The 72,089-nt window shown below is 44.0% G+C and overlaps 1 protein-coding gene across 1 annotated transcript; it reads right to left on the minus strand.

Annotated features, from left to right (window-relative positions):
• Positions 1–27,359: 27,359 nt before the first annotated feature.
• MARCO (macrophage receptor with collagenous structure) lies at positions 27,360–54,702 on the minus strand. Its single transcript, XM_066609509.1, has 13 exons — positions 54,565–54,702; positions 51,389–51,490; positions 45,534–45,758; positions 44,900–44,953; positions 44,232–44,276; positions 42,555–42,662; positions 35,942–36,049; positions 34,335–34,379; positions 33,393–33,476; positions 33,249–33,302; positions 31,633–31,677; positions 28,662–28,838; positions 27,360–27,927 (listed from the first exon to the last, which is right to left on the minus strand). The coding sequence occupies exons 1-13, from the start codon at positions 54,677–54,679 to the stop codon at positions 27,797–27,799; spliced, it is 1,293 nt and encodes a 430-aa protein (XP_066465606.1). The 5' UTR covers positions 54,680–54,702; the 3' UTR covers positions 27,360–27,796.
• Positions 54,703–72,089: the final 17,387 nt, after the last annotated feature.

Raw genomic sequence — 72,089 nt, forward strand, 5'->3', positions numbered from 1 at the left:
AATTAGCCATCTCTTTCCATTAATGCTGAGCATGCATAAAATTAGGCTCGCTTTCTGGCAGCCATGCCAGTGCATCTTGTCGCCAGCGCAGAATTCTGTCCAAGATGCTTGTCAGATTTTGTCTTCCGTATCTGAACAATGAGCAGCAGTATTTCACTAAGGAAGGGTATATTGGGTCAGATAGGAAAAAAGAGAATAACCCATCACCTCCTTTGCTCTAAGCTTTTATTCATGCATAAGACTAAGGGCGCAATCCTAATCTCTTATGTCAGTGCTTTCCAGTACTGACATAAGGGCAATGCAGCTCCGAGGTAAGAGAACAAACATTCCCTTACTTTGAGGAGGCCTCTGTGAGTGACACCCAACTGCGGGATGCAGCACATGTCCCATTGGCACCACTATGCCAGTGCTGGAAAGCACTGACATAAGGGGTTATGATTGCGTCCTAAGCCCTTTAATTTTGAAGTTCAGTATATCTTGTGGTTTTTGCTGTCCCCTCCTCCCTATTCTGTGGTCTTTTTATGTTTCTTAAGAACATAAGAACATAAGAACAGCCCCACTGGATTAGGCCATAGGCCCATCTAGTCCAGCTTCCTGTATCTCACAGCGGACCACCAAATGCCCCAGGGAGCACACCAGATAACCTCATCCTGGTGCCCTCCCTTGCATCTGGCATTCTGACATAACCCATTTCTAAAATCAGGAGGTTGCGCATACACATCATGGCTTGTACCCCATAATGGATTTTTCCTCCAGAAACTTGTCCAATCCCCTTTTAAAGGCCTCTAGGCTAGACGCCAGCACCACATCCTGTGGCAAGGAGTTCCACAGACCGACCACACTTTGTCTGTAAAAGCTAACTCAAGTTAGAGCATGCTGCTGGAGAAAAATCCTCCATTCTTTTATTCCAGACAAATTTGAATGTTTTCAGGAGTGACATTGGACTCTGCAGCTTGTGGAGGTAATCTGTATGAAATGTTGGTCAGCTAACATTTTAATTCCTGAAGGGGTGGACAGGAGATAGCAAGAGTGAGAACGAGAAAGGGCAGTGGTATTAGGAGAGACAAGTTGTGCCTTTGGGCTTGGCAAGTGAGGGAATCCTTTTGTCTCTCTGATTGTGAGAAGTGCTGCTGTTGGTCAAGCCCTAGAGGGCATGAGAGAGACATGAAATTTTGCTTATTCTGGGACCAGTGCAGCAACTTTTAGATATACCTGTCAGGTTTGTATACATAAAGCTACTGAGCAAGCTCAAAGGCAATGAAAGATGCTTACTAGCAACAACCCTGTGCTCCTCTGTTGCCCACCACTGGAATCAAATTTTGCTTAGCTTGGAATTTAGTGAATTTTTTCAATCTGATCCAGAGCTGTTATGCACTCTTGTATGCAAGCTGGGTTTGGATCTGACTAGGTGTCTCTATTCACTTCAGTACTGAGGACAAATTTGCATTCACCATGATGATGCATATGGCATGAATGAAGAAGCACATGTCCATGGAGGAACTCCATGTGCTGTTTGCAACATGGCTGCTATGTACACAGACAAATCAGCTCGCACTGGAAATCTCAAAGAATTTATCTCAATAGGGCTGAAGGGCTCGTATAGGTCTGAAAGCAATGACCACCCTGCCACATTGTTCCCAACTGTAATGCTCATGCTTGTCGTTAATGGAAAGCACTGGAATTGGGAGGGGAGCATTGCTCTCTGCATGTGGGGGAGGGAGAGTGCAATTGTGCTTCTGAGCCACACAATTAGGTTGCTAGCAGCGCAATCCTATGCATGCCTGTGCAGAAATAAACCCCACTGAATTCCATGGGACTTACTCCTAGGCAAGTGTATATAGGTTTGTAGCCTAAATGAGTGTTTCACTATTCATCTAGGACAGAAGATAAAATGAGCAAATGAACAAAAGCCCTAGAGGAGTACAAGTATTGATGAAAATGTTCATCAGTTTTCTGGAAAGCTTAACCACTTCCCTTGAAATTCCTACAGCTCTTCCACCTGAGCTTGTAAATGTACCTTTGTGTTACAATCCTTGAGAGTAAATCCAGCTGAATGCAGTGAAACTTTGTTGTAAGCATTGGGAGGCGTCCATGGCAATTCTGTAAAAATAGATAATATTTTAAAACTGGTGGCAATAGTGAGCAGTGGTGCTTTCTACAAGCCCTACTTGATATCTGTCCATGACATGTACATGATTTCAGCAGCAAAATATTGTGATGGTGGTGGTGCTGTGACAGCATGATGTATCAGCTTGCTCCAGCTTGCAATAAACAGAGCATCCTTCCAAAGCCTGTCATTTGGCCTTGCTTTTGGAAGCTGTATGGGTTAATGTTGTTTTATTCTAATTGGCTTTTTAAATGCTCTCTTAAATTACATGTACATTTAAATTACATGGGGATAAGGACTGCTAGGAGTATAAAGTAATTAATAAAATTATATAATTACTCCCACTAGCAGCAATTAACTGTGCAATAACAAGAGTTACTCCATTCATGCTAAGTGCAGGCAACCACACCCTGTGGAAAAGTGCTGGGAATAATTTTTAGTCACATTTTTATATACATAAAAATATTAAATATTATAAATAAAATAAAATATTATTATTAGTAAAATATTGTTATTATTAATATGATTATTATATTATTAATATGATTATTAATATGATTATTAATATTGTTAATAACAATTAATAATATACAATATTATTATTATCTAATTGTTATTAAAATATTATTTTTTAAAATAAAAATATTATAAATATTATAAATAAAATATTATAAATTAAATAATAATTATAATTATTTTTAGAATAATTAGAATAATTAGAATAATTTTTAGTCATATTATATATATGTTGCATATATAATATATATATGTTGCAGAGAAAAGCCATATTTGTAATCTCAACTGATCTATCTATATGTAGAGATGTTTATAAGAGTAATTGAATTAGTTCAATGAAATAGGTTTGAACATGACTTGATTAACATTCCTTTAGATTTTTAGGCTTTTAAAAGCTCATTGATTTTGAATAGAGCAGTGGTTCTCAAGCGTTTAGTGTTGGGACCCACTTTTCAGAATGAGAATCTGTCAGGACCCACCAGAAGTGATGTCATGACCAAAAGTGACATCATCAAGCAGGAAAATTTTTAACAATCCTAGGCTGGAATCCTACCCACACTTACTCAGGACTATCATTGTTTAAAGCATATATGTAGCAGTCTGTTAAAAGTACAGATCTGTAATATTTCCCCAAATGCAGTCACATACTAGTCTAATAAAAATAAAATATTGAAATGAATGGGGACCCACCTGAAATTGGCTCATGACCCACCTAGTGGGTCCCGACCCACAGTTTGAGAAACACTGGAATAGATGCCATGTTAAGAGCCAAACTAGACATGATGTTGGGCAGTGTATGCCTCTCACACCCTCTATGGGTCAACATAGAGCAAGGCCTTTTATAGTCTCCATGTCTTTTCTGCTTTTCCCTGGATATTATTTTAAACCCCCCTCCCCCATTGCCTCTGAACAACTTATGACTCTATGTGTTTCTGGCTTGGTCCGTATGTTTTCACTGTGCAAGAGGTGTATGGTAAACAGTTCATAGTTCTCATGTGGTTCAATGTGCCTGTATTATAGTTCTCATGTGTATTAAAAATAAGCTCAGTAAAACTAATTCATTCATATAATGTGTTCATTAATGTAATTTTTTTTCAAATTTGAAATGTAAACTAATTCTTTTTTCCTGCCCCCAACGCAGTGTCAGAGATATGATGTGGCTCTCTTGCCTAAAGTCCACCAATGTTCTAGCACTAGAAGGTAAAAAAACAAAACAGAAAAAAAACATGCAGCCTGTTTGTAGAAACACTTGGAGGCAGCAGTCGAGATGGGGGATGCAACTTCACTGCAGGCCTTCTTGGATGACCTCAGTGCGCTTGCGCCCCACTTGACGTAGCATCTGGAGTGGGTGCCCTTCAGCGGCTGCTCAGGTTACACCTCTGATGTTGGGAAAGCAAGAATACATCTTGCAATATGTTTTTTCCCCTGGTGAAAAGCAACTGTAAGGTTGAGGATTTGGATCTGAACTTTGGAATGGATAAGGGTTTCTTTAACTCTTTACTTTTGCTTCAAGTTATGATGCAGATCCAGAATGTTCCCTCCTCCCCCCCAAAAAACAACAACACAGGCCTAAAACACACGCTAAAAGCAAATGCATGCAAAACTGAGCGTCAGAAAAACTTTTTTCCAGAATTTATGTTGGTTTTCTATGAATTTGGGATGCTGATTCCAAAAATGGCATCAATTTTGTCCTATCATGTCTAGTTTTGAAGGCATGGCATAGTCTTGTTAGGGAATGGTTCAAGCAGCTGCCTTGTGAGGAAGCCATCACAAGGAAGCTGCTTGAACGATTCACAATGAAGCTAAGCCATATCTCCAAAACTAGACATGATAGGGCAAAATGGATGCCAATTTTGGAATCTGCACCCCAAATATACCCAGGAATAAGTCTACCTTTTAAGACAACAAAATGTGTGTTGGCCTTTTTAATAGATCTGAGATGCAATTTGGATTCGGGCTGTGACAAAAGTAAAAAGGGTTTAATAAACACCATAGCCCTAACTGGCCCACTTCACTTCATGTAGCCACAAAATGAAAAAAAGATATTGGGAGCTACAACTAGACTTCTTTCTTTCTTTCTTTCTTTCTTTCTTTCTTTCTTTCTTTCTTTCTTTCTTTCTTTCTTTCTTTCTTTCTTTCTTTCTTTCTTTCTTTCTTTCTTTCTTTCAGTGTAAGCATGTGCAATATTGTATATATATATATATATGCAATGTGTAATATTATATAAGAAGATATATAAGAAGATACAAGAATATTATATAAGAAGATAAATTAGCTTATGAATGACATCAGGAGATGGCATAATGGAACTTTGGACATTACAGGAGGGGCTCATACCATAGATCCCATTTCCATGGATTCCATTATCCGCTGATCAGGTCGGGATAATCATTCTCTCCCCTCACCTCCACAGGGTACTCTGAGCCCAGCAGAGGCTGTGGACGTTCACCCACAGTCTCTGCCAGACTCAGACTGAGCCCTAGGGCTGAAAAAAGTCACTTCCTTTTTCTCCAGAACATGCCATAGAGCTCAGTCTTCATTTCTCTATAGCAGTGTTTCTCAAACAGTGGGTAGGGACCCGCTAAGTGGGTCACCAGCCAATTTCAGATGGGTCCCCATTCATTTCAATATTTTATTTTTAATATATTAGACTTGATGCTACCGTGGTATGTGATTGCATTTGGGGAAATGTTACAGACCTGTACTTTTAACCAGGTGCTATGTATATTCTTTTAACAATAACAGTAAATGGGACTTACTCCTGTGTAAGTGTGGTAGGATTGGAGCCTAGGGTTGTTAAAAATGTTCCTGCTTGATGATGTCACTTCCTGTCATGACATCACTTCTGGTGGGTCCTGACAGATTCTCATTCTGAAAAGTGGGTCCTGGTGCTAAAAGTTTGAGAAGCACTGCTCTATAGCCATTTGCCTGTTCAGAAAATGGATGAAGGATGGAGATGGTTGGGAAGTCAGTAGGGGAGGGACTGTAGCTTAGTGGCAAGGCATCTCTTTAGCATGCAGAAGGTCCCAGGTTCAATTCCCAGCATCTCCAGGAGGATCTTGCTCTGAAATCTGAGACAGCTGCTGAGGTGTAGATAATGCTAAGTGAGGTGGACCAATGATCTGACTTGGTATAAGGTGTGGAGGTGTAAAGAAGAACTTTGTTGAAAAGAAATGCAGAATGATGAAGTTATGTCCTTGAGCGTGCAAGTTGCAGCAGGTGCTGCTTTTCCAAAGACAGGAAGACTCTGCATGGCACTGTTTTCCATCTGGTCTCTTATAGTCTTGGAGCAATCAGCCAGCTACTTAACACTGACTAGTAAACACTTTACACTGTGGATTTTGATTTCCTTTGTTAACAGGGAAAGAGGCTTGTCTTCCAAAGTGGCATTGTAGCACTTCAGGAATACATATCCACACCTGGTACCTGCCATTCAGTGGATCGAAAATGGGAAACAATCATTCAGTGTATTAAACGTTGCTGACTTCCCTTCTTTGCAACACTATGAAACTGGCAATTAAACAACATTACTTTGGCACAAGGGTGCAATTGGCAGAGTATCTAAGGGTTCTAAATATATTCTATAGCACAACCAGAATTTACAATTGATTTGCTCAGTTCTAAACTTGATTGTGTTCCATAATTTCTAAAGATCATTAGGATTCCAAAGATAAATGATGCATTTGTTTAGCTCAGTGCCTAATCAATAAGGACTTGCAAAAGACATGATGTATTTGAAATCAGAAGTTCCAATACTTTCATACAGCCAAACCAAAGCCCCACCTGATCCACCAAAGATTAATAACTTACGTCACTCAGATTGCAGAGACGGGAGAAGACGGTGGGAATCACTCCAGATTTTTGCAAAGCAAACATCTCTATTGGTCATGCAGCTGAACATGTGAAGGTGCCTTATATGAGTTAAGAGGATTGACCATCTAGCCTAGCATCATCTAAACCAGCAATTTTCAACCAGCGTGCCGTGGCACATTGGTGTGCTGAGAATGGTCTTCAGGTGTGTTGCAGGAGTTTGGGGGGGGGCATTTATTAATAGGGCCATTGGGGATATGAGCCCCTGACCAGCAGTGTGTTCAAAAACTGTTGGAGTGCCCTGACAATTTTAGCACCTTCTCAGTGCGCTGTGAAATGACAAAGGTTGAACATCACTGATCAAAACCGATGTGCAGTTTCTTCAAAGTCTCAGCCAAAGGTCCTTCCACAACTTGCTACCTGCGATCTTTTCTTGAAGTTAGAGATGACAGGGATTGAAACTGGGAATTTCACATGCAAAACCTATGCTTTGCTGCTGAGTCATGGCTACTACCTGCCCTCTCATATGACTTCCATACAGTGGTGTAGCTGGTCCCTCTGGCACTTAGAGGCTGTGACTCGCAATGCCACCTGCCTCAGAAGTGCCTGATCCAGAAGTAATTGTAGTGACATAATTGTCACTGCCAATTACTTTTGGGTTATAGCAGTGCTTGAAGTGGATGTGAGCTTTGAGTGGCTGATTTTTTTTTTTTTTTTGGCCTTTTTTCCCTGCTTGTAGAGGAGGGAAAAGGCCAAAAAAAGCAGTTGGCTGCCCAGAAAGACTTGCAACTGCTCCAACCAAGTGCCTGCAAGGGGGGGGGGTGTACAGGAGAAAGTCCCGCAGTGGCCAGGAGGTCTTCTTGCTGCCAACGCCCTCACAGGCACTCTAACAGATCTGTTGTGAACCAATGCTATCCTTGTCCTACTGCTGGTGCAGCCGTGCTGAGAAGGTGTGTGTGGGTGGAGGGCAGAGAGGGAGTTTTCAGAGGGGAAAGGAGATTTAAATTTCATCTCATGCTCTGCAATAGGTCTCCTTGGACCTGTACCAGTGATTTTGCTGGCACAAGTCCGAGGAGAGAAACGGGGCAGGGAGTTCGCTGCCAGAGGGGTTAGGATTTGGTGTCACACTACTTAAAGCCAATAGAAATCCATAAGGATAGTGAAATGATCGGACCTTCCAGGGACAGGTATATTTCTTGTTGCAAACTTTTTTTAAACCCCCCCCCCCCATTTTCCTCCTTGTTGAAGCAACCCAGGAACCCAGAGCATAAATAATTAAATAACAGCTGAGCATCAGGGGAAGAAAATGACAAACCTGACAAACCCGTCATAAGATATTTTGACGAGTCTGTAGACTAGAAAGATTGCAAACGAGGGACTAGCCCCCCCCATTACACTTCCTGAATTTAACATGCTTATCTTTAAACATAACACTGCTCCAAGATCATCCATTTCACCCACGCAGTTTTGATGTCTCAACAATAGTTACAGCACCAATACTTAATGGCTGGTGCCTCGGCACAATGATGAACAACCTTTTTGGCCACTGTACCTTCCCACTCCCATCAAAGTAAAATTTGTCCCTATTAATCAAATATAAGTGCTCTTTGCTGAAATCCTCATTTGTATCGCGTAGAATTCTAACATTCATCTAAGATGCTGTGCACAACTGCTAACCTTTCAGGTGAGTCTACTGGGAGTGCCTGCTCATTTGTATACTGGGGCTGTCTCATAAAAGGGCAACCAAACATCATTTACCCAGAGGCGAGGTAAAAGTGGCTTACCAGCTTGACGGTGTTTGACTTCAGAAATCAGACATTAATTAACACTCATCCATTGATTATTATTGATTAGCTTTTGTTTTTGTTTTTCTTTCTAAAAGTTTGAAGTAGGCATATTCCTTTAGTCATTATCGCCTCTCTCTCTCTCTCTCTCTCTCTCTCTCTCTCTCTCTCTCTCTCTCCTGGGACTGTTTTCATTAATTGGGTAGAAGCCTTTGTGAGCTCAAGACATTAACGAGAAGCAAGCCTGGAATAGAGGTACAAAATAACAGGACTAATCCCTATCCCAAACAAACCTAGTATACAGTTGGATGTTTCTAATTCTACCTATCTGTCTATCACCTGTCTGTTTTATTGAATATATGGTATAGACTGGGGTGGCCAAACTTGCTTAACCCATTTCTGCCCAGCCCAGAGGTGTACACATTTAATCCCTGTTGTGTATATGCAATGTTGGGCAGAAATGGCTTGCTGTAAGAGACGCATATGATAAACTTAAGATGTGTGAGAGCCACAAGAGAGATGTCTGAGAGCTGCAATTTTTAAGAAGCATTTAAATCCTTAAATATATTTACTCACCTTGAACATTAATAAACTTATGTTTTAATCCAATGGACGCTTATGAAGCTTGAAAAATTTTTATTTACTTTTTGTATTACTTGTGATGCAAAAAGCAGCTCAGCCAACATAGTTCCAAGAACCCCACATTATATGTCAAAGAGCTGTATGTGACTGAAGAGTAGTGGTTTGATCATGCCTGATATACACTAACCAAAGCCACTGGCTCTGGAAAGTAGTGGAGGTTCATAGGAAGCTGGCTGTTTCTATTGGGACACCTAACATAGAATTAACCTGCACTGACTAGTAGCAATTCTCCAGGGTTTCAGGCGGGGATCTTCCTGGCCACACTTGGAATGCCAGCAATTTAACTTGGGACTTTCTGTATGCAAAGCAGTGGTATATCTGAAATATCTGATTGTACATCCAGATGATTCAAATATACTGCATGCAGAAGGTCCCAGGTACAATTGCTAACATTCCAGGTTCAAACAAGGAAAAGAGAACACTTGCAAATATATACACTCTAGCTCAGCGGTTCTCAAACTTTGAGGGAAACTTTACTCCCTCAGTAAATTCTTGCGGGGGAGGGGCTAGGGCAGCGACGCAATCCCCAGGATCGCGTTGCTAAGGGGGACGAGTTGGGGTGCTTTGCACTCACGTCATGTAGGCAGGGCTGCAGCAGGCTGCAGGAGGTGTGGGGAGCCCTGCGCAGCCCTACACAGCGCTCCCCAGGGCTTGGAACGTTCAGAAAAAGCAGGCGCAAAGCACCTCCTGCAAAACGGAGGAGGTTTTTAGCGAAGCTCCTGCTTTTAGCGAACTTTCCAAGCCCCAGGGCTGCGCAGGGCTCCCCACACCTCCTGCAGGCTGCTGCAGCCCTGCCTTTTTGAAGTGCAAAACACCCCCCCTCACCCTCCTTAGCGACACAATCCTGGGGATTGCATCACTGCCTCACTCCCCTTTCCCTTAAACAGACAGGGGAAGCGTTACACAAACTGGTGTGTCGCGACCCACCAGTTTGAGAACCACTGCTCTAGCTCAAACTTTGTCTAGTTGCCAGGATGTCCTCTGTGGCAATGGTCTGCTATGGTCAACGGCTGGTAATCTCACAAAGATGAGAGATACAAAAGGATGCAGCCCCTTAAAATATCACAGGCCAAAGCTTTTCTGATATTGCCTATGCACCCAACCTATTGATTTTGGACTACTTAAGAAATTTGGCATTTTCTCTTTGATTCTGTAACAGAATGTCCGCAAGGAAACTCTGTTCCTCAAAATACTTGCACATCCAGTATACAGGTGGGCCTGCATTATCTGCAGCTTTGGGACCCATGGATTCCAATATCTATGGGTCCCTGAACTAGCGGGGCTTTTTCGTGAAAACCAGAAGTGACGTTTTAAGGCCTTAAAAGGCCTTTGGAGGGCTGTGAAAGCCCTCTTCTCCTTGCCTTCAGAGGATTAGAGGGCCCCCAAACCCCTTAAAGCTTGATGCCCGGTGCAACTGCTACCCCTGCACCCCCTTAGCTACGCCACTGCCTTGCCCATGAATTCATTAGGCAGGCTGCTCCTTCGCAGTTTCAGCTTCCCAGCATCAATAAGGGGATTACCGTGTTCTAAGAACAGCTGTACAATAATATATGTGAAGAACTTCACACACACTTCCAAAGGGATTAGCACTTTCTATGTGTGTGAAATGCTTCCCATGTATTATCTGAAACTGTCCTTATAAGAACACCACCTCCTATTGGTCTGACTAAGAGCCCAAACCTGTGCTCGGTGGCACGGCTCCGTGCTGTCGAGCACTGTCGCAAATGTGCCGTAAGGCACGTTTGCAAGGCTCACCGCTGGGCTCCTGCCCGTGCTACTCCAGTGCTGGCCAGTGCTGGGCTAGCATGAGGCAGTCACCCAGCTTCCGCAGCTCAGCGGTCTCCTGGACTGCCGAGCCGTGGCACGGTAAGCAGGGGCGGGAATGGGGGCGGGGGGGAGGCATTCCGGGGAGGGGGGAGGCCGGCGGGGGGGTGGGAGAGGGGGGAGGGAGGCGTGCCGGGGGGCGGGCTGGAGGTGTGCCAGGGGAAGGGGGAAGGTGGGTCTGTGGAGCTCTGCATGAGTGCCTTTACTTTACCGCTGACGTTTTGGTTGGTGGTAAAGTGAGTAGCCCCATTGCGGGGCTGCTTACCTTACTCGGGAGAAGGGGACAAAAGTCCCCTTCTCCCGAGGACCTCCCGCAGTAGCTCGGGAGGCGCAGGATCCGGCAGCAGCCCTTCTTGGTGCCACTGAGCCTGGGCGCTCCAGGCAGCTCAGGTTTGGGCTGTAAGGCAGCACTGCCAACTGGCAGCAGCTTTTTAGGATTTCAGAGAGAAAATCTTTGCCAGCCCTGCCTAGAGATGCCAGGCATGAAACTCGGGTCCTTCTGCACTGCAAGCCATCAACTGTAATCCTTTCTCATAAATGTTCCCTGGCTTAGGATAAATTACACAGGCCAACACATGTTTTGCTGTCTTAAAAATTAGACCCATTCCTGGCTATATTTGGGGTGCTGATTCCAAAAATGGCATCGGTTTTGCCCCATCCCAACTAGTTTTAGAGATATAGCAAAGCCTCATTACTGAATGGTTCAAGCAGCTACCTTGTAGCTGAATGGTTCAAGCCATGGCATAGGCTTCCTCACAAGGTAGCTGCTTGAACCATTCAGTAATGAGGCTTTGCTATATCTCTAAAACTAGTTGGGATAGGGCAAGACTAATGCCGTTTTTGGAATCAGCACCCCAAACTCATATAAAACCAGTATAAATGTTAGAAAAAGTTTGAAACAAAAGTTTTCTTGACCCTCAATTTCTCAAACTTGTGTTATTTCTTCATAGTCAGGTTAACCACGGAGCGTTACTTTTAAATGCATTTCAGGCATTAAGCTCCAGTAGTCTGTTTTGAGTTTTCTCTTTTCTGGGCTATCTCACATTCTTGTTTTTGGTCAAAAATGGGAGTGGTGAAATGGCAAATAAGAATGTGATCATTTAACTCTATTCCACTATTGCCAGTTTTGTGCCCCTCTGGAAAAGGATAGATTTCCACTTAGAAGATTTTCTAAATGTCTGGACTAAAATCTCAGATATATGAATTATGAAACTAGCAGTAAGACCTGAATACCAAGCCACAGGTATTGTGAAACCATCCTCTAATCAAATGAAAACTATCTCCTCTCAGCAAACAGACAGAGAAAGCGTCTTGGAATGCAAAATAATCTATTTATTTGAAAAAAGAGAAGCAGAAGTTTGCTTTATCGTCATCTATTACCTTGGTGGGAGATTTATAACAAAACTCCGCAGTATGATATGATACGGACTACAAATGGGATTATTCACAACTATTTTTTCCATTTGTAACTGTTTTCTGAAGCTGCTGAAGGTCATACATTAAATGAGCTGCCCGTGTCTGTTCTCCTTCAGAAAGAGCTTGGGGGACGGGGAAGGACTGCGTTACTTTTTGGTGTGGCCAGTTATGCAAGAAAACAATAAATGGGAGACACGTTGGGCTTTTCTAACCAGTACAAATTGAATTGTGCTGGCATTTTACACAGCTGCAAATTGCTCATCAGATTCAAGTGCCAGGTTGGTTGCTTCTTGATTAGTTTTGTCTCATCCCTTGAAAGCAAACGAACAAGCATGATGTGGGGACAAACAAATAGGGAAGGAATTGGTAGATGTGTTTCAAAGCGTCACTGTTCAAAGGGAAAGAAGTTTTCATATAAACCTCTAATGCTGTATATAGGCTGTGGTTTTGGCAGGCATTTTGGAAGGATGCAACTTTTCAAAGCAGGCAGAAAGGAGCATCCATGTTTCCTCTCTATACCCCTGCCCCCCTTGCTATTAGTCTCCCTGGGGTCTTTGTACAATCTACTAACCCTCCTGTTGGCAATAGCTTCAAACATCTTGACTGATAAACTGCAGGCTTTTTTCAGTCCTGCAAAGTGGAGGCAAAATGCTTCTGACTCCTTCCTTCAATTCTGCAAACCTCGGGCTGTGCCTGTTCTACTTTGTGTCTGCTGATGAATGCCTTCAGCTCTGGGGAAGAGCAGCATGTTAGGAGTCCTGCCCCAGTTGGCCTCATCAGGAATCCGTGATCTGTTTCTTCAAGGAGTGCTCTTTTAAGCGATGTCTGATAAGCCGAAATGCTCTCAGGGCAGGGAGGCGAAAAATTCATCTGAAACCAGTTACCTTCACCAGAGTCTCATTGGGTTTAACGACAAGGGCCTCTTGCATGAACATGATCATTCATGGAAGAAATACCTGCTGGCAGTAACACCAATAGTTTGGATTCCATAGGAAGAATATAGAACAATTGTTGCTCTTATGCTTGAAATTAAGAAAAATGCCACATTTCATGTTGGAATTGGTTGGATTTAAATTCTAAAGTCACCCCAAATTCTATTTTGGACACAATTTATTGACAACTTCCTACTTTCTTATAATTGTGCAGCTCTGACTACAGCCTGTGAAAACTTTGGTTATGGTTGCCAGGGGGTGCAGCACATTCGTATGCATGTTGTCTACTTGGAAGTAAGTTGCATTGGGTTCATTTGGGCTTAAAAAAGTCAGCTGAGCATGCATCGGACTGCAGCTCTACTGGTGGAATTAAAAAAAAGCCTGTTGGGAGGAATGTTTCCTGAACATCATGGGCACCAGCCTACATGTCATATAACAAATATTAAAATATGTAAGTATTCCTTAATATTCTCCTTACACCATTGAGGATTCATGAAGCTATGAATTATGAATTGTGAAGTCATGATTTATGAAAACAAGACTTGCCAATTAGCTAGTGCAAATTATGCATTGTGAATTAGCAAGATGTGATAGTGGAGATTTCCAGTGCAAAGATCTTGATCTTGCAATCACACTGATTAGGTCAAATATTGTCCAAAAATAATTTTGCTACATGTACTAATTTCACCTCAATTTTTTGTTTGTTGGCTTGATTCCTTGTCTGTGAAATTCCCCTGAAATGATGGCTTATCCTCCATATATTAGGTGTAGCATCCTTTTTTTTTTTAAGGGATGACTGTGGTAGCAGCGGACCTAGCGCTGGGCAAACAGGGCAAATGCCCTGGGCGCTGGGTCCACATGTCTCTAGGACTGCACAGGAAGCTTCACTGAGGCTGCAGATGCGGTCAAAAACTGCACTTTCAGTTTTCCAGAAGCACAGTTTAAGACTGCAGGGAAGCCTCAGAATGCCCCCTCCCGTCAGTCCTATGGTCACGTGAGGCTCTGTCACTCTCCAAATTTTGGAGGGTGGCTTTGTGTGTGTGGTGGGGCAGCATCTCATACGGGGTGACTTCGTGGACCTTTGCCCTGGGAGCGGGGAGGCGTAAATCCGCCACTGGACTGTGAAGACTCCACTGAAACGGATGTTGTCTTAGCCATTTAGAGGCAGAACTGAGTTTTGTGTGTTGGCCAAAACTTGGATTTTTATTTTTATGTTCTTGGTGCACTGTAACTGTTTCCATCAGGTCATGTATGTCGCACAGTGGTCAGCCGTCGGTGACAGGAAGGGATATAATAACACGTGACATCAAATATCTAGAAGCAACTCAGTGTAAATGTGGAAAGTGTTATTTTTACATATTTTAATATAAAGGGTGGAAAGTCATGGAGCCTTGGAGATCCATCATAAAAGCAGACCACGAACCTAAAAAGGGAGGTTGGGCTAAGTCCTGATACAAGCATGAAAAATGTCTCAGCTGTATCCCAAATAACTGAACAAGAATAACTTTAATTTTATTTGATATTGTATCAGTTTATACAACAGAAGTGGAAATGCTTCTACCCCCCCATAGACAAGATTGATCTTTCTCTCTCACACACACTCAATAAACCTAGTACACTGTAAGCAAATATTCTATATTTAAAGATTGATTGAAATATACAACCTCCTCCAGCTTTTGACTTTGGCCTTGCTCTAGGCACTTGTCCTTGTGTGTTACTGAAGGAGCTTTACAGTGCTGTATGCAAGCTGAACGGTGTATAGCTTTGCCTAGGAAACCTGCCATTGCAGTGATCTTAATCCACCTGCCCTCCAGGGGCTGATGAGTAATCCTTATCTCAGTGAATCTAGTAGTGTAATTAGGACTAGGCACATCCACATCCACAACTCAGAAAGGATGTTGCTGAGGTGGACCTGAAATGTGGCCTGCCTCAGTGGGAAAAGCTGGGAACCAAAGCTGGTTTTTTTCCCCCAGGAAACAAAACTTGATGGTTACTGCTATGAATGGACCACCCTTATTATAAGCACAGTGAGCCCTGTCCTGCTCTAGTCATATGAACCCACTAATGAACCTGAGTAGATATGTGCATCTGCATCAGAAGACTCCTCCAGTCAGTTCTGTAGGACCCAGATGCACATATTCCATGCAGATCAGATGTCCTGATGCACCTGTGTCTGCATTAGTACTCTGAGGGTCCAATTCTATCCAATTTTCCAGTGCTGGTGCAATCATGCCAATGAGGCAAGTGCTGCATCCTGTGGTGGAGATGCAGTGACAAAGGGCTCCTCAAGGTAAGTGGACACTTGTTCCCTTACCTTGGGGCTGCATTGCGGCTACACTGGTGCTGAAAAGTTGGATAGGATTGTGCCCATAGAGGCCTACCTATGTGTGTGGGCCTAATGTGCTAGATCAGGGTAAAGACTATGGTAATTTGTAGCTTTAACTACAATTCAATATCCCTTTAGTCTTCTCCTCCAGATTCCTGGAGCATGTTTATTCCCATTGACTTGACTAATTGCTCCCTTAACTCCTCTACAACACCCTCTACATTCCATTGAAACTGTTGATACAATTGGGTATCAACAGAACACATATAAGGGCTGCTAGGCCTTAGGCCAACTAGGCAGCTGTTAAGGGTGCAGACCTCAGGGGTTGCAGGGTTGACCTTTAAAGGGCACAGTTTTATACAGCTTAGTTTTTTTTTAACCCATGTAAAAATGCAACTGACAATTTATGTTATTTTAAGTAGTGCTAAAGAATATAGTTAATTATAAAGTCTTATAAAAATGTTTGAAGGTGCAAGTAGTTAGTCTTGCCTAGGGTACAAAAACCCTGACATCAGCCCTGCACATACTATACTGAAATTTATCATGAAGCATGTGCTTTGGTGGTGTGTGAAAACATGCACTGTGTTTGGTTGTGGTGTGCTGTATCCCAGTGCAGCTTTAAAATTGAAAGTGGTGATTTGGGTTGTTCTGCTCTACCATGCAAATAAGGCTTGTGCACCACAGATATGTGACAGCAAAATACTTTTGTGTCATGATTTTGCCACCCAATGGTAACTGTCACATTGGAAGAGGAAGTGGGAGGTACAGTGGTGCCTCGCGTAACGAAATTAATTCGTTCTGCGAGTCCTTTCGTTATGTGAGTTTTTCGTTTTGCGAAGCACGTTTTCCCATAGGAATGCATTGAAATTTAATTAATGCGTTCCTATGGGCAAGAAAAGTCAGAACAAAGTCAAATTTGGTTTACAAAGTGTTTATTAAGTGCTCTTTAAAGGCATACATACTGTACTGAGGATTTCAAAAATGGGGAGATGCTGAGTGGGGAGCTTGAAGGCTGTAATCCTGTGCACACTTTCCTGGGAGCAAGCACAATGGGACTTACTTACATAAACTGACATGAAGATCCTCCCCTTACTAGGGTGAAGGGGATCATAAACTGACATGAAGATCCTCCCCTTACTAGGGTGGACGGGATAATAAACTGACATGAAGATCGTCCCCTTAAAACAAACCAAAACAAACAAAAAAAATTTGTCTTGCAAAGCACGGGTCATAAAAATTCGTTGTGCAAGTTACCAAACTTCGCAAAACACTTTCGTTCTGCGAGTTTTTCGGTGCGCGAGGCATTCGTTATGCGAGGTACCACTGTATGTGCTTCTTTTGTCCTTAGAAATGTGTTCCCCTCCCCCCTGTTCTTTTTCTTTAGTCACTAGAGTAAGGAAGGTAGAGACTGTATAAGCAGAAACTCCAAAAGTTAAATATACTTTATAGTTCTGGCCGTTAGTTAATCACATTTGAGGCCTGGTAATTAGCAGAGCCTTTTCTTTATGTGTTGGGATTTGTAGTGCTAAAACTCATTACCAACTACAAAGGAGACGGAGAGATGTTTGTTGTATTTTGTTTTTTGGTCTGAACTAGCTTTAACCCAGGACTCCAAAAAGAAAGGCAATCATTGAATCATAATGATTACTGAGGACTCGCATCTAAATAATCTCTGTGCACTTGGATGCTTTTTTCCCTTTGAGCTGTAGCCAAAAATTATTCCAGTTGCTTACAAAAACTTGTTCTTCATCCTACACTGAATCCCTGAGCAAATCCTCATATATCTTTGCAAATCTCAAAGATATTAAGGCATTTTAACTCCCATGTAGACCTTTGATGTCTGGTGTGACTAGAATGATTTCAGAGTTTGAAGTCAGAGCCTGAATAAGAATTAAAGGAAGCGCTTGGCAAAAAAGAAAGAAAAGGAGGAGGGGAGTACCTACTACAATATCTAATTACTTATGGATTTTAAGTCAAATTTGAACAAGATAAATATTTAAATGAAAGGTTCAACCATTTAGAATCCCTGTTAAATGTTCCCTCCTGACTTAATGCACATTTCTGAAATCTGTACATAACCAAGTAGCTGAACTCATTGTGGTCACACAACATTTACACCAGTGTATTGAAAGGCAGGATCTGGGGTGCTATTGATTTGACAATAGTACAAGTGCCTGTTTTATAGTGACAGGTGCCTGCTTTATGGTGCTGGTGCCTATGTTGACAACAGTGTAGTCCTTTGTTGATAATGTCTTGGCCTTTCCTGGTTTATGAGCTGTTATATGACTTGTAGCTGCCCAAACGAATCTTCACCGCTTGCAACTGGCCCACACATGCATGTTCAACACTTGAGGACTGCAGCATCCAGTGGTCGTTTGTATATGTGAATGAACTATGTCAGCTCAATCTAGGGATGGGAACTTGAGTCAGGTGACTTGAGTTCGAGTTGCAAACAACACATGTTTTTGCTGTCTTGTGTATACTTGAGACACCTGCATCAATGACTCAGGCATTGACTCAAGTCGGAGGCCACTGATTCAGCACGTAATCCCCACACATGCAGACTCGAGTCTGCCTGTGTCTAAGTGTGTTTGCTTACTTTATTTGTGGCATGAAAGACCTCGTGGGGCTATTATTCAGACTGAGAGAGCAGCAGCGAAATTCCAGCCAGGAGGCAGGGAAGGGTTAGTGTTTTGCTTTTGCATCGAGCAGGAGGGGGGAGGTGGGAGCGGGATCTTTTGTCCATCTCTGATGGAACCTATGGTCATTGGACAAAGGATAGGCAGTCTGATTTGTTTCTTTGGATGAGGTAGGACAAAAGGAGGAGTCCAAGGTGGTCTTGTTTTAGAATTGGCTGGAGAAGCCCAGGGAGGGGAAGGAGGCAGGGAAGCATGGGAAGGGAGGCAGTTTGTAGCAATCACGCTTTCCAACCACATGGATCTTGTGAACTTCATTGTTACTTGGGAGGAGGAAGCCTCATTGAACAAACAGTGCAAATGGGACTATTTTTGAGTAGGCAATCCTGCAAAGGATTGGGTCATACTGGTAAGCCTCCCAGCTGCTGCGCATGGCCCTCCTCTCTTTTGCCACTTCTGTCCTCGCTTTTATGCAGTCCGTCCCACCCTCTTCCGTCTTGTTTACAGATTGGAAGTGGTTAAAGAGAACTCTGACACATACACACACATGGGCACCAACTCTGTTTTTCCCCTTGGAGCCACACCAGACACATGTATCAAAAAGACTTGTGACTTGAGTTGTGAAAATGCTCTGGGCGACTTGGAAATTCCATCCGTTAGGACTCATTTTCAAATCGAGTCACGAGGACGGAGACTCGCGACTCAACTCGAGTCAAGTCGCACTGGACTCGCCCATCCCTGGATCAAACACAGACTTTTCATCTCACTTCAAACCCTTTGCTTTTCAGTGGAGACCATTCAAACATTCAGCAGTGAGTTAACAAGAGATGAATGCTCCAGTGATGTGAGCTAGCCCTTATTTTCTGGTCTAATTGAAATGTGCAGGGAGCTGCATGGATGTGGCTTCATTCACTGTACAGCAACAATGTGCCCCCCCTGCCAAGTGGCAATCTTCCCCTGCCTGGGCTGCTGCCAGGTGGCATGTGCCGGCAGCAGCAGAGTCCCCTCCACTACCTTAATCACCATTCAGCGGTTGCACTGTCAGCGGTAGCATTGTATGTGTGTGAGTATAGCGCAGCAACTGTTACCCTGCAGATTCCTGATCTTGTCTGATCTCAGAAGCTAAGCAAGGTCAGGCCTGGTTAGTACTTGGATGGGAGACTGCTTGGGAATACTGGGTGCTGTAGGCTTATACCATAGTCTTTCGAGACTGAAGGTTGCCAACCATAGCATGGCATAGTGGGAAGTAGTGAAAGTTCATGGAGTGGCTATTTCACAGCATAGATTCAGACAACCATGAATTCTGTCTTGCAATTGATCAAATATGCAGCTTAGTTCTACACAAGTCCACTCAAAAGGCTTGTTGCATAAAAGGAAAGTGCATCAGAAAGTGCATCACCTTGCCCATCAGAAATCATATGGTATCTATTGTCACTTTGCAAATAAAGAAAATGAAATGTAAATATATTCTGATTTTGAACTTCCTGGTCATTTCCCAAAAGATCTTCAGTGGAGTTTAACATTTGCTCATCTTTAACCATTGGGGTGAGCTGATGCCCTACAATTCATGGGAGAACCGTGTTTGTCCTCTTGAGCTATTCAAGGGAAGGGTATGGTAAAAATGTAGCAAATAACTAAATAAACCTTACAGAAGTTGGTTTGGAGTGAATGCATTTAGTGCCCTCTTAAATGTTTTCTAACCTTTAAGTAAGCCTGACATGCAGAGAAATTTTTTTTGCCTCATTTACTTTTAAAAAGTAGGACCATCAGTAATCATGACATTGCACTTGACATTTAATGCTATAATGGTAATGTACGTTTTAAAAAAAATCACATATCAACCTTTTAAAACCTGATCCCAAAGTAATTGCTTTCTCTGTATTTTAAAGGTGTTCTTGTGCAATAGCAGATTGTTGCTGTGTTATTGATGTACTTAGATGTACTTGATTTAAATGACAAATTAGCGTTTGGCAATAGATAGGTTGCTATATAAAATAAAGACAGGTTGTTGATCTGGGAAATTTGGGGGAAGGAAGTCATAAGGAATTTGATGGTATCCTCTGGGATGCTAATGAATATCTTATGGGGGTTTAGAATTTTGCCCAGTGTCCTACTTTTCCAGCAGAACCACAGACCTTTCCAACAGAACCATAGACCTATAGAGATCTGTGTAACACTGGGCTGCTGGGAGGGGGATTAGGATGTGGCCTAAGTGCTAGAGGCCTGTGCCACCTCCCTCCCAGGCCTGGCCTGCTCACCACCCATCCTCCCTGTTTCAAAATGCCCGTTCCACGCTTCCCAACCCCCTGCAGCAGCTTCCCCAGTCTGGCGTGAACTTACCTTTCTGGGGCGGTGCAGAGGCTGGACTTGGCCTCCGTGGGCCGGCACACTTCCTCGTGCTGACCCAGCCAACTCCTGAGGAGGCACCCCTAGGCTGGTGCAAGGGATTTGATCTGACTGAAGAGCGCATCAGGATTCAGCTCTGAGGGCCCAATTTTATCTAATTTTCCAGTGCTGATGCAGCCATCATGCAGCCCCAATATAAGGGAACAAACATACTCTTACCTTGAGGAGGCGTTCATGACTGCCCCTCCACTGCAAGATGCAGCACACTCCCTGTTCGAATGGCTGTCAGTAATGGAAAGTTGGACTGGGCCTTTGGATAGACAAGAAGTTGATCCAACCCTTTCTCATATAATCCTTAGAGGAAGCAGAGGGCAAACCTGATATTAAGGGAAATATTTTTTTTTAATTCTTGACTTCTTTATAATCAACCAGTCTACCAATCAACCATGTTCTGAGAAAGCTTAGATACACATCATAAAAAAGGATCAAGGATGGAGAAGAGAAAACAGCTGGAAATAATAACAATTCCTAAGGGGAAATATTCATTTTTAATTACTGGTATCCCTTTTATCCATGACAGTGTAATTGCATTCTGTTTAACTAGATCTTAATTGGTGCTGTGAACTAGTGATAAGCAAAGCTGTACAATTCTTTCCCAGCTATCATGGACACATCTTAGTTCCTTCTATCTTCTGTGTGGACAGGGGATATGATTGTGAATATCAGAACGGTTTTAAACAGTCACAGCAATAGGGCTACATTCTTTGCTGCTGTGGCACAGTACAGCAATGACACTTGGGTTCGACAAAATTCTACCTCACAGAGACAGAGACACAAATTCAGCTGTTCCAGCTCATGAACATGGAAATGATGATGAGGATGCATTGAATTCAGGCTGAGCCATAGTCAGGGCTGGATTAAAGCCAATTGGACCAATTGTTCCAAATTGGGCCCCACGCCTAAGGGGCCCTTGTGCTACAATCTAGTCTTGTACGCAATTTTATATTAAAATGTGCTTAGATCCATTTGGTCCATTAACTCACATGTACTTTTTAAGCACACATTTTGATTGTTTTCCATTCGACCGTAGAGATAGAGAAAGTCGATACAAGAATAAATGTTATTTATATCTCTACAGACCTTTGCTGTAAATCTGGGGCCCTGCAAAAACATGTTTCCAATTGGGCCCCATGGCTTCTAAGGCTGGCCCTGGACATAGTCATGATGCATACTATCAGAGTTGAAAACTGGTATAGGAGTTGCAGGTTGTTGCACCTTCCTGTGAAAGAGGGATGGTGACCAAGAGAGCTGAAAAGCCAGCAGGAAGGTTCTCTATTGTGGGTCACATTTGCTGAGATCAGCCATTTTCAACCACTGTGCCATGGCACACTGGTGTGCCGCGGATGGCCTGCAGGTGTGCCACGCGAGTTTGGGGGAGGATCATATATTAATAGGGCCTTTGGGGATGTGAGGCCCCCACCAGCAGCATGGTCAGCCTTACCAATGGTTCAAAAACTGATGGTGTGCCCTGACCATTTTAGTGCCTTGTCCGTGTGCCATGAGATGAAAAAGGTTGAAAATCACTGGCTTAGATGGAGGGCTTCAGAGAAGCTGGTAGTCAACATGGAAGGAAGTATGGATGATGGAAGGTCTTTGCATAATGGAGGCTTGCAAGGCTTGTGGATAGCTTGCTCCCCAGCAGCTAGTTGATGAGTAGTAGTGGTTGAAGGGGGTAAGGTGAAGCAAAGACAGAAAGGGAATCACCAGAATGCAATATCTGCATTGGCAAAAACAAATCAAAGAACAGCTGGTTATAGATGGTAAGACTGGAATTTGTGTTTCTTCTCAACACAGTAAGATATTAGAAATTTTTTTTCAAGGGAATATAAAAAGTCCTTAAGAAAAGCTTCAATAAAACCACAAACCCCTTTTTGTGTTTTTACTATGAGGTAGGATAACCCCACAACCACTATGATCCATTGACCAAAGCCATCTATTTGTGAGATTAGGGCTCACTGGCTCTTGAGTTGATCATAGACATTCTTTCCAATTCTTTTTCAAGGGAACTCAAATTCTCATGTACTGCATTTTTGCTGCAATTTTTGTAAATGGTCTCAAGCTGTGTAACTTGTTTGGAATTTGAGGCAGAGATTTGAACACAAGAACAACTCTCCTAGCTCTAACTAGAAGTCCATCTAAACTGGCATCCTGTCTGCTACAATATCCATCCAAATGTCTCCATGAAGCCACGGAATGAACTTGAAGACCACACTACTCTCCTGCTGCCATACGCCAGCAACTGGCATTCAGTGCCATCCTGCCCTGGAAACCTCCTGATGTCCCACGTAGCCACCATAACTAATAGTCAGTGGTTGACCTGTATTCCACAAATTTGTCTTACCCCCTCTTAAACCAGTCTATAAGAGGGTGCCTGGGCACTGAGTTGTACAAGGCACTGAAACTCTGTTTACTGTTAAAGAAGCTGTAGTCAACCCCCATGTTTGTTTGTTTGCTTTGAGTCTTCACCCAGTTCCTACACATTCACAAGTGTTTCTTTGAATGTTCGAACATGGAAAAATGAAAGCCAGACCTCAATGTGCTCACAAATGCCTGGAATCAGAACAACATTGCATGTTTTGCAGCAGTGATAATTTTTCCTCAAGTTCCCTGTTACTTTTGTTTTAACTTTTGGGAGACCTGAGTGCTCCCCAAAGATCCCGAGTTACAAAAGTTGTTGACGGGAACAAGCTATGTGTTACATGTTGTGCAGAAACAGAACACCTGTAGGAGAAGCATTAACTGCATTTACATCATGAAACACATGTACTGTATATCCTCAAAACTAGCTCAAGTCCCTCTGGTTCTTCCACTTAGGAGAACAAAGTTCATGGTTACCTCCGGCAACCCCTGGGGTCTTATACTTTGATTGTGCATGAAGCCTGTACAGAAAAGGTTGGACATTCCTCCTGGCCTAACCCCCAAAGCGTCTGAATGTTGACGCTTTTTTACATATTGACAAGCATGATTGGCAATGTCCCAAAGGCTGAATATTTTCCTAATGTAGAATTTGTGAAGAGGCAAATAAGCATGTAATGACCTTTCCTGGCCCAATATCCTAGGCTAGAATTAGCTAAATACCAGAGGGTGGGCCAGCCCAGTGCCTAATCTGACACCCCTAGTCTGTCACTTGTGCAACTGTGACTTAGTACAGCAGTACCCCAAATCCAGATTCCACGATTCTTTCTGGTTCTGTACCTTTGTGCCCAGCTTCACTAGTGAAAGAGCAGAATTACATATGGTGGCCAGGCTTGAGGTACTGGGAGCTGTTGCAAACAGCAGAGAGTGATAAGGGGAAAAGGCGCATTCACTGAACACTCACACTATCAGTAATTAAGGGCCCAATCCTATCCTAACTGCATGATGTCATCCCTGGAGCTCTGCTGGCTGCCATAAAGCTGTCAATGACAGTTGTAAAAGGTGTTCCAGCAGCACGCTACTTAGTGTGCTGCTGGAAGCACCAGTGGGAAGGTCTGTGCCTTCCTGCCCATGCCATCATTTCCCCCGCTGCTTACCAGAGAAGGTAAGTGCAACCTGGCAGACCTAGAAAATGTGAGCAGAACGTGATTGCTTTCCTCTGGTGTAGGCTTGAAGAAGTTAGGTTGGAGGGAGAGAATACTGCATGCTCCACAGATTTCTGATCTTCATCATGTTTGTGATTAATTTGCCCAGAGAGATAGCTGTGATACAGGCCCATGGAAATTCTGAAGATGGCAAGAAGAAATAAAGCACACACAAGAGAGGTGAGATTTGTTTATACAAAGTTGAAACATTGCAAAAATAACTGGAAGTTGCTAAGTGACCTACACTAGAAGTCCCTCTGCCTAGGCGCACACCCTGAGCGAGGTAATTTCTATATTGACACAATGTCCTAGACTCTCTGATTATTGTTGTCAGTGATTCACTGCTATATTTTGCCAATGAGGCTGGACTACATCTTCATTCTGAATGGGGATGAGGACCTTGAGCTCCACCTAGTGTTGGAAAAAAGCAATTTATTAAACTGCCCAGTCTGAGACCAAACAACCTAAGCAGCAGGCCTGTCTTGAGTTTATTGTGAAATAGTGCCTTTTGTGGGGCTGTTACCAGATTAAAGAAATCTCTGTAAATTCATTCTACAAGGATCACTGTACAAGTGATTAATTAATGGATCAAATCTATAACATTTGCAGATGAATAAAGCGATCTTACTGAAGAAAACAGTGTTTTTTGAATGCATGCGTTTCAGCAGGTAAAGCACCCTCTTGGAGGAGGCATTCACTCCTGTGTGCGGGAGGAGGTGTAATGCCTCTTCTAGAATGGTACTGACCACTCACAGATTTTGGAGTTCTTCTATTAAAGACAGCTAACTTGGGAAAAAAATACTGTCTGATTAATGGGACAGCACCTCTAAGTTGATCAAATATTTTGAAATCCATTGATGGACAGCCCAATTTTGAGCCACCCAGAGCGCGGAATTGTAGCAGTGGGGCTGTAGCGGCTGCTACTGCATCCAACGCACTCCAGGCAGCTACCACCTCCTCCTTTTGTCCCCTTCCCCCAGGTAAAGTGAGTAGCCCTGCAGTGGGGCTACTCGATTCTACGACAACCTGTAGGTCAGTGTTGAATGAAGAGCTTCTGTGTTGGGTGGCCAGCCCGACATGGAGGCTCTGGATCCAAAGCTCCACCGGCCTTGTCTTCCTCCCGCCTCGCTCCTTCCCCCTGGCCTGCCTCCTTCTCATCCTCTCTCTGCCCTCCCTCCACCTCCCTGCCTCCCCCCACACCCTTACCTATCTATCTGCTGCCTGGCGGTCCGCACGACCACTGAGCGGCAGAGGTCTGGTGCTTCACCAGCACTAGCTCAGCGCTGGGCCAGCACTGGTGCTCCACCAGCGCTAGGGCCTGCAAACATGCCTTATGGAACATTTGTGACAGTGCGCGCCAGCAGTGAGCTGGCGCATACTCCTTAGGATTGGGCCCTAACTGACTAACCACGGAATCCCTAGTATTTAGTTTGATGCATGATTAACTTTGGCAGAGCAAGCAATGTTTAATGTTTAACAGAATGAGAATCAGTGTGGAATTTTGCAGGGGGTGTGGGGTGTGAAACCATGGCAGAATATAGCTGATTTTGACAGAAACATTAGAATCTAAGGACTGCTAGCTTTTTACAACCCGGACAGAACAAATGATCAGAACAATAACAGTCCCTCCACCAGCAGCTGCGGCAAAGATGCCAGTGTAGCAGCCAGAAAGCCTCATGCCACCGTCAACAGGGCACAGACCGACCACCAGTACAACCTTACACTGGAGAGGTGGACATTCTGAAGAAGACCAATTCCTTGATCTATTCTGGATAATTGAAGAAGAGTTTATGAATAAAATAGCCAATATTATTATGCCTTTGTGCAAGTCATGGTAAGGTCACATCTGGAGTATTGCATCCAGTTCAGGTCACCACATATCAGAAAGGATATAGTGGAACTGGGAAAGGTGCAGAAGAGAGCAGCCAAAATGAGAAGTGGGCTAGGGCACCTCTGTGATGAGAAAAGACTAGAGCACTTGGGACTTTTTTGTCTAGAAAAAAGACACCACAAGGGGAACATGATTGAGGTATATTCAATTATGCATGGGATGAATAGAGGGATGTTCTTTTCCCTCTCACACAGTACTAGAACCAGGGGATAGCCACTAAAATTGAGTGTCAGGAGAGTTGAACAGACAAAAGAAAATATTTATTTACCCAGTATGTAATTGATCTGTGGAACTCCTTACCATAGGATGTGGTGATGGCACCTGGCCTAGACACTTTTAAAAGGGGATTGGACAGATTTATGGAGGAAAAGTCCATCACAGGTTATATGCCATGTTGGGTATATGCAACATCCTGGTTTTAGAAATAGGCTACCTCAGAATGCAAGGTGCAAGGGAATGGCACCAAGATGCAGGGTGCTCCCTAGATGAACCTTTGGCCTGATCCAACAGGGCTCTTTTTATGTTTGTCATTACTGTTACCCTGCACATGCCTGATTTCGGAAGCTAAGCAGGGTCAGCCCTGGTTAGTACTTGGATGGGAGACAGCCTGGGAATACTGGGTACTGTAGGCTTATACCATAGTCTTTCGAGACTGAAGGTTGCCAACCAGTCACTACTTTTTATGCTTATGTTCTTAAAAGGCCAAAGAGTGGGGTGGAATGAGTTGGAGATGGTGGCTGTCAGATCCTAAATCCCCTTCCCAAACTGGACATGTTCCCAGCAGCACTGAAGCTGTGCTCCCTGGTGTGCTCCCTGGGGCATTTGGTGGGCTGCTGTGAGATACAGGAAGCTGGACTAGATGGGCCTATGGCCTGATCCAGTGGGGCTGTTCTTATGTTCTTATGTTCTTATGAAGCACTGCCCCAGCCACACGGCTGGCACAGCTCAGAGGAGTCCCATAGGGGGCTATGTGGCAGCTGCCACTTACAGATAAGCTTTACTCTGCTCACCCCACTTGACCAGCCTCTCCACTACAGTGTTGTATTGAATTGTACTGGATTTGGCAAACATTGTGCTGGTGGTTCTGCAGCCCCAACACAGTGGCTGCATAGGATTGGGCTTCCTGCTATTCAACAAGACCTAGCTCTCTTTTTGTAGTTTGGCCAGCATTGTCATCATGCAGTCTGACCGCAAATCAGTGTCTGCAATGCGAAGGACGAAAGTGCTCATGAAAGAGAGAATGGCATGTTTAGCTGAAGAACTTTGCTTGTTATTTAAAGTTTCAAAATCAGCTTGCCTCTTTGGCAATGGAAATAGCTGGCAGTTCTCTCTTGGGCACCCAGATCCCTTCTTTGGATTGTCTCATGGCTAAACGCAGTTAGACGTAAACAGATGAATAAGAAAAAGAATTAAGGGAGAAATGAACACATCTCAGATTTATAAATTCGGCAAAGAATTACAGATAGTTGAAATCCATGGTACTTTTTCAAAGTACGTCAGGAGACCAAGGCTGCATTTTCCCAGGTCCCACTTGTTCTCTCCGAGTATGTCTACAGTGTGCATTTCAGTATTTTTAAATATCATAGCATCCAAGTGAGAAACCCTGGAAAATCATTTTAGAAGTTCAAAGGACAACACACTGCTGGAAATACCTGCAGGTTATCTTCCTTTCAGGCTTTTACATTTGATTTCTACATAAATATTCACCAGTATTATAGCTCTAAGAATGTAAAGCCAGATATTTGTATTGACTATTTGCGCATCTTCATAAAAAATAGCATTGATCAGCAAAGGGTAATAGAGAGATCTACTGGATCAGTGAGATTAAAACATTAAACCCATTTTCTCAGATAGCCAGAGATGCACATTGAATTACCAGGTGGCAACTATTTCTTTTTGAGTATTAAAGTATCAGTTGACAGCTGTCACTGCAGAACTATCGTCCATTAGGAGCACTCAACACCAGCGTCTTCATTATGATTGCAATTGTTTTCACCCCAGTTACGTTTGCTACAATTTTGAATGCTCTGTTCGCTTCCTGTACACTCCACATCATCCAACCAGATCGTTCCAGTGCCTGGGATCAGAAGTAAAGAGGCAGAGATGAAATGAGTTTCCGTAGAACAAACAAAGGAACATAAAATAACGGACTACAAAAGTGTGTCTCAAGCAAATATTGTATATGCTTGTCAGATCACTTGACCAGGCAACTAATGGAAAACAGCACTTGAAAGTACATGCACAAAAAAGAATAGGAGAGGGAAGAATGCTACACTTACGTTAGTAATCTATGTAATCGGATTATTCAGGATAATCTCTAAAGGGATTTCCTGAGTGCAGAGAATCAAAGAAGACTAGGCCATGGTTGGACTCCATTTTGTGGAGTGGTCTCCATTTTGAGAAAAAGTGCTGAAAGCTGCAGGTGGTAGGAGGTCAGGGAAGGTGCAAGGGCACTATAAACAAAGAAGGTTCCATCAAGTTGAAGGTTCCATTTAAGCTTCGTTTACAGTGTAACAAAGAAGGTTCCATCCAGCTGAAGGTGCAAGGACATGAATGCAAGAAAGGTGCAAGGAAGGTGCAAGGCCCTAGAATGCCCACCCCTCTGCCCTGACTTACCTCTCTGCTGCTTGGAGCTCGGCCCTTGCTCCAGGCAGCATGTGGCAGGCCTCCAGCTGGCGCTTGCTCAGAGCAGACTGGTGCTGAGTCTCAAAGCCTTATAGCATGTTTTTGACACTCAGCACCAGTGGTGGGCCAGCGCTGTGTCTTTAGGATCAGGCCCTAAATTAGTCAGGAAATGAATTGGCAAGTTACCCGCAGGTGCAGTAAAGGCATTTATTGCACGTTGAAATCCCAGCATTCGACAAACCACCGTTCCATCATTTGTGTCCCAGGAATCATCACATATGGTACCCCACTGTCCACTGTAGAGAATCTCCACACGGCCACGATTAAATCCACCAGCAAGTCTTATATTTTCATGGAATCCCACTGATTTTAAATTATTTAAAAAAAGAAAACATTTAGGCACATATAAAGATAAAAAGAAGACATCTAGATTTTGACCAGGGTAACTGGTATATGAATAACTGTGAGTTTGTCCCTTGTTCCTTTTCGTTACAAAAAAAGCTGCTTGCCATTGAAGTCCATTAGTGTTGCTAGCAAATTTCTTCTTTGAAATTTGCAAACGCAGTAGTAGTACTGTATGCTATCAGCTGTCTGTGGTTAGGATTGGGCTGTTAATATAGCACTATATGGGATAGGTGTGACCAGACAGTGCTGAAGAAATAAGCAAATCTCACTGAACCTTTTTCTCCTTTTATTCCAGGAGACTGTGAACTCCTTTCTGTCCACAGGAGCCTAGCACTTCTGAGATGATTGAGCTGTCCATGCTTCTTATATACTTCATTGTCTGAATCCTCCAAAAGCCATAGCCCAAGCCTGTCCACCTGTTGGGATTGGCATGTGCTAGCCGACTGGGCATCCAAGCCTACATGACTAGGTCAGAGGATAGGTAGGCATGCCCAGGTGTTTGTAACTCATCCAATGGAACAATGATCTGTGATCTCATTGAACCTAGCTTAGTTAAGGTCGAGCCCAAGATTGCTTGCGCATGTTCAGATTTGATTCTTGCAGAGTAAATCTGTTCATGACCAGCTCCATCCACCTCCCTGAGGATACAATGGGTATCATGGCATCTGGAAAGTGATGGTCCTAAGTAAGGATCAGTGAGCTAAATTGCATCAGATAATTATTTTGCTTTAAGCTTGCCTGTAATCATCTTTCCGACTACTTGCTAAGTGCCAACACCTAAGCCATTTTCCAAACCTGCTATTCTTTCCTCCTTTGTATAAAACAACCCCCACATTTGATATTAATCTTTTGGGGCGCAATCCTGAGGTGCCCATGGGCCTGCACAAGTCCCTTGCACCGGCCCAGGAGGGTTGTAAAGGTGCCATAAAGCACGTTTGTGCCTCCTCAGGAGGAAGCTGGACCGGCGCTCAGAAGTGTGCCGGCCTGCGGAGGCTGACACAAGCCTTGGCACTGGCTTTCTCGGCATGCCTTCTTTCGGCCTGACTGGGCTGACACAAGGCTCTGGGGTGGGTAGGGAGGAGGCGGGGCAGAGGCAGGGAGGAGGCAGGAAGGAGGCTTTCCTGGGCAGGGGGAGGGCGGGCGGTGGGCAGCCCTGGAGGTGAGCGGGTGGGGAGTGGGAGGAGGGACTGGGATTCTAACCCTCGTTCCTGGGGAGTTTGGAGCGGCAGGAAGCTGCTCTACTCTCCTTGGACTTGTGCCACCTTAGGAGGTGGCGCACGTCCGAGGAGACCCATTGGGGCAAAGGCGCCTTACCAGGAGGTAAGGGTAAAAGTTTCCCCTTGCCTCTGGCTGAGCTGCTTGAGCCCCTGTCCTGCACTGGAAACAGCGCAAGTCTCTTGGCTTGCCTGTTCCAGCGCAGGATAGGATTGCACCCTATATGTCTTCAGCTATCTTCTGCTTTTTGAACTCACCCTATGCCTTGTCTCAGACCTCCTGGATCACTCATTATGTGCTGTTGAATGGGTTACAGACATAACTGGGAGGCGAAGCTTTTGAGGATTGGCTCTCTCTACCTGGCTTTGTCCTCATGTTAGGAGCCAGGTTTCCTGACATGTCCTGGCATGAGGCATTTCTGGAGGAAAGGAGGGAGGCATTGGCACCACAACTTCCTTCTAATCACCAGATGGAGTTCAGACATGTTTCCCTTGGTAATAGCTCTAATTCCAAATCATGGCAGGTTGAGATTTGCTTTGTTTTTGGAGGGAGGTGTGGTTTGGCACTCAAAAGGGCTGGTATTAGAGGCAAATAGCTTTTGTTTCTTTTCTTATGTTTCAGAATTGGTGTGGATAGTGAGACTAGACAGGGACATAAGACAACACTCTGTATGGGCTTAAGATTTGATAAAACTGTGGTAGAGGTGCCCATTCCTAGAAGCAGAATGGGTAGTCCAATCCTAACTAACTTACATTATTTACTTGTTAAGGTTAAGGCTGCTGACTGCCCCGTCCCACCCTCTCCTGCCTCTCCACTGACCGTGTGGAGCTTACTCTGGTGTGCACTGGTCTTCCATAGAGGCCAGAAGGCCAGCATAGGCTTTCCCATCAGTGCCTTGAACTCTTCTGTCACAACGTGTTTTCTGGCATGTTTGTCACAGCCAATGTCAGTGGAGTGCATGCTCCACTAGGACTGAGGCACAATAGGATTGTGCCCACAGTGTAGTTTCATTTGAATGAAATTATTTATTCCTATCATGTTATTAATGACGTCCATAAGGATCATGTACCATACAACAAGCAGCTCCCCCAACATGTAAAAAACAGGGTTGCCAGATTGTGAGATTCTGATTTCACCAGAAACAGCTTGCAATCATTTAGTGTGGGGCCCTTGAAAATGCCGGGGCCGTAGCTACTAGATTTTTTGCTACTAGATTAATCCGGCACTGGATTAATCTTCATGTGGGAGAATCTTCATGTTAATTCTTCATGTGGGAGACTGCTTGTTTGAAAGGGCAATCGTGTCAAGGTTTCCCTTCACACAGAGAGTTAACCTGTTAGACAGAAAGGAAGAAGTGATAGGCAAGAGAGGAATGTTTAACTCTTCTCTTTCCTGTCACTCCTCCCAGTCTCTGCAGAAACCTTGATCTCTAGTATGACCTGACAGTCTTGTTTTGGGTGAATGAAATAATTCAAAAATGCTCAGATAAGCTTTGATTTTATTGTTTCATTTAGTAACTTGAGCAAGGACCTCTTACCTCTCATTCCCCTTTCTCCCTTCGCCCCTTGAATTCCACGAGGGCCTAAAATAATTTAAAAAAGAGAATGTTTTAAATGGGTGTCAAAACCAAAGACTATGGAAATATCCAGTGTTTGCTTGATGTTCTAGACTCCAGCAAACGTATCAAGATAGAATTTTGAATATGCAGATTGACATTCAAAATTCCACCAAATCCAATAGGAATGCATGTTGTACAGTGCTTTTGACGTCCCAAACATTATACAAATTAGAGAACATATAAAAGTATTTCAAATTGTGCATAGTCTCAAAGGTCTGATGAAAGAGGGTGCATCATTCAGAAACAAAACTGGATGCATGCAGTGAGTGTTAGAATAATGGAGAGCAAAGTGGGTATACCCACTGAGCAATGGAGTTCAGGAGATGGAGGATAGAAGATCCTATGAGAAGATATACTGGAAGAAGGCATGAGAATAGGGCAACTCTGTGGGTGTTCTCATCATGGTATTGTCGCACAATAGGCTAGATGCTGTCCCTTTCTGGACTGCAACTCTAAAAATCTATCTAGGCTAGAATGTACAATTGCATAGCCTTGTGCATTTTCCTGCATGAACACCTCACATATGACACAAAATGTTTCTTACAAAAATGCATTCTGTTTGTTTTCATGCACTGCCTGAACTTCCAGAATAGTGGTTTCCAAAAACAAAATCAAATTCTACTACCAAGGTAGTGTATAGTTTGGTGCATATATCCACAGTCCAAAGGAGGTTAGTGCCTTCATTAGCACCAGCCAAAAAGTAACATGATATCAAATAGCAAGCTATATACCTTGTTGCCTTTTGCTCTGTCTGAATTGTGGATTGTCCTTGATGAACCAGCATGGCCTCCTACAATTCTATGATTAGAGCAACCGGTGACTTACCAATTGTAAAGAGCAGCATAACAGAATGTCTGGAAGCAAGAATGGCTAACTTCTCAGATGGGCATTGCTGGATTCCTCAGGCCATAATCTATAGGCCTGCAGTGCATTGTGCCACACATATTGATCTCAGCACCAATCTAACAGTAAGAGCTTTACAGTTACGGAGAGTGTGCAGTCAGGTATAGATGAGGCATTCATGTCACAGCTCTCTTTGCAGTTGTATATTAGAAAACGTGAAGTTAACTTCACCTGAAGCAGACTTCTGGTTTACCTGGCTCAATACTGTGTCTACACTGCCAAAATCTTCCCCTAAATGCTTAAATCTAAAGAACTCTTTAGCAACCTTTACAGCAGACCCTTCATCAATAATCAATCAAACATATAGGGCAGGCCAACAGATCACCCAGCAGTGGCATCCATAAAGGGTGTCTTTTACATTGCAATTTCCTACAACATAATTTTGAGAATATAATCAGAGTTCTATCATACAGATGAGTCCTCTTCAACTGAGGGGGGGGAAAAGTAATCTGGATTTTTGCCATGGCAACATGGCATGTGCCCCATGTGCCCAGCCAATTGTTGATGCAAAGGACTTCCATTGTTTTTCACTGGAGAGCACAAATTGGTTTTCTTTGGCTGATGGCATCTCACTTTTCTTTGAATGAGATGTAAGTTGCTCATATTATCTGCTTGGATGTCTCTGTCTTTACCTGGGTCTCCTTTGCTGCCTTTTTGCCCTTGATCTCCTTTCTGTCCTTGTGGCCCTGAAAGAAGCCAACGGAAGTATATGTCACAAACTCCTTGGAAAACAGTACAGTATTTGAGCAGACTGAGAAACATGGACATTTATGTACCTGGGATAATACTTGCTTCTCCTTTTGCCCCTTGTGTACCCTTTGAACCAGGAAATCCTGGTAGACCATTATTTCCAGACACACCTGGAAAGTGAGTCAAAGAACAGCAATAACAGAACAATTAAAGATAAAGAAGAAATCAAAGCAAATCACTTAAGGGCTTGTCCATCTCTTGTGAACGAGGGAAGGCATACCAGCCTCATCCTTTAACCCTGCAGGCAGCAGATGGTACCAGAAGAACATGAAAATCGCTCTGCAGGCTTGCATGGGTAGCCCTTGATATTGGTTCACCACAAAAGGAAATACACAGAGCGAGACTGTGTTCCATTTTATCTTCAGCAGTTTCACACTTGTGTTCTGCTGATTTGTCTCCATTAATGCATGCATAAATGAACACAGGCTCAGGCTGCAAATCTATAAAGCGGCATGTCAGTTGTTAGAATGGATGAGACCACAGAGAGTCTGAAGTCCTTTTTGCAACGAAGCTGGTTCATTGACCAGCTTAGGGAGGAAGACCTTGTGCTAAACTGAATGTTGAAGCATCTGTTAATCAGCCATTGATAGCTGATCAGCTTTTCGGTTTTTTTGCAGGTGCAAGAACAATCAGCAGGCCAATCCCCAAATACTTGCTCACCATTCAACTGAAAAAAAAGAAAAGGCAGAAAAGATTCATGCTGGGTAAACTGTACACCATTTTTTGGAAAAGACTAGGATTTAACAATCCCAACGAGGGATTTCTCTGGTTTCAATGGGGGGGACTTCAATGAGGTATGTTTCTCTGTGATGCATACAGAGTTAACCTTGCTGGTAAAATCTCTACAGACGTTAGATAAACTATGTGCCAGATTATAAGCAGTGACATTCCTGCTGATCTCCCCTTAACAACAGCAAAGCTTGAAACAAAGAAATGGGAAGGTGAAGCATTTGTTTATCACAGTGTACCTTTCTCTCCTTGTGCTCCAGGCATTCCTGATGGACCCTGGAAACCTGAAACCCAATGTAAATATTTTGTTAGTACATCCTGATGGCAGCTAGTTGCACTAGTCATCAGTGTCTTGTGGCTAGTTAGAAATGCTAACAGTATTAAGAAGCATTAGGAATTGCATAGGAAATAATAGAGAGAGAAGAGAATTATTGTTCAACATAAGAGAATTATTGAATTATTGAGAATTCAATAAATTCAAAGAGAATAAATTCAAAGAGAATTATTGTTCAACATAATTGAGGCTGCAATCCTATTTGCATTTATCTGAGAGTAATTCCCACTGAATTCAGTGAGACTTACTTCCAAGTAGACATGCCTAGGCTTGTGCTCTGAGTTCAGGCTGTAAAATGTGGCTATCACTGGGTGTCTCACAAGGCTGGTGTCTGGAGTCAGTGCAGTTGGGCAGCTACTGAGGAAGAACCCACTGCGGATCCCTAGGGTCACCCCTGTGCCCATAGATTTTGAATGGCGGTGGCCAAGCGGCTTTACCAGGGTCCACACAAGTAGGAGGGGGTCCAAGGCGTCCAAACTGTTGAGGGCCCCCTGAAACCTGGAGACAGCCCTGTTAAGTCATGTGAAAGGAGGGTAAAGTCACCTTTAGGGTCGGAATTAGAGAGAACAGCAATCAAAGATTAGGGGTGTAGAAAAACATACATGGTAATGATGGTTAGAGGATGTAATAGAAGTAAGTAAGTAAAGTCAAGAGAGTTTTGGAAAAAGAGGAACAAAAGAGGCAATGCCTTTTGATCTTTCAATGAAATAGAAAAATAGGACAGCAGGCAGCTTTTCACACAGTTCTCACACAGCAGCAAGTAGTATTAATGATTAAAGAGAGATTGTGAAAAGAATGTGTGGAAGGAAGCAATATTAATGGCCAGTGGCTAATGCAGTCATAGTATCTTCTTGAGGATGAAGACAGGTATACGTTTGGATCTGAGGTGGAAGTCATAGGAACATGCATTCACAGCATGGCAAGGCAGATATTTTTAAGGAAGAGAATGTGTCTTCAGGATGCTTTTGCTTCTGCACTTAGGGCATAATCCTGCCTTTCACTTGAGTCGGCGCAAGTCGGCTTGGGCGGGGGGAGGGCAGGTGGTAGGCGACCCTGGGGGCAGGCGGGTGGGGCGCAGGAGGCAGGGCAGGGATCCAGCACTTATGTTGGATCCCAACCCCCATTTTCGGGGAGTTCGGAGCGACTTCAAGCCGCTGCTCTCCTCAGACTTGTGCCAACTCAGAACGTGGTGCAAGTCAGAGGAGACCCAAAGGGGCAAAGGCGTTTTGCCTCTGGCTGAGCCGCTTTGGGCTGCTATCCTGTGCTGGATACAGCACAAGCCTCTTGGCTTGCCTGTTTCAGCACAGGGTAGGATTGTGCCCTTAGACTGTCAGTATGTGGGCTGCCAGGTATTTTTTCTTCTTCTTCTGTGTATAGGGTTTTCCTTCCATGATGGGCTCCTATGGCTTCCATGCCTAGCTGGTGCAAGGAGTGAGGGATCATCTGCCTGGAGTTTCAAACAGAAGTGCAGGGCACAAGGTTTTGTTTTGGCACTTCATCTTGTTCACTCACCTCTGGGGCCTTGGTCTCCCTTCTCACCCTTCTCTCCTGTAGCACCCATTAGTCCTCTTGGCCCCATGTCTCCTTTTGTGCCAACCTCTCCTTGGATTCCTTGAGTGCCTATGAAAGAAGATTGAATTTATTTTAGATGTTTAGATGTCAGCCAGATGTTTCTTCATACTGATCTTTCGTACAGTGCCTGATTCATTTTCAGAAACTTAACAATAAGTACTATTACTGTTATTATTATATATTTGTCACTGTCAGTGCCAAGTGGCTGGTTGCCCTGGGCAAAGCCCTACACTGGGCACCTCATGGTATTCCTTGCCTACTCGCAGATATTGGTTGCTGTCACTGTACTAATGTTGCAGGGATTGGCCTGGCCAGGTGGGCACTCAATGGATGAATTATGTGTGTATGATTATGTGCCTATGATGTGTCTATGTGTCTATGATTAGTCTATGATTAGTGTCCAACCAGGCCAACCCAACAACACATTCACATTAAGGTGTAAATTAAGCATTTAGAGACCCATCAATGGAAGCAATCATGTTACTAGCTGAGAATAATTACATGGCCAATTGAGGGCACATCTGTATATCTTCATTCTAGGCTCAAAGTGCAGTTTACTGACAGTGGTATTAAGGGCAGCAATTGTAAAGAAGGTCTTTTTTCCTTAAATTTACTGTCATTTATAAAAGTACAGGGCCGGCCTATTTATATATGGATTTGACTCAACATGAATGGCCACTGCAAATGAGAAGGAATGTGCTGATCCCTGGAGAAGGGGAAAAATGCATCCCTTTAAAATCAGTTTAAAAAACTGAATAGTCCTTTAACAACAGCCTCCTTAATGAGAGAGAGAGGGCAGCTGGCTGACAATCCATCAATCCTTCTCTCTCCAGGCGACCCCTCCCTTCCCCCGAGCACCTGAAAGAAAGGTGATCACTTTGCATTGGTGAAGGGACGGGCTGAGTGAAGCGCCTTTGTAAGCGCTTGGAGGAGGACTGATTGAGGGATTGTCTTCTTAATGATTCTTATCTTACATCACAAAGGTCAGCAAGGCTGTTTTTAAATCACCGGAGCACAGAAACTTTGTTTTTTTGAATTGATTTGCTATAGTGTGTTTTTGCCATCCAAGTGAGTGCTTGGAAGGGAACCCACGCAAATAATGAGGCTCAACCTGTAGTGCATAGTGGATTTTTCCGCTGCAATTAAGGGCGCAATCCTAACCCCTTATGTCAGTGCTTTCTAGCGCTTTCTAGCACTGACATAAGGGCAATGCAGCTCTGCGGTAAGGGAACAAACATTCCTTTACTTTGAGGAGGCCTCTGTGAGTGACACCCAACTGCAGAATGCAGTACATGTCCCATTGGCACCACGATGCCAGTGCTGGAAAGCACTCACATTAGGATTAGGATTGCACCCTAAGAGGAAGAGTCCAGCTAGATTAGGTTTGGACCTCTATTTTGGTATCCACTTCTGATACTTTTTGTCAATCTTTAAACTCCTTATGATATAGAATGGGGAGAGTTATGAAAGGGGGCATTATGGAGGGAGGAATTATGAAATATTTCAAAATCATTTTCTTTTTATTACATTTAATGAATTAATAAGTTTTTGACACAACTGAGACCAAATTATGCAGGGGATGGACAGAGTGGATAGAGAGACACTCTTTTCCCTCTCACACAACACCAGAACCAGGGGACATCCACTAAAACTGAGTGTTGGGAGAGTTAGGACTGACAAAAAAAAAATATTTCTTTACCCAGCGTGTAGTTGGTCTGTGGAACTCCTTGCCACAGCTTGTGGTGATGGCATCTGGTCTAGATGCCTTTAAAAGTGGAATTGGACAAGTTTCTGGAGGAAAACTCCATTACGGGTTACAAGCCATAATGGGTATGTGCAACCTCCTGATTTTATACATATATTTTTTTAATATTTTATTTATTTATTACAGATACAGGTAAGGAAAATGGGTTATACTTAGGGCTGGTACTACACAGGTTACACATGAGGGTATTGGCCCTAGATTACAACATGCATCATTCAAAAAAAAAAAAAAAAGCAATCAAAACGACTGAAAAAAATACAAGAATCATCATACAATACAAAGGCTATCATATTTATCAGTATAAAAATTTAGATTTATCGAAACACTCAATATTGTTTAACTAAAATTATCTATCCAGTCATAAAAAGGCTTCCAATATTTTCTTACTCTATCTAAATCTCTCTCTTTCATTCTTTCTGTTAAAACTTCCAGTTCTGCTGTTTCATAAATTTTGTCTATTAAATTTTCTCTAGTTGGCACGTCTGTAGATTTCCATTTTTGCGCAAACAATATTCTTGCCACTGTAGCAATATGTACAATAAAGTATTTCTTACATTGGTCTAATTTCTGATATCACATTTAGGAGGAATATTTCTGGTTTGAAAGGTAATACACAATTCAATATTTCTTGCAACAATTTATGTATCATTTTCCAGTATTTCTTTGCTTTTTCACATTTCCACCACATATGATGAAAGTTTCCTTCAATCTCTTTACATTTCCAACACTTATTTGATGCCCCAGAATACATTTTTGCTAATTTCTCTGGAGTTAGATACCATCTATAAAACATTTTATATAAATTCTCTTTAAAGGACACTGCTTTAGTTATCTTAATATGTATATTCCAAATTTGCTTCCAGTCATCCATCGATATATTATATCCAAAATTTTTGGAACCTCCTGATTTTATAAATGGGCTATGTCAGAATGCCAGATGCAAGGGAGGGCACCAGAATGCAGGTCTCTTGTTGTCTTGTGTGCTTCCTGAGGCATTTGGTGGGCCACTGTGAGATACAGGAAGCTGGGCTAGATGGGCCTATGGACTGATCCAGCGGGGTTATTCTTATCTTCATACACAGCATGCTAATAAATAGGACCCCAATCCCACAAATTCTAACAATGTGGCGTTACAGTCAAATAACTATTAACAGTCTAATAATCTATCTCCTCACCACTCAAAAATTAGAGATTGGGTTACCACAAGCTTCTGTTTGTAAGGCTCCTGGAAAGAGTGCCTTATGTAGCCTCTCTGCATAGTGTATGTGTAATTCTTTGTTACTCAGTAACAGCAGAAGATCCTAGGCAGAAATCCAGGAAACCATAGACCAGCCATTTTCAACCACTGTGCTGTGGCACAGTGGTGTGCCACGAGTGATCCACAGGTGTGCCACAGGAATTTGGTGAAAGGTCATTTATTAATAGGGCCAATGGGAGATGTGAGCCCCCACTGGCAGCATGGTGTGCCTTGTCAATTGTCAAAAACCTGGTGGTGTGCCTTGACCATTTTTAGTGACTTGTCAGTGTGCCGTGAGATGAAAAAGGTTGAAAATCACTGCCATAGACTGCCTGATGCTACATGGTGAACCACCTGAGATTAGAAGATGGAAGATTCCCTGGATGACTGTGTCCTTTCAGGCTCCAGAGTGAATCCACCCACTCTATTGCAATCTATTGGCTTTCCCTGACCAGGTTGGGGCTATGAAGGTTTTCAGGGCATGCCAAGTCTTTGCAAGGATAATGCTAAGTTTTGACTGCTGCAGGGCTGCTGACATGGCTTTTATGACCATACCATTGCTCATTAAAAATAGTTCAGACATACACTCTGTTATTTCAAATACTGACTGACTCCGCTGAACAAACTGCACAGTCATTTCTCCTAGCCTGTCACTCCCTTTCTTTTTCAGTTCTCATTTCTGCATGTGAGAAGTTTACAGAAGCCTTTCTCACACAGTAATGGCCAACCTTTCCAGACTTGAGATTCAGCTCTCATCCCAACATAAGACCCACTTTTATTTTCTGCTGCCTTTCTCTTTTACTTGTCTTGGGTGGCAAGAGAAAAAGAGGGCAGGGCTTCTCTCCCTTTAACAGATATCTGGACAAGGCATTTTAGCAGGTGCAGCAGGAAGAATGAGAAAAGCAGGGCCTGCTGAAATTCTTTCTTCCTTTAGCCAGGAAAGATAAAAAGACTTTACATGTACTTGGCTTCTTCTATCACCTTTACAGCAATGGGGGTGAAGACGGATGTATCCAACTCATAAGAAAGGTAGCATCTAAGGTGCTGGCACACATTGCAACCTATCCCCTTCCCAGGCCTGATCTGCCAACACAGGGTAATGCAGACTTGCTCCAGCAATTGAGCTTGCACAGGTCTGAATTGCCTCATTGCTACTGCTGGGGCTTATCCCGGAGCAGGGGGACAAATGTCCCCTTACCCTGAGGAGACCTCCAGCAGCCAATAATCCCATGCAGGATGCAGAGCTGCACAGGAATTTGCCTTTCCAAATTGGACTACCCGCCTTTCCAATTTGGCTCTTTTAGCTGGTGTAAACAGTTAAGAACATAAGAACAGCCCCACTGGATCAGGCCATAGGCCGATCTAGTCCAGCTTCCTGTATCTCACAGCGGCCCACCAAATGCCCCAGGGAGCACACCTGATAACAAGAGACCTGCATCCTGGTGCCCTCCCTTGCATCTGACATAGCCCATTTCTAAAATGAGGAGGTTGCACATACACATCATGGCTTGTAACCCGTAATGGAGTTTTCCTCCAGAAACTTGTCCAATCCCCTTTTAAAGGCGTCCAGGCCAGATGCCGTCACCACATCCTGCAGCAAGGAGTTCCACAGACTAACCACATGCTGAGTAAAGAAATATTTTCTTTTGTCTGTCCTAACTCTCCCAACACTCAATTTTAGTGGATGTCCCCTGGTTCTGGTGTTATGTGAGAGCATAAAGAGCATCTCTCTATCCACTTTATCCTTCCCGTGCGTAATTCTGTATGTCTCAATCATTTCCCCCCTCAGGCGTCTCTTTTTCAGGTTGAAGAGGCCCAAACACCGTAACCTTTCCTCATAAGGAAGGTGCCCCAGCCCAGTAATCATCTTAGTTGCTCTCTTTTGCACCTTTTCCATTTCCACCATGTCCTTTTTGAGATGTAGTGATCAGAACTGGACACAATACTCCAGGTGTGGCTTTACCATAGATTTGTACAATGGCATTATAATGTTAGCTGTTTTGTTCTCAATACCTTTTCTAATGATCCCAAGCATAGAATTGGCCTTCTTAACTGCCGCCGCACATTGGGTCAACACTTTCATCTACTTGTCCACCACCACCCCAAGATCTCTCTCCTGATCTGACATGTTAAAACTCTGACATGAGGAAAATTATACTGGGATTGTGATCATCCATTCTAAATCTTCCAGCAACAACCTTGGCTCTTTTACATTGATGGTGCCCTGTGTTTTTCTTTCTCATTTCAGCATAGTCATTCCTGATCAGCTTTGTGAATAACAATTTCATAGTAGTTTCACATTGCGCAGGTCTTCTGTTTGACTTAGGCACAACTCCAGCTTCCAGGGATACAAACCACTCTGAAACAGACTTCGCTATATCTCTAACTAGCCAAACATGCATTTGCTTGTCTTTATAAATTACATGGCACTTGTTTATACAAGATAAATCCTACTATAAGCACCGTTGTTATAAATCAGAGACAGAAAGATAATTAAATACTCATTACCTGCATTGCATACACATATTCCCTGAATGGAATGTTAAACTGCACAATGCCACATCCATTTCCGCCCTCAGTGTCTGCGTGACACAGCATATAAAGATGACAGAATACTATATGAAGAACTGATTTATTGATTATTGGCCCCCATGCCTAATGCTGTTTTCTAGCACTAGAATTCTGAAACGATTTCATTTGGTCCGGATACAGCAGAATAACTGTCCCACAATATATTTGCAATATTCCTCTGTAGTTACTGTGTCCCAAATGGCAGACTGTATACTGCATGGTACCTTACTACTTAAGTATGTGCATTCATATTATTGTTCACTAGAGATGAACAATCCATTCTCCACTCAGAAATTTAGCTTGATTACTGGAGACCTTGGGAGGGCGAAGGACCCTGAAGAATGATGATGCCAGCTATTCACACTCACAAAACATTAATAAGGCATCTCTCAAGTGCAAAAATAGGGACAAAATATGGAAGTAAGTTATCAAGGCAGGAACTAGAAGATAGGGTCTGTCTCTCATAAGATAGTTGCAGCATATGAAGCCAGATATTATGGTCTGCCAAGTATTATGATAATATTCCTGCTTTTTGTAACATAAGCCAGATAGCAAAAGCATGAGGTCTATAATGGGCAACCATACTTGGCTGCTGCTGATATCTGACTTTGTGTGCATTTGGAATAAAGCGTATTTGGAGTGGTGTGAATTTGAGTGTGCTACAAATTGTTTGGGCTTGCTGTAGATATCTCCTCCTTATTCACTAACCTGCTTGGCTGGTGATTGTATGCGGGAGGACAGATGTGTTTGTCTAAGGAGAGGAAAACAATATTGTGAGAATAAATCATTAGTTTGCCTCAATGAAGCAGACCAACATCCTCTACCCTTAGTGAAGGGATAGCAATTCTGTCACATCTTCGCATAGCCTGGGTGGAATCTGAACAACTAGATTTTCCACTCTAATTCGATTAACAATCTAACTGGAACGGGGTTAGCATAAGAATTAATTACGAATAATTATAGACTGTATACAGCCTCACCTTGAGCTCCCTTATTTCCAGTTTGTCCTTTTATTCCTGGTTCACCTTTTGGCCCAGCAGGCCCAAGATTCCCTTGAAGTCCCTTTTCACCCTGAATTCCAGGAGCACCTGGATAAGAAGAAAAAATCTGATGTTTTATTTTTAAAAACAGGGTCATTTAAAAAAGTGTTTTACTTCACAGTCACAGTACTGTCCTTGTTTATGTTATAGTAGTAGCTGGACTGACTTCTTTTGGAATTAGTCTAATACAGGGGTGTCCAAAGTTTTTGGCAGGAGGGCCACATCATCTCTCTGACACCATGGAAAAAAAAGAATTAATTTACATTTAAAATAAATTTACTTAAGTTTACATAAATGAATATATTAAAGATGAACTTATATGAATGAATAAGGTCTTGCAATAGCTCAAGGCCTATAAAAAGCTTTGCACAAAGCAAGGCTGGCCTTTCCTTTGCTGCCGCTACTGCATCACAGACGTGAAACAGCAAGCAGTGGAGGGAGCCCTCATCCCACAGCTCACAGGACAGGTCAAACAGTTGCCCTCACACTGAAAGCAGTTGTGTTGGGCCAGTGCAGGCTCCAGCAAGTCTCTGGAGGGCCAGAGGCTCATTGGAGACTGGGGGCTCCCTGAGGGCCGCGTTGGGAGTCCTCAAGGGCCTAAAGTGGCCCCAAGGCTGGAGTTTGGGCAACCCTGGCCTAATAGAAGTGGTTCCAGAACTGAGATCTTAAAGTGTCTTTGGTCATGCATTTTACAGATTGTTTGCAACTATCACAGGATGACCTGTTGCCAGAAGCTGACTTTACTGTTGATTCCTCCATGACACAAAAATGCTCCACACTGAGAAAATGGGCTTGCCCTCGATGAGCTCATTATCTTTCTCTTCTTTTCCTATTGAAAGCACAGTTCCTCCCTTCTTGCAAATTTCTCCCTCTTCCTTCCTTTTTTGTTAGTAAGAGAAGATGAAAAACAATGTGGTGCAACTCAGTCTTCTCCTAAGAACCATTTCACAATCCAGTGCCCAAAGTGGCTTGCTTCATTCTGCTAGCGTTGCCCTGTGGCACTTGCTGTCTTGTTCTGGAGGGTCCCCTGTCCGCTAAGCATCCATTTTGTGGAACTGCCAGAAGTTCTGTGAACATTATGCTCTTTCTCATGTGCTTTCATCCATCCACAGAACAACAACTTACGATAAATCTCAATACGAACAGACTATCATCTGGTTGTTTGAACCCACAGTTTACTTGGATTTTCACACACGCATTAAAGTGGCCCTCCTTCGTCTGATCATATGAAACTTGCATTACATGTTACTAAGTTTTATAGCTGTGCCCCTTTTATTCCCAATGTATTCAAACAGTACCTATCAAATGTTGAGGACAAAGCATAGCTACATACATTAAACCAACAATCCTGCATGAGTCATCTGAATCCCTGCTCACAAAAGGACTAGCACCTGGCTGGTTATAAATGGGCCTTGCTGGTTTTAGCTCTGCTTGGAAACAGCAGTTTCAAATTGCATATAGCTAGAGAAATGTACAATTGAAAATTCTAACTATGCCTATTGGCCATGGAAGCTAAATGAGGCAGTAGAGATACCAGGGCTGGTCCTAGACCTCCTGGCACCTGAGGTGGCTGTACCAGTGCTGTTGATCTACCAAAGCAAATGAAATGTGTATTACCTGGCTCTCCTGCATTTCCTTTTTCTCCCTTTGGTCCTGCTGATCCTGAAAGCAAAATACAGGTAAATTATTAATAACATAGGCCTAAAAACATCCCCTTCTTTTTAGTTGCCAAGAAAGTTTGAATGAATTTAGGATATTTTTGAGATGCTGAATCCAAAAATGGATATGGTGTACCCCCAAAACTCAAGCCAATTGGGCAAAGCCAATGCCATTTTTGGATTCAGCACCCCAAATATACCCAAGAATAGGTCTAACTTTTAAGACAACAAAATATGGGTAGACCTGTGTAATATTTATTTCTCTTTTTTATCAATATACAACCTGCTTTTCAATATAAAACCATACTCTGGACAGCTCAAAGAATAAAAACTAAAATAACAAATGAAAAATGAATGATAAAAGAATAAATAAGCCACAAGATTTAAAAAAAACAAAACTAAAGCAAGAATTAAAAACAAATGCTATCATTAAAAAATCTTGAATATTTAATTAAAAAATTTAACATTAATTGGTAATTGATTGATGACAGAAAGATAGTAGGTGCTAGGTGAACTTCCTGGGGGAGACATTGCAATAGGTGGGCATCCTATAGCAAGAGTTTAACTAGTAAAGATCAGTGGCCAAGAAAGTTTCCAGTATCCATTCTACAACTCTTCTTTCATTACCTGTTTCACCCTTCTCTCCCCGGGCACCAGGAGATCCTGGTATACCTGGAATACCTACAATAAAAATACAGAAATGAAAGCTACAATCTGATTTATGCTTTGCTGGCAGTAAACATCATTAACATAATGAGATCATGAATAGTAGCCATGGGGTATCCATGGAGATTAGCCATGGATAGGATTGCTCTTGGGATCCTGCCAAATATCCATGTTGGACCTCAGTAACCATGGGGGATCCATTCCTGGACCCTAAATCTGTGGATAATTAAATCGGGGGGGGGGGGGGAAACAGGACACGACACATCAGAGGACATTTGGATATGACCAACAAATTGGACATACGTCTCAGAAACCTCCAGGAGGTTTCTCCTCCTCTCCATACCTCAGAACACCTCCAGTTCTGAGGTGGCCTCTCCATACCTCAGAACACCTCCAGTTCTGTCTGGAGGTTCTCTGTGGGCCCTCCAGACATGGGATCAGCACCCATGTTGGGTCAAATCAGCAGATACGGAGAGCCCACTGTAGTTAGTGTTAAAAGTGTTTCATATGCAGCTCATTCATCTTTTTTCTTTTCTTTTCTTTTTGAAATTGTGGGCAAACAATTAGATCTGGCCTAGGCAAGGTAAATATATACCTGTAAAGTTGGCCATTTTCCATTGCAATTGTTGGTTGCTCAGCTTGATTAAATGGATTTCTTCCTTTAAACTACTGATGAAGTTTTCATTTCTCTGTGACTTTGTTTCCAAAAAGGCCTGCCTCTGCACAGTGTCATTGTAAAAATGGCCCAACATTTTCTCTTGTGAAGGTGCACTGTTGACTTGTCTGGTGCTATTTATATCGCTGGGGATCTTAACATAGACTGTGAAAACAGAAGAGAAGAAATGATGAAATAAATGGAACATGGAATTGCCAGCCACCCCTTCCTTCCAGCCAGCCAGCCAGCCAGCTAGCTACCCAATCTAATCTAATCTAATCTAATCTAATTTAATCTAATTGAAAAGATTTATATCCCATCTTTCCCATGATGAAGCAAATGCCTGAGGTGGCTTACAGGTTCCACACTAAAATGTACTATGTGTAAAAACAATAAAAAAATCATTAGTAAGAACGATAAAACCATTAAGGGACAACTATTTGGATCAAAACATTATATAGCCACAGTCATCAACACATAATAGAAACTTCTTGAGCCTTTGCTAAAAAACCATGAGGGAGGGGATAGTTTTTAATTCTCCCAGTAGGGAAGTCAATACTTGTGGCGCCCCCACAGAGAAGGCCTGTCCTCGTGAGTGGTCTAAGAACAGTCATCCAAATGGACTAGATTTCCAAGCTCATTTTCTAGTCTCCATAAAACTTGGTGGTAATCTAAATGAAAAACATGCCTGGGTGTTATCATTCAGATTTTATCAGGTTTCCTTAATATTGCAACAAATGCAACTACAGCTTCAGTGCATAACCCTCAGGCATTGACCTTGTCCCAGAGGTGGCTGAACTGGAGCCACTGCCTGGTAATGCTGCCCCTCAACCAAGAAATACACAGACACTCAGAGCAGCATTTATTGTACTTTCTGTTTCATTTAAAGGGACAGAAACAAAGGAGCTAAGTCAGTGGCTGCTTCCCGACCCCCTCAGCTTGCTCCTTCCTGACATGGGCGCTTTCTGTTTATTATTATTATTATTATTATTATTATTATTATTATTATTATTATTATTAATAATAACAGTATTTATATACCGCTTTTCAACTAAAAGTTCACAAAGCGGTTTAAAGGGTCCATGGAAGAAAAGAGCAAGGTGAGTGGAGTGGCTCACTGCTGCCCGCATGGCTTTTTTTTCCTGTGGGCAGCGGCGACCTGCCTCCCTGCTACCTCACCTTGTTTATTCCTTGCACGGTCTCTTTAAATTAAGCAACCACAAGAAGGGAGCAAGGTGAGGGGATGGGAACGTAGATTGATATGATTCCATCTGTGGCAGGCTGGAGAGAGGCAGTACAAATTTGGGGAATCCTCTGTCAGATCCTAACCCCTGCCTCGAACCTGACAAATGGGGCTTCTCAAACTTGCACTAGTGATTTAGCTGGCACAGATCTGAGTAGCACTGTTGAGCAGGCTGGGGCTCAACACAGGATAGGGGAACAAATGTTCCCTTACCCCAATGAGACCTCCAGCCTGCTCAATTACAGCACTGCATCTTTCTGGCCCTGATGCACCAGTGTTGGACAGGATTGGGTTGCCACAGGGAAGCAGGGCCTCTGAGAGGAATTTTATCAGGGGGTACAAAGTTTCTTTAGGGCCTCTTCCCAAAGAGGTAGGGGGTGAAACAGAGTGGGGGGTGGCAATGGAAGTTGGCAGAATGGGGGCAAAACAGGCAGGGGGAAAGTGGCAACAGCTGGAATAGTCTTTGGAAACCAGGTCTATCAGTCTTCCCAACGCAGAGCTCAGGGCTACCTGCCTGCCCAGCGCTGGCAGCTAGATGCAGTAATAAGGAAAACCACACTCCTAAGTCTCTCTAAAAACTTTCAAATATAGAAAATCATTGCAGGAAATCAGTATCATTGTATTTAGGCTCACCCAAGAATGGAAAGTATCCTGTGTACTTAACACTGACTTCTGCAGCAACTGCAGTCCCGCAGCTGTATCGCTGAGCTTCTCTACACTCCTTCATGGTAAGTGGATCCACAAGCCAAGGAGCTACTGTAGCAGGTCGGTTTTCTCCCAGATGTGACACTGTTAAGGAATGTATGTATTCCTGGACCTGGTGTGTATGACTTGTGGCAGTAATCACTGCCATGTGCACACAGTAATGCCCCCAGCATCCCATGTGGGCAGCGAGTCTGGGTGAAATTGGAAAATGTAAGATTCCAGGAAATTTCTGGGCCCCTCCTGTGACTCCTGGGCCCCTCCTGGGCCTAGGTACAAATTAAAGATCAATAAGTCACTGGGACCTGATGGCATCCACCCAAGAGTTATTAAGGAATTGAAGAATGAAGTTGCAGATCTCTTGACTAAGGTATGCAACTTGTCCCTCAAAATGGCCATGGTGCCAGAAGATTGGAGGATAGCAAATGTCACGCCTATTTTTAAAAAGGGAAAGAGGGGGGACCCGGGAAACTATAGGCCGGTCAGCCTAACATCCATACCGGGTAAGATGGTGGAATGCCTCATCAAAGATCGGATCTCAAAACACATAGATGAACAGGCCTTGCTGAGGGAGAGTAAGGCTTCTGTACGGGTAAGTCTTGCCTCACGAACCTTATAGAATTCTTTGAAAAGGTCAACAGGCATGTGGATTTGGGAGAACCCGTGGACATTATATATCTGGACTTTCAGAAGGCGTTTGACATGGTCCCTCACCAAAGGCTACTGAAAAAACTCCACAGTCAGGGAATTAGAGGATAGGTCCTCTCGTGGATTGAGAACTGGTTGGAGGCCAGGAAGCAGAGAGTGGGTGTCAATGGGCAATTTTCACAATGGAGGGAAGTGAAAAGCGGTGTGCCCCAAGGATCTGTCCTGGGACCGGTGCTTTTCAATCTCTTCATAAATGACCTGGAGACAGGGTTGAGCAGTGAAGTGGCTAAGTTTGCAGATGACACCAAACTTTTCTGAGTGGTGAAGACCAGAAGTGATTGTGAGGAGCTCCAGAAGGATCTCTCCAGACTGGCAGAATGGGCAGCAAAATGGCAGATGCGCTTCAATGTCAGTAAGTGTAAAGTCATGCACATTGGGGCAAAAAATCAAAACTTTAGATATAGGCTGATGGGTTCTGAGCTGTCTGTGACAGATCAGGAGAGAGATCTTGGGGTGGTGGTGGACAGGTCGATGAAAGTGTCGACCCAATGTGCGGCGGCAGTGAAGAAGGCCAATTCTATGCTTGGGATCATTAGGAAGGGTATTGAGAACAAAACGGCTAGTATTATAATGCCATTGTACAAATCTATGGTAAGGCCACACCTGGAATATTGTGTCCAGTTCTGGTCGCCGCATCTCAAAAAAGACATAGTGGATATGGAAAAGGTGCAAAAGAGAGCGACTAAGTTGATTATGGGGCTGGGGCACCTTCCTTATGAGGAAAGGCTACGGCGTTTGGGCCTCTTCAGCCTAGAAAAGAGACGCCTGAGGGGGGACATGATTGAGACATACAAAATTATGCAGGGGATGGACAGAGTGGATAGAGAGATGCTCTTTACACTCTCACATAATACCAGAACCAGGGGACATCCACTAAAACTGAGTGTTGGGCGGGTTAGGACAGACAAAAGAAAATATTTCTTTACTCAGCGTGTGGTCGGTCTGTGGAACTCCTTGCCACAAGATGTGGTGCTGGCGTCTAGCCTAGACGCCTTTAAAAGGGGATTGGACAAGTTTCTGGAGGAAAAATCCATTATGGGGTACAAGCCATGATGTGTATGCACAACCTCCTGATTTTAGAAATGGGTTATGTCAGAATGCCAGATGCAAGGGAGGGCACCAGGATGAGGTCTCTTGTTATCTGGTGTGCTCCCTGGGGCATTTGGTGGGCCGCTGTGAGATACAGGAAGCTGGACTAGATGGGCCTATGGCCTGATCCAGTGGGGCTGTTCTTATGTTCTTATGTACTTATGTACCCCGTTACCTCCCTCTCCTAGGCCCTGCAGGGAAGGGCTATAGCACAGTGGTTTCATGCTTTAAATGAGGAAGGCCTCAAGTTCCCTTCCAGGAAGGGAACAATTGACTTGGAGACCTGCTAACAATTGGTATAGACAATACTGAGTTTGAAGGACCAACTCAGCATAAGTCAGCATAAGCATAAGTTTGAAGGACCAACTCAGCATTATATAGTCAGTTCTTGTTAGCCCCTAGGGTTAGGTTCTTGGAAACCCTATTCTCAGATAATGAACTGTTGATCCTATGAGATTAATGAGGTTAGGTACAAGGGGTACCCTGGTGGAGGGAAGCTGTACCTTCCCTGCCATCAGAAGAATCTATCAGAGACCCTTAGGAAGCCAGCAGAGTGCAGCAGGAAGCCAGCAGGAAGTGCCAAAATATATCTGAACGCTGCAGAGACCTTCTGGAGGCTGCAGGGACCTTCAGAATGGTGCCTGCAACCAGCTTCCACTGGCCATTTTAAAGGGGTCCACACTGGTCACAAGCACAGTTTTGAAGGTCCCTGCAGCCTCCAGAAGGTCTCTGCATAGTGGATAATGAGAACGAAGGTGCAGATAATGAGAGGTAGATAACAATTCTTCCCCTTGCAGATATTTGCAAAATTTGCAGATAGTAAATTTGCATATAAAGAGAAGTGACTGGAGTATTGACTGCTCCTATTTAGCAATACTTACTGAATGGCAAAATGATACTGCATTCTAAAAATAAGTCATTAACATCCTGAAGGATAACAAATGTTTTAAAGGTCTGTCCTTAAGGAGAAAGACATGTCTGGCATGTTTCTAGTTGTGAGAGCATCTGGGAAACAGTGTGTGAGGCAAAAGGTCTGAGGGTTGTTCATTTGTATCCTGGGAATTTGTGTTCCTTGAATGCAGCATTCTTTGCTTTTATTTTTTATTTGTTGTAAAGGCCCTCAAATGTACTTTATTGGAGCCGTAATGCAAAGAGGTTTCTCTTGGATGCTTGTGTTTATAGGGTAAGACTGGCAAGAAGCTTCTTTCCAAAATTCAAGGATTCACTCATGATCTGAAATGCAGCAAGCAGTTAAGACTCTGTTTCTGATTTATCTGCTGAAAACCGCCAGGAGAAAACTGTCTAAGGGCGCAGTCCTATCCTGTGCTGGAACAGGCAAGCCAAGAGGCTTGTGCTGTTCCCAGCACAGGATGGGGGCCAGAATTGGCTCAGCCATAGGCAAGGGGAAACTGTTCCCCTTACCCCGGGTAAGGCACCCTGGCCCCAATGGGTTTCCTCGGACTTGCACCACCTCCTGAGGTGGCACAAGTCTGAGGAAAGTGGAGCAGCTTCAAGTTGCTTCAAACTCCCCAGGAATGGGGTTTGGGATCTGGCATAACTGCTGGATCCCAGCCCTGCCTCCTGCCCCTGGGGCCACCCACTGCCTGCCCTTCCCCCACCCAGGAACGCCTCCTCCCTGCCTCTTCCCCGCCTCCTCCCCACCCACCCCAGAGCCTTGCGTCAGCCCATCTGGGTCGACACAAGGCTCTCTCGCTCCATCGGCGCGGAGGCTTCTGACAGCCTCTGCAGGGGACAGTCCCTGCAGAGGCGCGCCGGCCTTGCAACTCTCAAGGAGCTGCAAATGTGCCTTGCAGCACGTTTGCAACCCTCCTGGGCCAGCGCAAGGGACTTGCACTGGCCCATGTGCAGCTCAGGATTGCACTGTAAGTCCTTTAGCACAAGTTCCTTCCTCCCACATCTAATAAGGCATCCTGGCAGCAGGATTTGCCTGTTTTTCCCCTTAGCCAGATTTACAGATTGCATATTTGCAGTGTCATTGGTGTACAAACTTTGCTTTTATTCAGGACAGTAAACAGCATTTGAGATCTATTACCTTGATAGGCCAACAATCCCAGGACTCCAGTGAGCACGACCAGGTACATTATCAACGCAGTCCAAGTACAGCATTTGGAAATCTTTTTCTTGCTTCTTGGTTCTAAGGTTTGAGGGAGGAATAAAACAAGCAACATAATTCTGTCAAGTGGGGTTGCAGTTTGAATCACCAAGGTGTAGTGTGATATGTTACCAATTCAGGCTGCAATCCTGTGTGCAATTACTTAAGAGTAAAGTCCCTTGAGGTTAATGACTTGCTTGTCTGAGTAAAGATTCTGACTACTGAGCTGCCTGAGGTAACAGAAAGCTCTTTGGCAAGCGGACTGTGATCTTAGTGAATGAAGAGACTGCTTTATTTCCAGGCAGAATGAGACCTCTTGTTCTCTGTTAGCTTTGTCAAAAGTGCAAAACGGTTGCGTAGGCTGATGCCAGAGCAACCCCAGATATTTTGGCTCCTGGGCCAGTTGTGAAAGGCTGGCCTGCTTGTACCCTGCTTCCACATCAGGCTGATTGGTAGTGGTCAGGCTTCCTGATCAGGCTTGGTGGTGATGATGTGTTGTAACCAGTCAGCAGGTGGCAAATGGAATAACCTCTTTGTCCTGTTCACATACTGGATTTCAAAAAAAAAAGAAGAAGTAGAAGAGGAGGAGAGGCAAGTACTGCCCTCTAGAGTTAGGCTAGAACAGAGGCAACAGGTGGTTATTCTATAGCAGGGGTGTCCAAACATTTTGGCAGGAGGGCCACATCATCTCTCCGACACTGTGTTGGTGCCCGGGGAAAAAAGAATTAATTTACATTTAAAATTTGAATAAATTTACATAAATGAATATAATAGAGATGGGACTTACATGAATGAATGAAGGTCTTGCAGTAGCTCAAGGCCTCTAAAAGGCCTTGCACAAAGCAAGGCTGGCCTTTTCTTTGCGGCTGCTGCTGCATCACAGACATGAAACAGCAAGTAGTGGAGGGAGCCCTCATCCCACAGCTTGTGTGAGAGGTCAAACTGTTGCCCTCACGCTGAGAGCGGTTGCATTGGGCCAGCATGGGCTCCAGCAAGTCTCCAGAGGGCCAGAGGCTCATTGGAGACTAGGGGCTCCCTGAGGGCTGGATTGGGAGTCCCCGAGGGCCGCAGGTGGCCCCTGGGCCAGGGTTTGGGCACCCCTGTTCTAGAGCAGAAATTCCCAAATTTCCTGAGGGAGTTGAAAACCTCATAATAGTGGCAGGGGTGGAGTGGGAGCAAAAGGGGGGGGCTGTCCTGACGGCGCTGCAGCTATACAGTGCTGTGGGGACCTAGCAACATTTTAACATGCCTGGGGAGCTGTTGAAGCCTCCGTGAGCTGCTGAACCCTCCATTTGTGCAAACCGGAAGTGAGCAATTAGCAATTGGAGGCTCGAAGAGGGGCTTTGAGCCTCCAGTACCCTCATGGAGGCTTCAGCAGCACCCAGGTACATTAAAATGTCATTGGGTCCCCGCAGCTCCATGGAGCCATCGGTCACCCATACCTGGGCTACTCCCCCTTAAGGGGGAATGGCCCAGTTCTGGTTCCCCTGGTGAGTTGCGACCCACCAATTAGGGAACCCCTATTCTAGAGCTACTGGTGGCTAAAGTCACTCCTGAAACTTCTGCCTACCTCCCAGACTTGGTCTGTTGAAATTTCTTCTTGTGCTATTCTTGGCTCCTAACCTTGTATAGTTAGCAGCCAAAATGCATAACTGAGTTGGGGTGTGTAAAAAAAACACAAACAAATGTGAATTATTGTACAAGCTATGATTTGCAACTTACTCCACTGCCATTTTGTTCTGGGAGTTCACTGAAAAAAAAAAAGCTCAAAAAATGCTAAACTCTGAGCACTCCTGGGCTATAGCATAATCTCATGCTCCTCTTCTTTTTTGGGGGGGGGGGGGAAGAGGAGTTGAAAGGAAGGCTGGATACCTCAAGATGTGCTCTCTCTCCCCCATTAGCCACCCTGATTGCTTCAACTTGCTGCATAGAAAGGCAGGCCTAAGGAAATCTTGTGCATGTTGGAAGCAACATGCTGAAGGTTTTTCTCAAACAAGTGTGCAGAAATTGCAGCCATGGTTGTAGTACATGGTTGCTGAGATTTCCTGTTTTAGGAGTAGTTCACACCATCACTTTTCTACAAGATGAGCCCGGCAAATGCACACGTTGTGCACCTTGGTGTGCTAAATTTATGGCCCAATCCTAAGTAATTTTCTAGCACTGATATGCAGCCCAATCCTGAGCTGCCGGTTGTGCCAGGACTGCTGTGGCACTGAAACAGTTGTGCGCAACAGGGCAGCTGCCAGCAGCTCCTTGGGGAAAAAGGACTTTTGTGCCTTTCCCTCCAGCTAAGGGAAGTAGCCCCACAATGAGGCTATTCAATTCTGTGACAGCCCTTGGGCTGGCACAGAATAAAGAGCCTCTGTACATCTGGAATGCATAGTACATTCTGAATGCAACAAAAATTAGTTCCTCATTAAACCCCAGTGTTGCATCTGCCCATAGCTGTGAATGCTTAAGTATGAAAAACGCACCCTTTATGTCAGGTGACAATGAAGTAAGGTAGAATGGTGCAACATTTCTCAGTGAAATACACAGAAGTAACATGTGAAAAAGGTCTGGGCTCATGCTTCTGTGCATATTGCTGAAAAAAGCAGACATTTAACGTGTTATTTAAATAAATTCTCAAATGGTGCAAAAAACACACACATACTACATGAAAAATTCAAGCACTCCCTTGGAATCCATGGTGCAGCTCAATCTTCTGCATGTTTGCTTGAGAGTCAGCTCCATTATGTTCAATGGGCCTAACTCTCCAATAAGTATACTTAGGCTCACAGCCTTCATCATGAAATGTCATGATATCCTGCTACATTCCTCATGTAATAATTTAAATAAGACAATTAGCACAGCGTGTGTGCTTAGAAGTATGTTTTGCTGTATTTCATGGAACTTCCTCCCAGAAGTAGGTAGCTGTGTGTGTGTGTGTGTTGTGTGTGTGTGTGTGTGTGTGTGTGTGTGTGTGTAAAGTTGTGTTGTCCAATGAAACTAATTAAACCTTTCAAAACAAAAGCAAAATATTCATCAACTAATAATATAGCACTAGATTTCTTTTTCTTTTCTTTTCTTTTGCTTTTCTAAGTTCATATCATTGTCAAACAATGAAAATACTTTACCGTTTATTTCAAATGTTGCCATTCCGGGTGATGCAAATGTCATCCTATCTGAAAAAGGTAGTCTACTGGTGTCTGTGAAGAGTCCACTGTCATTGTTAGCCCCTTGTTTCTCCATGATCAAGTTTTCACTGTTGCACTACAGTCCTGTCAGGATAAAGGCACTGAAGAAGAAGAAGAAGAAGAAGAAGAAGAAGAAGAAGAAGAAGGGGCTTCCTAATTTTATCCACTCAATATGCAAATAAACATTTTCTATTGGCTTGGAGGCTTTTTGTACTAGACTTGCAAAAAATCTTTCTGACATGGTATCTTTAACACTTCCTCCAAAACCTCTAAATTGTAAAGTGCAGGAAGTAAAGTGATGTACCTAAACCAAAACCAAAAATCCTTATTTTGATTTGTGAATTCAGTTGTCAGCATGTATACTGCTTGTGGAACTTTCTTGTAACCGTGACATTACTGTTGAACCGATTTAACTTGCAAGTTCCAAATACAGAACTTGGAAGAAGAAAGAACTTGGCAGATGAGTCAAAAATGAAGTCTAGTTTTTTCTTGAGCCAGGTTCACCATCATCCACCATCCAATCACAATTTTGACATGCATTTGCTGTCTTCAAATACCAGAACCTGACATCTGCAAAAATAAAATGAAAATCGAGTGCTTTCCTCTGGGATGGAAAAAAAGAAACCCTTTTAATCAGAAGGCCACCATAAGCTATAGATAGGTGCTCCAGCGAGGAATCTATAAAGCTTGTGATTGAAAAAACTTGTGGATCTCACTGATGGGTTAACCCTGTTTTCACCATCTGGGGCTTGATGTGCACTTACCTCTTCCAGTGGTTGATGGAGTAAATGCTCCAGGTGCGGACCCTTGCAAAACTTTAGGACCCCGAAGAAGCCTCTCTAAGGCTCCCGAGGGGGTTAGAAACTATGCTTCTGGTTTGCTGGAAGCACAGTTTAAAGCATTGGGGAACCTTCAGGAGGCTTCCCCTCATGTCCTGGAGTTACGAGAGGCACCATGAGCTCCAGGTAAGTGAAGGGGGGCAGATTTGCATGTGGGAGTGGTGGCATCCTGTAGGGGGCGCCATCTCGGACCTTTGCCCCAGTGTGCGGGGCTGAGGAGGTCCGCCACTGACTTCTTCACGTAGCCATGCTGCTAGTTCTGAGCTGCTTCACAACCACATTTCCATCTTGGTCTTGTACCCACTACCTGCTTTTACCAGTCTCCAGTTTTGCAGGGAAAGGAGCTGTGTAAACCCCTTTCTAAAAATTCCATAACTGATTACTTCCATAGCAGTAACATCCTGATGCTGGAAGTATGTTCCAATGGCTTCAATGCATTCATTTGTGATAGTATGTTTAGAACCGATGGCTTATGTTGGAAGGTCTATGACCAAAAAGGCATTTTCTTCATATCTGGAAGGCCCAAAGATTCAAACTTTTGGGTAGCAAGTTTCAGGACCTCCTAGCTTCCAGAACAAGATTGAAATGAAGGATGTCCTCAACAGAAGATGACCCCCCCCACACACACACACATACACACATACACAACGTGAACTAGACCTAAAGAGAGTCAGAGCACTTTCATGGGTCCCCCAAACCATATTGTAGGATGATATCCTGCTCAGAAAACCTGCAGAATTGGGGGACCCCTGTAATGGAAGATCAGAAGATCATCAGGTGGGTGATGTGGTGTTGACAGTGATTCCCATGTTTTGACAGCTGGTTGACAGCTCCGGGAAGGACAGGGCTGGCTCCACAGCTGTAATCAATCAAGGCCAATGGAGACTCTGATGGACATCCGAGATTCATTTGACCTCGATGGGACTTTGAATGGACATGGACTGAAGGGACGGCTCACCTGAGCCTAATTTGGACGTAACAAGGGGCTAACAAGGTAGCTCACAGCTGAGCTGCATTTTGGATAATGAGACATCCAAGGATAAAAGGCAGCTTCAGAAGGAGCAAGGCCCACCCAGACCTATGGAACACCCCAGACCTACAGGACCCTGCTGGAGGAGAGACTCTGCTGGACACTCAGGGGAGGGAGTGCTGCGCTGGACTGATACTGGGAATACTGGACTGTGCTCTGGAGACTGTGGACTTGGACTGGAGGCTCCAGACCTTTACCCACTAAGTGGAGTTTTGGGGAAAGCCTCTGGACAAGAGGAACTGCAGGGAGTGCCTGTGTTTGTAGCAATAAATTCTGGTTAATTGCTCAAACTGATAAGGAGTTCTAGTCATTTCCTTTGCCCACTGCAGCTGCTGTTCTTTGAAGAAGAAAGGGTTAATTAGCCAAAAAGTGGGCATTAGAAGGGAGTTGGTATAATTGGACGGGACAACCTCATGTTCCCCAGCTGGGCAATTCCCAGCTGAGGACCCCAACAATCACCATGGTGCTTCTAGAACAGAGATATAAGCAAGTTTGAAAACAAACTCAAAACTTTGATGGTGCAATAATTGACTGCTACCACAAAGAATGTCATTTCATACATGTCCACTAATACAAAGAGAAGAGGAATCCTAAACTTTAGTGTTATAAACAGACCAGACCAGACACTCAGGTACTCCAGGAAGAATGGAACTACCAGGCTATCTGCATAAAACTCTCCTGGAAGTTGCTGATGCAGCAGCTGAATGAATCTAACTTTAGGTGCTTCCTGAACAACTCCCTTCCTGCTCAGTACTTGGCCTCCTGACTTGTATTAACCTTGCCTTGATTAACTGGAAATGGAACCCAAAGTGTGTGAATTCAGCTCCAACATCTTTTACTGCCCAATCCAGTACATGGCTATATTATCATTTGAAGATTTTGGAACCAAATTATCATTGCATGACAAAAATGGTTTTTGCAAAATTAAATAAAATAAGTGATGGAATTTCATCGGCCTGGCAATGACTGCATAAAATGTGGGAGCTCCTTGTGATGTCTTTCTCACAGCAAAGAAAAGGAACAGCAGATTATGTTAATCTCAGAACTTTACTTTGAATGTAAAAGTCTTTTCTAACATCCACAGAAGTGAATAAGAGACTTGCTAGTAACCCTCGCTATGTTAGTAAACCCCTCAATGTTACGTCTGTATTTTCTTATTGAAGCTTCGTTTTTAACTTAGAATAAATTGCCTATCTCATCAAAGCAGATTCTAATTTTGTGTATTCATTCAAGATATTTATACCTGACCTCTCAGTTGTGATTTCTGAGACACCTCACAAAACAGTTAAAACCAACCATGTAAATTGGTTGCATAGAGATACAGGGATGGAAATATGAAGATGAAGCATCTCTCAGATTAATGTAAAAGATTGCAATGGGGGAGTTTCATTTTTGTACTCCCGTTGTTGGGTGATTACTTTAAATTGTTTTTGTAGTAGTTGATTATAAATACAAATTAACAGAACTGCTGTTGTAGAGGAATAATTGAAGTGTCAGGTACAGAGAATGCTGTGCCACCTTGAACACAAGCAGTTCAGATTCTGTTTGTCTTTGGGGTTTTGTTTTTTACACAAATCTTTGACTTAAACTTGTCCATTGAGTATAACATCTAGTTTGGCCATAATGGTGATTCACTGTATCTCCCGTATTCTACTTTGCATTTACAAACATTCACGCATTGGAGAGTCACAACAGCTCAGAGAATCAGGCTAACACAAATCTAATCTATGAAAGCAATCTTTGCATCCTAAGGCCTTGTGTTTTCTTGTTGTTACTTTAGGTTTACGGCCCAATCCTAACGCATGCCAGAACCCATAAAGTGCTTTGCAGCAGCGCAAGGCCCAGGCACACCAGTGGGAAGCCTGGAGCCTTCCCACTGATGCCAGGGGTTGTCAAAAGGCACACTGGAGCAGGTAATTCCAGCACAGGGTGGGGAAGGGTGAGGGAGGAAGGGAGGAGTTGAATGGGTGGGAGGAGGACAGAACAGGATGGCGATGGGGGTGGGGCTGGGGAAGCAAATGAGAATGACAAAGCACACCCTGTCTTCCCTCCAGCCACCATGAGGTTTCTGGTGGTTGCTGCAACTGTGGCTATGTTGTGATGCAATCCCTCCCTGCCAGCTGGCCTCTGTGCCATTTCAGGGAAGCAAAAGACACCTATGGGGATCCAGGTTTGATGAAATGATTTGATTTCAGTCTATAAGGGTGAGAAAAGGGGCTTATTCCCAGACAACAATTCACTTCTCATAAAGCAACTGGCCTGCTGATAGAATCAACATGCAATTGGAAGTTTAGATAACGTGAGAAGTTTGGGTTGCCAGAAGCCCGTAATGTCCTTTATTCCTGCATGGAAGAATCTTCTGAAATGTGTTCCACATCTCAAGATGTACTGTTATAAATGGTACTGATGTACTGCTGAAGAAATTGCTGAACACAATTTTCATTGTCAAAGACTGCAGGGTCAGTGACCTCCAGACCTAGCAGAAGCAGAAGGAATTCCTTGCACTTCTCCATCACTAGCAGAAGCAGAAGGAAGTATAATTCCTTGACTTTCATGACCATCAGAAGCAGATGAAACTGCGAAGTGGTAGAAGTTGCCAAATCCATGGTGCAAAATAACAGAAACTGTATATGCTTGCTTATGTCCCAATCCTATCCAATGACAGTGCGTAGGATGCAGCGCACAGCACCCACTGAATTCTACTCACTATCCCGGGATGAGACCAGTCAAGAGGGGGTAAGAGAGAAATACTTTCTCTTCCCAGCTGCCACATGGTCCCCAATGGATCTCCTCAGATCTATGCCAGTTCTGTTGCTGGTTTAGCTCTGGGGGTGTGGCTGGAGCTTGGAATGGGGATTTGGTATCTGGAAGCTGCCAGCTCTGCTGTGACCCATCCAATTCCTGCTCCATTGGCTGGTGGCCAGCCTGCTTTGCGCTGCTGACAGCGTGTGTCTTTACAGCTGCTGCACTGGCCTGACGTGACAGTGGGGCCCTTGTTACACTGGTGTACATGGTAGTATGCCAGTACAACTGGCCCATAGAATTGGAGCATTAATTTGCACAAATTTTGTGGGTCATTGAATTCAGCTCTGCACCACATAAATGTAACTGCTATTATTTTTTATTGTGATTTAATCAAGACACAAGGGAGACACTAGCAAACAGCCACTGGGAGGGAGTCAGTTGTTGATAGCTACTTATTACTTTGGTGCAAACATTTGATTTTTTTTTTTTTAAATGTTGAGTACGCACAGCTCTGCCTGAAGGCTAAATGAGAAGGCAGGAATAGGATCTTAGCTCAGATCCATCTTTTCCATGGCATGTTTGGCAGATCTCCCCCGCTCAAAGGAACTTGTATTCAATAGGAATTTAGCAGCTCTGGATATTGTGGCTTCTTCTTCCCTACGTATACCAAGGAGTCCAGATAATTGCTCTCAACCTGTCCTTGCAATGTGGGGTAAGACTGGCAGCAACAGATGTTGTTCCACTAATAGGTACCTGATTTCTCTTCTCTGTGGCTTTAAGTGATTAGTTTGTGAACATTTTGACCAACACTGCTCCAAATTAATTACTTAACTAAGTAATGACAATTAGAAGAGGACCACAGGGGAATAAACCTTGATTGATCCATTATACAGAGGAGAAGGCTGATCAAACTCTACTGTTCTGTGGTCAGTGGGAGAAAAATATAATGAGAAAGTGATTTGTAGAAGATTCGCCCACCCCCACCCCCGCCGTCAATTCCCTATTTTTCATCTATACTTCACTAGATTTGGATTAACAATGTGGATATTGAATGAAGCCCATTGCAAAGCAATACATCATTATTTAGGAACTAGGTGGATCATTTAGAAAACAATAGAAGAAGAGTGCAGGCTCAACTACTACCCTGGGGCCAGAGTTGCTGCTGACCCTGCTGCTGTTGACTGTGATGCTTATCCAATGCTCTCTCTTACGTGGAACATACAGAAGTTCTGTGTGTGACCCTCAACAGTACTGTATGAGACTCCCTGGGCCTGGGATTATGTATGCAGTGTGGAGCATGGGAGGAAGTGAGAAGGAAATTGTTGGGAAGGCAAGAAATCACAATTCCCTTTTGCTGAATGCAAAGTCACTCACTGGCCACATGTCTCTCACATAATCATCACTTTCACTATGTCTCAACAGGGGGTTTATTGAGAAACATGCAAACCTTGAATGCATTTTGATTTAGATTAGTCACAAGAATATTTTTTCAGAAGTGTATTCAGGCAGGCCCCTGTATTTGCAGATCCAGTATCCATTTTCAATTATCTGTGGATCCTGGGGGTGGGGGTGCCTTTTTTACGTTATTTAAATGCTTACTGGACTGGAAATGTACTTGCTTTACAAGTCGCTATAAGCATACAGGCTTATAGTGATGTACAGGCTGCCTCCTTTTTTTCAAGGTGCGGTTGTGGGTCACATGGACTTTAGGGCCTGGCTGTGCATTACACTTATTTGTTTAGGAGATGTCCCCTGTTCCCCCATCTTTCATTCAGACGATCCTCCAGGCAGCTTGCAAAAAATTGCAAGAATATACACTAATACAGTGGTTCTCAAACTCCTGTGTCGAGTTTACACCGCTATAAGTCTTTGCAGGGGCAGGGGGATGGTGGTGATGTGACATAAGAACAGCCCCACAGGATCAGGCCATAGGCCCATCTAGTCCAGCTTCCTGTATCTCACAGCGGCCCACCAAATGCCTCAGGGAGCACACCAGATAACAAGATACCTGCAACCTGGTGCCCTCCCTTGCATCTGGCATTTTGACGTAGCCCATTTCTAACATGAGCAGGTTGCACATACACATCATGGCTTGTAATCTGTAATGGATTTTTCCTCCAGAAACTTGTCCAATCCCCTTTTAAAGGCATCCAGGCCAGATGCTGTCACCACATCCTGTGGCAAGGAGTTCCAAAGACCAACCACAGACTGAGAAAAGAAATATTTTCTTTTGTCTGTCCTAATTCTCCCAACACTGAATTTTAGTGGATGTCCCCTGGTTCTGGTGTTATGTGAGAGTGTAAAGAGCATCTCTCTATCCACTTTATCCTTCCCCTGCATAATTTTGTATGTCTCAATCATGTCCCCCCTCAGGCGTCTCTTTTCTAGGCTGAAGAGGCCCAAATGCTGTAGTCTTTCCTCATAAGGAAGGTGCCCCAGCCCAGTAATCATCTTACTCGCTCTCTTTAGTACTTTTTCCATTTCCACTATATCCTTTTTGAGACGTGGTGACCAGAACTAGACACAATACTCCAGGTGTGGCCTTACCATCGATTTGTACAACGGCATTATAAATATTAGCTGTTTTGTTCTCAATACCTTTTCTAATGACCCCAAGCATAGAATTGGCCTTCTTCACTGCCGCCGCACACTGAGTCGACACTTTCATCGACTTGTCCACCACCACCCCAAGATCTCTTTCCTGATCTGTCACAGACAGCTCAGAACCCACTAGCCTATATGTGAAGTTTTGATTTTTTGCCCCAATGTGCATGACTTTACACTTACTTACATTGAAACGCATCTGCCATTTTGCTGCCCATTCTGCAAGTTTGGAGAGATCCTTTTGGAGCTCCTCACAATCACTTCTGGTCTTCACCACTTGGAAAAGTTTGGTGTCGTCTGCAAACTTAGCCACCTCACTGCTCAGCCTTGTCTTCAGGTCATTTATGAAGAGGTTGAAGAGCACCGGTCCCAGGACAGATCCTTGGGGCACACCGCTTTTCATCTCTCTCCATTGTAAAAATTGTCCATTGACACCCATTCTCTGTTTCCTGGTCTTCAACCAGGTCTCAATCCATGAGAGGACCTGCCCTCGAATTCCCTGACTGTGGAGTTTTTTCAGTAGCCTTTGGTGAGGGACCGTGTCAAACGCCTTCTGAAAGTCCAGATATATAATGTCCATGGGTTCTCCTGCATCCACATGCCTGTTGACCTTTTCAAATAATTCTAAACGGTTCATGAGGCAAGACTTACCCTTACAGAAGCCATGCTGATTCTCCCTCAGCAAGGCTTGTTCGTCTATGTGTTTTGAGATTCTATCTTTGATGATGCATTCCACCATCTTACCCGGTATAGATGTTAGGCTGATTGGCCTATAGTTTCCTGGGTCCCCTCTCTTTCCCTTTTTAAAGATCAGCGTGACATTTGCTATCCTCCAATCCTCTGGCACCGTGGCTGTTTTGAGGGACAAGTTGCATATTTTAGTCAAGAGATCAGCAACTTCATTTTTCAATTCCTTAATAACTCTTGGGTGGATGCCATCAGGGCCCAGTGACTTATTGATCTTTAATTTATCAATGAGATCTGAAACATCTTCTCTTTTAACCTCTATCTGACTTAATTCCTTGGTCAGGAGGGGCCGTTCAGGCAGCGGTATCTGCCCGAGGTCTTCTGCCGTGAAGATAGATGCAAAGAACTCATTCAATTTCTCTGCCATCTCTAAGTCTCCTTTTATTTCCCCTTTCCCTCCCTCACCATCCAGAGGGCCAACTGCTTCTCTGGCGGGTTTCCTGCTTCTAACATATTTGAAGAAGCTTTTATTATTCCCCTTAATGCTGCTGGCTCGGCAGCCTGCATTGGCTTGGTCATGTCGTGAGAATGGATGATGGCCGGATCCCAAAGGATCTCCTCTATGGAGAACTCGTGCAAGGAAAGCGCCCTACAGGTAGACCACAGCTGCGATACAAGGACATCTGCAAGAGGGATCTGAAGGCCTTAGGAGTGGACCTCAACAAGTGGGAAACCCTGGCCTCTGAGCGGCCCTCTTGGAGGCAGGCTGTGCAGCATGGCCTTTCCCAGTTTGAAGAGATACTTGGCCAACAGTCTGAGGCTAAGAGGCAAAGAAGGAAGGCCCATAGCCAGGGAGACAGACCAGGGACAGACTGCACTTGCTCCCAGTGTGGAAGGGATTGTCACTCCCGAATTGGCCTTTTCAGCCACACTAGATGCTGTTCCAGAACCACCTTTCAGAGCGCAATACCATAGTCTTTCGAGACTGAAGGTTGCCAACTGACTTAATGCTGCTGGCCATGTGTTCCTCATAGTCTTTCTTGGCCTCCCGTATAACCTTCTTACATTTCTTTTGCCACAGTTTATGTTCCTTTTTATTTTCCTCATTAGGGCAAGACTTCCATTTACAGAAGGAAGCTTCCTTGCCCTTTACGGCCTCTCTAACTTGGCTTGTTAGCCATGCGGGCACCCTCCTGGACTTAGTCGAGCCCTTCTTCCTTTGTGGTATACACTTCCGCTGGGCCTCTATTACTGTTGATTTGAGCAACCTCCGTGCACTCTGGAGAGATGTTACGTGAAAATCTCCTTTTCCCTTCCAAGTTGTGATTTTATACTAAAACTCATGCAGGCCAAACCTCAAAACACAAGACACACTTCCCCCAGCACACTTTTCCAAAAATCCTGGTCAAAACCACAAGCACATGAATTAAACAACGCTCATTTCCCTGCAGGTCAATGTATGCATTGTAAGTGTCTCCTGATTCAGTCATTGTGTATGCAAAACACGTCGGCATGTACCTCTGGAGGAAGAAGTCTAGCATCTTAAATCATTGTTTAAGTATTGCCTATTCTTTGTATTGTCCTAACTAATCACACTGCTTAATCACTGTATGCAGATTTGAAATGGTCCTGGTCTATTGAATGTTTCAGTTCCACCCCCCCAGGAGGCCAGCATGGCTGATAGCTGACTTCCGATCATCCTGCTTTTCTTGCATGCTCCACTTGTCCCACTGTGTGTAGTGAGCATGCGCATCCAGGAGGCCACATCCCGGTCATTCAGGTCAGCAAAAACCCTTAAAAGAGAACTTCGCCACATGTGCTCTCTCTCTCTCTCTCTCTCTAGCTGCCCTCCAAGGCAGAGGTCCTCCATAGGACTCTTCCACCCACGCCAACGGTTTCTCAGGACAGGTAACTATATCTTGCGTCTGAAACCTTTTCCCTTCTCCCTCCCCCTTTTTCTCCCCTTCTCTACCCATCTTTAGTCAGCAGCTGGGTTATGCAGACCAGGGACCCCTAAAATCCTTCCCTAAAATCTATCCTTTTCTGATCTCGGAATGCACCAAATACACTCCACATGCAACCACCATGAAAGTTAGGTACACTGTATCCAAGTACTAGGATTCAAGTAGACATATACTTACCATTTTTCCATGTGCATTATGTATACCTATGTGTTTTTGCAATAAAAATATAATCCTGTGGAAAGTTATCTTTCTTCCAGTCTCTTTTCAAGCTAAAAAGGAATTTCTTTGCATTACGCTGTCTTGTTATCTAGACTGCGATCCTGAAGTTTCCAAAAGGGTAATATAATAATTCCCCTTAAATCATAACAGCCCTTTTTGGTAACATAGATTGGACTCTTTTTACCCTCCCTTTCAACCTCCTTCTAACCAGCCTCCTCATTTGAGGGAAGTCCGCTCGTCGGAAGTCAAGGGAGAGATTTGCCTGGTGTTCTTCCCCCGATGTGCATGTCGAAACGGATCGCAGCATGATCACTGTTCCTCAACGGCTCAGTAACATTGACATCTCTAACCAGGTCCTGAGTACCACACAATAATAAATCCAGAGTCACCTGTCCTCTTGTCCCCCCAGGGGATTGTTTCCCTCCTCTCCAGGATGACGTCCTCCAGCCCCGAGACTTCCCACCCAGGCAGCTGAGAAGCTGCACACCTGAGGTTGGGATGAAGCCTGATCGTCCCCGGAAGTCTCCCCATGGTTCTCTGCCTCTGCTTCTCCAGGTCGGCCACCAAGGCTTCAAGGGAGCGGATGCATTCCCTGAGTCCCTGGACCTCCCTGCACCAAATATACACCCATGACTTATGCCCCAAAGGCATATAGTCATACATGTGGCACTCAATGCAAAACACCGGATAGCCCGTACCCTGCTGCTGGCTGTCTGACTGCATAGTTTTTTTGTTTGTTTGTTTGTTTAGGGGTACTTAAAAACCCTACACTGGTTTGCTGCCCTCTTCTCAAGGGAAGTGAAGGGCAGTGTCTGGGGCCCTGGCTTCCTCGCCCTGCTGCTGAACTTGCACAGAGGCTAAACTCGCGGCGCCTCACCTGGCACTTCGTTCTGGAGGCACTGGGTTCCCAGAGGCCACGTGCACTTCTGCAGAGAGGCTCACGCAGTGGCAGGCGCTAGCTTTATACCCCTAGCTGCCAATTTACTGAACTTTTAGATTATGTTCTAATTTAGATTAAGTTTAACTTGGGTTAAATATAGGGTTAATTTAAACAAAGTAGAAAAAACTTGCTTGACCCCCCAGGATTGTGCCACCACCAGGGACAGAGGGACTTTACTTACTCTCTGTCTACGCCAGCCTCCAGGTGATGCAGGGAGCCCCACACCTCAGAACTGTGAAAAAATGCTATCGCATCCCACTTCCGGTTTTGCTATCGCAACCAGGGAGTGGGTTGCAATCACAAGTTTTTTCAAATTTCTGAACTGTGGGGAGCTCTGCAGAGGGCTCCATGGGGCACCTCACCTCCTGGAGGCCAGTGCAAACAGAGGGTGAGTAAAGAAAAATCTATCTGTCCCTGGTGATGGCGTGATCCTGAGAATTGCATCACAATCATTCCCCCATTCTGCCCCTTAAGGGGGCAGAGTTAGTGCTTCTTGGGCTGGTGGGTCATGACCTACCAGTTTGAGAACCACTGCACTAATAGTTTTACAAAAATACATGTACACAATCCAGCCGCCCTGAATCCTCTGGCCGATGGGAGAGATCAGAAACCGCTTCCCTTCCAGTCTGCGATCAGTGGTGTGGCAACAGAGGAGTGGGAGGGGTGGTAACAAGCAAAAGAGAGTGCAAAGGGGGTGACAGAGTCACTCCTGCCCTTGCAGCACCAACCTGGCAGGAGAGCCAGTGGCACTCACAGCAGCCAGAGCCAACATGCACCCGCAGCATGCGTCCAGCAGCAACCTCCCTTTGGCAGTTCCCTCCCTCTGCACATGTGTCCTCCTCCCTCTAGCAACATCATGGCTCAATAACCTGGAAGTGACATGATGATGACATGATGAAGTCATCATGTCACCGCCAAACTTCCAGGTTGCCAACCTCTGCATTGGCACCCCCAGCGACTCTACTATCTGCAATTCACAGGCAACTGGCAGCTGATCAGAGCAGAGGGTTTTTGTCTGGGAGATAGAGTGAGGATGAGCTCCCTGCAGCTACTCCTCCTTTGGCTGATGGCAGGGACCAGGCAGGGTCTTTCCCTTGCTAAGGGAAGGCAAAGGATGCAACCTTCTGGGGGACGAAGGGCTGCTTCCTTTCCATAGTTCCCATTGCCAGTTATATACACCCCATATATACATCCCTCTTCAAAACTGCTGTGTGGGCATGCTCAAACTGCTTCATGCAGGGCTCAACCATACATGTGCCTTTTCATACAAATGCTGCCACAGGGCAACTATGGAAACAATCCTTCTCAATGAGTCTAATAGAAATGTATATCATGTTATTAACAGGTGGCGGGGGGGGGGGGAGGAGAGGAAAAGAGCCAGAGGCAGGCAGTTTAATCAGGCTAAATAATATAGTTAGCCTTTCTTGCTCAGTGTGGCTTTACAGTCCATTTAGTGATTGTAGACACAGATTGAATGCCATTGTGAAATGGGATACTAAATAAAGGAAGGAAAAGTGCTGAAGCTGTGTGAGATTTGAGGTGGAGGTCTTGTGGAAGCCGTGGGCTTATTAATAGCAGAGCAACTTCCTGTATGTTCTGTGAGCACCAAAAAGCTTCCTGGAAGGGGACATGGGCGGGAAAGTGAGAGAAACTAAGAATATAGTGGGTCAGTCCAAACACGAACCAGACACATGGTCATAATTGTTGGTCTATACCAGTGGTTCCCAACCTTCAGGAGCCTGTGGGCCACTGAGGCAAACATTGGAATTGTCGTGGACCACATGAAACCCCCTTCATCCCCACCACACAAAAGAAATACAATTCAATTTGATAGCCCATGGGATAGGCCTTGGCGAGACAATGGAAGTGCAAGCTGCAAGGGGTCCGGCCTCTCTGGTGGCCCATGGGAAAGCATTTCGCCAAGTCATCATCTTTTTTTCCCTGAGACCTCACGGACCACTTCTCAGGGTCTCAAGGACCACCTGTGGTCCCCAGACCACAGGTCGGAAACCACAGGTCTATACAGATGCTTCAGGAAAAACTGGACACATGCAGGGAAAAGTCATGCAGGGATTTGGGATGAGGTGCCATCAATATACTGAGGGCACCCAGTTTCCTTTTCTCATATAGCAGAGGTGTAGTAAGGGGGAATTTCTCACCACTCTACTACCTCTTTCTTTGGAGCTGAGCCCTTGAAACATGCCACGATACAAGAAATATGTACATGATGAAACTGAGTCTTGGCTCCCATTTGTGCTTATGTGGGTCGTCCTCCTTCCCCTTCCCCTTAATCAGGCAAGGATCACGAGACTGTCACAACTTCAAAGGCAGCACAAATCACCATTAGCAATTTTATACTTTCATTACGGAAAATGGTGGTTCCCATTTCTGTGCGGGCAGGAAGAGCTGCTGAATCTCAGAAGAGGGCATTGCTCAAGTTGATTGCTGGCATGGGTAAGACTCAAAATGGATTTGCTCGTGTCAACATGGACAGATGCTTTCATGCAGCATTTTCATTTTATGGCAACTCTGTACTACGGTGTGCAAACTGGAAGAAATCTCTGGGTGTTTTCCTTCATTGAATTCTACTTCACATTTTATTAAGGCTGGGACCATTGTTTAAAAGGGAGTTACAGTAGGACATTGTAAAGATCCATCCATACTCGAGAGCTCTGCTTGATCCTACTTAAGAATCACATGCTAGTTGCCTGTTGCATTACATTTTGTGTCCCTAAGATACCTGTTCCATATTATCCAAATGAAACCATTCCCTTATTTGAACTTTCTGGCAAAACTTCAACTTATTCTGAGCCCTGGTTCACACATACATAGATCTCACTTAATTTTTCTATACTAACTTAGAGCCCAATCCTCTCCATCCATCCCCCATTGATGAAGCGGCACCAAAAAGTTGTGCACTGTGTGCAGCAGGATGGGCAGATTGGGAGGCTTTGGAGGGGAAAGGGGTAAGCCTCTCACTCTGAAGTGGGTTTCCTTGGACCTGTGCTGGCTCTGTAGCTGGCACAAGTCTGAGAAGAGACAGGGAGATTTCAAAAAAGAGGGTTTTTTTCTGGCTTCATGCCACTGAAACCAGATTCACCCCCAGTCTCCTCACCCCCTGTTTCTTCCCCCCCTCCCCATCCAGTTTCACTCCTTCCTGCTCACTCCACCCCAGGGCCTCTGTGAGGAATTTTATCACCGGGTACAAAGTTTCTTTTGGGCCCCTTCCCAAAGGTGGATGGGGCAATGGGGCAGGCAGAATGAGGGGCAAAATAGGACAAGGGGAGGGTGCTGACAGCCAGGTCTACCTGATCTCCTACACACTACATCATAGTAAGTGGATCCACAAGTTAAAGAGCTCCTGTAGCAGGCTAGTTTCCTCCCAGATTTGACACTATGTTAAGGAGGGCCATGGATGCATTCCTGGGCTGGATGTGTATGGCTTGCAGCAGCAGTTGCCACCATGCCTGCAATTGTTCAGGTGAGATAGGAAAATGTCAGATCCCAGGAACTTTTTGGGCCCCCTTCTTTCACTCCTGGGCCCCCTTTCTGACCCTGGGCCTGGGTACAAATTACCCCCTTTACTCCCCTCTCTTAGGCCCTGCTCCACCCCCACCACTGTCTTACCTGGTCTGGTGGGTGAGGTAGGGTCTGGTGGCCAAGTTGAAGTTATGGCAGCACTTGCAAAATGGCTGCTGACAGATAGGATTGGGCTGTCAGGCTGCAATCCTATGCACACCTACCTGGGAATAAGTTCCATTGAACTCATTGGACTCTTCTGAGTAGTCATGCATAGACTTGCGCTGTTATTGAATGGCAGCTGAATGCGTGAACTGAGTCTATTGAAAAGCATTACGTTTTAGGAGCTCTCTCTGTGGTGTCATGTTGTGATGGTCCATTCACACATTAAGACTACAGTCACTGAACAGTGGCTATGAACCAGCCCTGAGATGCCTAGGGTGGTAGCAGAATGAGGTGTCACAAGAAAAAACAATGTTTTCAGCCTTGCATTTCCTGTTAATGCTAATATGGGAGTTGTGGGACACTTGTAGTGGAGAACTGGTGGGTGGGAGGAGTGCTGAACTTCTTCCCTACTTGCTAATTCCCTCGTATAAATTCCTTGCTGACAGTTCCCCCTTCCAGCTGGTTTCTGAAACCAGATGGAGGAACAACAGATTTGGGGAGTGGAGAAGATTTGCAAATGGGAATCAGTGAATACAGGAGAGGTTAAAACATCCCTGCCCACCCCTCCATTGCCTCACCCCCACATTCCTGGTATCTTAGCAGATGTGGGCTTGGAACCATGGATCTAGACTTGGGAACAGCTAGAGCCAATCAACAGAATTATGTGAGGGCTACTTCTGCTTGACTCCTGGTGTTTTGTTTTTAATATGGGGAGAATTCAATGTTATATGAACCCACCTGTGATCAGGGTCTATATGTATTTGTAATTCTGCTGATTGTTTAACTTGGCTCCCCATCATTCTACCAAATCAGCAGGATTTTTATCCTTCATTCCATCATTCCCAGGCACAAAATTGCCAGCAAATGTACCTTACTCATTGCACACATTGAATGGCTCACATTTCCAATTCCGAAGACAAGATAAAGACTGTTTAAGAAATGAAAAACAATAGTAATTCTGTTGTAACAAAACATAATACTGATAACACACTTCCTCCTGGAGAAAAATGTAATTTGATTAAAGTACTCTGAACGTAACAAATGATGGAATGTTCAGAAGAATTTCATATATGTACACATGAAATGGGATGTATACATATGTGCATAACAGACAAATGATAATGAGAGAGAGAGAGAGAGAGAGAGAGAGAGAGAGAGAGAGAGAGAGAGAGAGAGAGATGCAAACAATGTTTCACCCCCTCTACCTTCTTTGGTCAAAAAAACCTCCAAGGGTTTTAAAGAGTGTTAAAGAAGTAGTGAAAGAACAGGAAGCATTTTTTTAAAACCAATGTGCTCATTATTAGTTAATTATGTAAATATTAGGTAAATTACATTCAGACAAAACTGCCATTGTTCACATTTATTAATCAGTGTCCAATGTTTGTAATGCACCATAACGCTCTTGATGAAATGAAAAAAAAAAAGCCTTCCATGAAGGGAGCTGATTCATATTCATGCTTGCACCTAAATTAGGTTAGCAGATGTCCAAGGTACTCCAGTGCTGAGAGCAGCCGTCCAAGATAAAAAATGGGATGTGGTGTCAGCCAAAGTCTTTGAAGTTCACATGATCCTCCCCATTGGCTTCCTGAAGTAACAGCCTTCAAATCACTTACTAGATAAGTCCTTGTGAACTTGACACTTCTACAACTTTACTCTGTATGAAGTTCTTGTTGATTTTGAACTTAGTACATGAGTAAATACCCTCTTTTATAGGAAATGCGTACAATATAAGAAGGGCATATAACTACCACCCCATTTTTGTTTTGTCTCCATACCCTTTTTCCCTGGATCTATATTCACTTGGTCTCCCCTTGTTTTTGGTCTGGTCTTATCCTTCTCCATGAGCTCTATGTGGTCTTTCAAATAGACTTAGGACTTAAGTCAGGCTTTGTTCATTATGCCAGAGTTCTCATCTTCTGGGTATCTGAAAGTCTGCCTGTAGATATCAACCTGCCTACTCTTTAAGATCTACCACAGATACTCTACCCTGTATGCTACTGTGTTCACAGGTGAAGGCCTACCATACCTTCTGCCTGGGAGCTACCCTGATGGTGGAATGGTAAAGTGTATGAACCTGGATGCTGGTGGTCCTTGTCTGAACCTCCCTCTGGTGCCTTGTAATGTCCATAATTTGAGTTATTACCCCTTAGACTGTCCTCTGCCACTCCTAGTCTGAGAAACACTTCTATCAGCAGTCACTCTGTGTGTGAGAGCACACATGGTTTGAGAAAGAGAGAGAGAGAGATTGCCTGATTGCACAATCCCATTTGCTTTGCCATCTCACAGTGTGCTTCTTCCGCAGTCCGGGTGCCTTCAGATCTCATATTCATGTGGAGATGGCAGGATAGAATGTGTGTGTCTTTCAAGGGGATGTGTATTTCTTCCCTTTTGAATGAGACCTGGGAATATGGAGAGGAAAAAGCAAATGCAGCTTGAGTCTCCTTTCCTGCTGCTTCTTTGGAATGGCTAATTTTGCTCTCAGGTGTCTGATATAGCTGTCTGTGTGGATATCTGATTTCTAAAAGCTAACTCCTTTGCACTTGAGACATAAACTGAAGGAAGAGATCAAAAGAACAGGAACACTGATTCGTATTTCAGACATCCAGACTGCACTCACAGCCCAATCTTAACCTGCACTGGAACAGGCAGACCAAGTGTCCTCTGTACGGGAAGGATTGCCACTGCTTTTGAGACTGGTCACATAGTCTGGAGCAGTCTTCTGGAGCTCTTGGACTTCTCTGTCCTGAATATTT

This window comes from Tiliqua scincoides, chromosome 1 (assembly GCF_035046505.1).
Source record: "Tiliqua scincoides isolate rTilSci1 chromosome 1, rTilSci1.hap2, whole genome shotgun sequence".
NCBI lineage: Eukaryota > Metazoa > Chordata > Lepidosauria > Squamata > Scincidae > Tiliqua > Tiliqua scincoides.

Coding starts and splice junctions, on each gene's coding strand:
- MARCO (XM_066609509.1), bottom strand. CDS start 54,679: ATGGAGAAACAAGGGGCTAACAATGACAGTGGACTCTTCACAGACACC. Junction 36,050..42,554: donor TGGAAATAAGGGAGCTCAAG/GTGAGGCTGTAT, acceptor CTTCTTTCATAG/GCACTCAAGGAATCCAAGGA. Junction 34,380..35,941: donor GGGAGACCAAGGCCCCAGAG/GTGAGTGAACAA, acceptor ATTGGGTTTCAG/GTTTCCAGGGTCCATCAGGA.